The sequence below is a fragment of the Silurus meridionalis genome, chromosome 2 (genome assembly GCF_014805685.1).
Source record: "Silurus meridionalis isolate SWU-2019-XX chromosome 2, ASM1480568v1, whole genome shotgun sequence".
Classification (NCBI taxonomy): Eukaryota; Metazoa; Chordata; class Actinopteri; order Siluriformes; family Siluridae; genus Silurus; species Silurus meridionalis.
This window is the reverse complement of record NC_060885.1, coordinates 24,794,229-24,866,317: the sequence shown is the minus strand read 5'-3', so window position 1 is coordinate 24,866,317 and position 72,089 is coordinate 24,794,229. Positions and strand designations below refer to the sequence as shown.

At 39.1% G+C, this 72,089-nt stretch overlaps 2 protein-coding genes across 2 annotated transcripts; one reads left to right on the top strand and one right to left on the bottom strand.

Annotated features, from left to right (window-relative positions):
- Positions 1-28,339: 28,339 nt before the first annotated feature.
- On the bottom strand, positions 28,340-33,484 carry dld (deltaD). The gene is made up of 11 exons (XM_046863043.1): positions 33,076-33,484; positions 32,668-32,967; positions 32,215-32,275; positions 31,879-32,136; positions 31,153-31,213; positions 30,940-31,070; positions 30,654-30,823; positions 30,299-30,515; positions 29,331-30,135; positions 29,120-29,222; positions 28,340-29,006 (listed from the first exon to the last, which is right to left on the bottom strand). Exons 1-11 carry the CDS (start codon positions 33,121-33,123, stop codon positions 29,001-29,003), a joined length of 2,160 nt encoding a protein of 719 aa, XP_046718999.1. The 5' UTR covers positions 33,124-33,484; the 3' UTR covers positions 28,340-29,000.
- Positions 33,485-39,149: 5,665 nt separating this feature from the next.
- fam120b (family with sequence similarity 120B) lies at positions 39,150-54,878 on the top strand. Its single transcript, XM_046877312.1, is given in 12 exon segments — positions 39,150-39,242; positions 41,726-42,742; positions 42,825-42,993; positions 43,351-43,437; positions 46,280-46,309; positions 46,312-46,451; positions 46,683-46,775; positions 49,479-49,685; positions 51,044-51,146; positions 52,515-52,615; positions 52,718-52,784; positions 52,859-54,878. Coding segments are annotated over 11 exon segments (2,040 nt in total). The 5' UTR covers positions 39,150-39,242; positions 41,726-41,746; the 3' UTR covers positions 52,906-54,878.
- Positions 54,879-72,089: the final 17,211 nt, after the last annotated feature.

The following is a 72,089-nucleotide window of genomic DNA, read 5'->3' as shown; positions in this document are numbered from 1 at the left end:
GGAGTCTCACTGTGTTGTGAACTGAAGAGTTAGATGTTTGAAATTCTTGTGTACATTAAAACTAAATGTTTAGGTAATTTAAAAAAATGCAGCACAGTGCACAGACTGTTACCACACAGACAATGCACAATATTACAATATTATCAAAATATTTTTGTTTTTAAATAGATTATTTAGAGCCTTAAAAAGCTCATCTTTAATGTGATGTGATTAAGGGCATAACATTTTTAATGTCCTGTTTGATTGCCTGTACACATACAGTCAGACAGCAAAGAAGCACTGTGATTGAACCATTACAATTTTAATGAAGCAAAAGAATTAAGCAGGATATACCCCATCCTTTTCCCAAACTGTTTGAGAATTAGTAAAAAAAAAAAAAAAAATTTGGCAGACTTCAATGCCAACTAAAAACACTAAAATCTTGGCAAGAGTCAGTTTGTATTGTGACAGGCAGCTAACAAACAAGTTGGATCTTTAGTTTTTTACCCATGCTAGCAAATGTTTGAGCGATTGGCGAGGAATTAAGTCTGTTGGAATAAGGAATGTCCATCCTAAAATAGACTTGGGTAATGCTTTAAAAAAGGGTTTTAATATACTTTATAAAAGGGCTAATTTATTTTTAGCATATTCAAATATTTGAAGTGAATGAAGATAATGAAAGTCTTAATCAACTCAATATTTGGTGTGACCACTGTTTAGCTTTCAATTTTTACTTTTGCACAAAGGTACACATGATAGGTACACTTGCACAAAGAGATTTTGTAGGATCTAAGTCAGGTGTATGATTACCCAATTATACCAAGCAGGCAAGTATTAATTTCATATGTAGGTTGAAACACAGACATTAACTGAAACAGAAACAGCTGTGAAGGAGCTTCAAACTGGATGAGAAACAGCCAAACACTGCTACTAATGTGAAGGTGTGGAAGACGTGTCAAAGTTTATGTTTAGGTTTCAAGATGTGTTCTTTAAGCTATTTTTTAAGAAACACAAAGAACCAGGCGACGTTGGGGAGCTTAGACCCAGTGGTCAAACAAGGAGCGGATGAAAGAAACATCATGCTTACTTCTCCTTGACATCAGATGTCCAGCAGTGCCATCAGCAAAAAACTGGAGGAAACCAGTGTGCCCCAGGTACATCCATCTACTGTTTGGAGGAGTCTGGCCAGAAGTACTCTTGATGGAAAAATTTAGGCCAAAAAGCCATTCTATACCTCTAACATGGAAACAAGGCTAAAAGACTCAACTTTGTACAAAAACATAACAACTGGGGCAGAAAAATGGTAGCAAGTGCTCTGGGCTGATGATTAAAAAATATTAGGAATATTTGAAATATTAGGCTGTAGCAACAAAACAAGTTTGAAGCTGCATTTCTGCAGATGGAGTTGGAGGATTAATAGTTTCCTAATGCTGAGAAATGCAGGCAGATAATTCTCCATCATACAGTACCATCAGGGAGGCATCTGGCCCCAAACATATTCTGCAGCAGGACAATGACCCTAAACATACAGCAAATGTCATAGAGTTCACAATCTTCACCGTAGAGAAGAACAGGAAGTCCTGGGAGTGATAGTTGTGCCCCCACAAAGCCCTGATCTCAACCTTATCAATCTATCTGTGATTACATTGAGAGACAGTGTGATGTGAGGCAGATTACATCCACAGAAGTTCTGTTTTTAATTCTTCAAGATCTTGGGAACAACCTTCCTGCCATAGGAAAAACCTTGCCTGCCGTTTAGTAGGCAAAGGGTCGTCACACAAAATATTGATTGAATTTGGATTTTTCTTCTGTTCATTTACTTTTCTGTGTGTGTGTGTCTGTGTGTATTTGTGGCAGAATTTTGGTCTAGAAAATGTCCTTTATGGTACTGCAATGAATTCTTCATTATTTATGGAATAAAATACTATGTCTCATTTTTAGGAACAAAGATTGTTCTGTTGTGAAGAGATTGTAGAATGCACATTTTTTGCATAATAGTTTGCATGAGAGTAGGAACAACTGTTGGCTACAAAATCTACCAGATTAAATGTCATTAGTTAGCTGTCTTAAATAATTGTATTATTTATTATTAAAAAACATTTAATAGATTATCAAAGTTTACTTGATAGTTAGACTCAACCAGCACTAAAAACTGCCATTAAGTTTTTAACAAACTACAGAGACAACACCAGCTTCCTTAGTATACTTTATGCTATTTACACACTGATATACTATATTCAAGTTTCAAGTTTATTGCCATTTGCACAGGTACATGTACACTGGAATTCGTGTGCGTTTCTCAGTCAGCTTTAGTCACCAAATGTTTTCACAGTATTTACATGAAATAGACTTCTAATTGAAATAAAGATTAATAAAAAAAATATATATATATATATATATATATATATAATATTGCACATTGTGTTTTTCGACAGAAGTGAGATGGTAATGCCCCTAGATTAATACACTTGATGCTAAAGATGTTAAAGATGTGTATAGTGTTCTCGTACAGTGTTGGAACTCTGACTAAACACCAAGATAAACCAAGTAGCCAATGAAGACAGTGTCATAGTAAGGTTGACCGTTTACTGTGACCTCCTCATTAACATGTGGTGAAAAACTGTAATAAAACATTACATAAAATATTGAATAAAATATTAAAACATTCAGAGCCTATTGATAAACATGCCATTATAAGTAACTAACATCAACTCCCTTGTAGCAATTACAAGAGCTACTAGCATTGCTTGTACACACGTAGCAAACAACGGTTTACAACAACTGATCAAACATCACATTTCTTATCTAAAGAGAGAAAAATCAACTCACGGCATTGCGTCTATGTGGTTTAAAGCAGAAGCAATAATAATTAACGAGAGCAAAACTTTCTTCTTGTTTTACATGCTGAACCGGAAAACTAGCAGGAAGGGCTCAAACAGGGTGACCAAACAGGAAGTGACATAATCCAATGATATTTTACAAATGAAACCTGAGAATATTAAATAACATAGCAAGGTAGGTATTCATGTCTCCAGCGATTCCTTGTCTGAAAAATTTCCTGGAGGAGGTGGGACTCCGGTCTTCTGTGTGATGAGCATTCATGGTAAAAGTATGAAAGGCTGTTCTGGGTCTGCAGACACAGGCAAGAGTGGTCGTGTGTTAATGATAGCAGTAACTTCTGCCATTAGTGTACAAAGAACTTCGAGAGTTCAGCTGCAGAAACATTGAATCCAAGATTCTACTGGCAATGCCAATGATATGCTCCCATGAACCTCCCATGTGAGAACTGTGTGGTGGGTTGAATTCCCAGCTGCATCCTTGCTCACCAAGGTACCTCTGCACCATTCTGTCCATTTCAAGCTCCTTGCATGCTCCGATGAAATTGGTGCCGCAATCGGAACGAAGCTGTTCGCAGGGCCTCTGAGTGCAAAGAACCACCAGAGAGCATTTATGCAATTCAATATGTCCAGAGATTCTATTACCTCCACATGCACAGCCCTTGAACTCATACAGCAGAACATAACGGCCCACCGTTTGCTCTCCGCTTGTCCTCCTCTAGTGCGTCTGGTCGTTACAGACAAGGGTCCAAAAACATCAAGCCCCACATACGTAAAGGGGGGCAGATCTTGAGACGTTCAGGTGGCAAGTGGCGAGTCCGCCATACGTTGTTCCTCCAGTTTCCCACGCAGCTTGCGACAAGTAATGCATTTGTGAAGTACTGAATTGATCAGCACCTTGCCTCCCAATATCCACAGTCCTGCTTCCCTGATTGCTGCTTCTGTCAAGTGACGGCCTTGATGTTTCACTTGCTCATGGTAATGACGAGTGAGCAGTAGTGATATGTGACTATCTTTAGATAGAATTATTTGGTTAGTTTTTTCAGTTGCAAATTTAGAGTAGTTGAGTCGTCCTCCGACACAAATGAGACCATTCTCCATGATCGAGCTGAGTTTTAGCAATCGGCTACTTTTAAATACTACTTGGTTAGTGTGGCAGCAGCAAGTCGTGTGAAATGAGTGCGAGATGGCAGCTGGTATCTTTTGTCGAGTGTTTGTATTAGTCTTCGGAAGCCGTCTTTACTGAAGATGTGCGCAGGCATCATATATGATAGGTGACCGCGTTGGTAATTTCTTTGTGCTGTTTTGATCCTTTCTCATAAGGCATGGCGCTTGCAAATACTTGAACAATGGATACTTGTTCAATCTGTTTGGGCTGGCTTTGATGTGTGCTTTTGTTTGTTTCGATGGACTTTGTCAACATGCATTGATCATGCAGTTTTTTATGGCGCTGTTTTAAGTGTTGGAACAGATTTGTAGTATTGCTCCGTTTCGTTGGAATAATCATTTCACAAAGTCTTGCAAATTACCTTGCTCTGTGACACATCCTCTCTCCTGAATCCAAAATACTCACAAACGACTGATGTTGAATTTCTCTTTGGCTCCAAACCATCTTTATTTTGACCTTTGATCCATATTTTATGTTCTTTCCTCCCGCTCGCTAATTCGGTTCTTCCGCTCAGCTTCGTCGTGTGCTGCGTAAGCTCTGATTGGTTAACATCTTTCTCCCGCTCATCTTAGCTGTAATTTGCGCGGTGCGCTGCGTGAGCTCTGATTGGTTAACATTTTTAGAACATGCGCACAAGAACGAATTCTGAATAAAAATATAAATAAATTAATAGATAAAATCGCAGCCTTATGCGGTTTAGAAATCACATGTGCTTAAATTTTTTTGCGATTGCGATTAATTGCACAGCCCTACTGTGAAGCCGTTGCACCTGACCTGTTGTGGCATTCCTTCTTCCCACAATCATATGCTCCCCCACAGTTAGCTTGAAGAGCTGACAGTTCTTTTACAAATGCAGCCTTTTGTGTTGTTTTAAGGATAACATTTTTTGCTTGGTCCCTTTCATCCTGGGTTTGAGGTAAGTCACATTTGTGCCAACCTTTGCAACTGCTATTTTGGTTTGTGTGTTTGAAGGACTTCGCTATGTGAACCAGAAATGCTACTCCTCTTACTAGTGAGGTGAAGGTGGAAAACTGTTGGAATCCACGACCACATCTTAAACAGGGGTGCCAATAATTGTGGAGGGCACTGTAGTTCTTCCTGGATGAGATCTTCCTGGATGAGATCTGGTTCAGACAGGGGTGCTATCTTTGCCTTGCCCATAACGAAACCTACTTCAACTTGACCATCTTTCTGAAGTGTTTTTAGATATGCCACAGCACCTATGGCCTTGGTAGATGCATCTGAGAATACGCATAATTCTGAGTGTACTACTTTAATGAGTGAGGTCATTGTGAATGTACACCGAACATGAAGCTGTTTAAGGTCTTGAAGAGAATCTCTCCAGGTTTCCCATTTGCTTAGTTTGTCCTCTGGGAGGGGTGTGTCCCAGGCTGAAGGTTCAGAGGTGAGTTCTCTGAGAAGAGGTCTTCCCTGGATCGTGACAGGTGCCAGTAGACCCAGAGGATCAAAAACACTGTTAACGGTGGAGAGGACTCCATGGCGGGTGAATGGTTTGCTACTAGTTGATGCGGAGTAAGTGAATGTGTCCGCTGATATCTCCCACAAGAGACCTAAACTTCGTTGCATAGGTGAAGTTTCTCCACTCAGATCCAAGTCCTTGATTACTGGAGCACAATCTTCGGGTGGAAGAGCTTCCATGACAATCTGAGAGTTTAACGCAAACTTATGCAGGTGGAGGTTTGACTCTGCAAGCGAGGCCTGTGTACGTCGAAGCAAATCTATCGCCTCAGCTTCAGAAGGTACAGATACCAAACCATCGTCAACATAGAAATGTCTTTCCACAAACTTCACAGCATCTACTCCATGTTCCCTTGAGCCTTCTCTGATGACTCGTCGTAGCCCATAAATGGCCACCGCAGAGATGGGCCATTGCCAAAAATGTGAACCTTTATCCTATACTCGACAATTTCTTTTTTCATGTCATTGTCCTTGTGCCAAAGAAAACGCAGGAAGTTGCGATGGTCTTCAGGTCAGGGCCTGTGAGGAGCACATCGTTAAGAAAGATGCCGGAGTATCGGGCACTGGAGTCAAAGACCACCCTGATCTGATTGGGTTTTTGTGGATGGTAGACCCCAAATGTCGGAAGGTACCAGCATTCTTCTTCTTCTCTCAGTGGTGGTGCTACCTCGGCATGTCTATTGGCAAAGATCTTATTCATGAATTCCACATACTGTTTCTGCATCTCAGGTTTCCTCTTCAGGGTACATGGCAGGGATCTGAAATGATTAACAACTTGTTCTCTGAATGGTAGAGGAGCTACCCAGCTGTTGGCATCATTTCTGTAGATGTTTGCAGCCATTATTTTCAAGAAAGCTATGTCTTCTATTGATGGGGCAGGTTTGTTGTCATGCTGAGTTCTGTCGAACATTGTCTGACCCAGCAGCTTCTCAGTGGGTTTACAAGATCTATTACAGTTTTGCTGCATCTCATTGACCTGGATAAAGCTTGTACAGGGTTGAAAAATGGAATGACGACCACCTTCCAGTATGTTGGTCTTAAACGTGCTGACTGTTGGCTTATGTACGTTACCCAGGCACACTTCTCCTATTACCACCTAGCCAAGGTCCAGTCGTTGAGCAAAGAGGGCATTGTTTGGTCCACTGACCTGCTGCCTGACTTTGCGGACCCTTATGGCAACCCCTACTAATAGAAGTAGTATTTCTACTTCTGGTTCCAGTTCAAGAATGTGTTTAGCAGACCGGTTATTTAAAATCTCATGACACCCAATGAGTGGAGGAAGAGAGATGAGAACTTTTTCGTCCAGTGACTCAATTTGGAATCCTTTTGCTTTCTTGCCAGAACAACTCCTGAGCAAGTTCTGGGATGATATGAGAATTGTTCAATCTCCACGTTAAACAGCTCAAAGAACTCTGGTCTGGCTAATGAACAATTGCTTTGGTTGTCCAAAATTACATAGGCTTTGATTGCCATGTCCTTAAAACCCTTGGGGAAAAGCTTTACTAGGCAGATCTTTGAGCATGAGCGGATCCACTGTCCTGGACCGCAAACCTTTGTGCAGATTGTACTGACAGCAGTCATGTTAGAATGATCTTCTCTCTCCCCGCCATCCTCTTGTGATGATGAAGGAGCCCAAGCAGTTTGCGGTGGTGGGCCAGGGTGCATGGCCTCATCGTGACTGTTGCTGCCACATTCTGTGCACTTTATGGAAGACTTACATTCCCTTGCAAGGTGAGAAACTGAAGAACAGCATTTGAAACGAAAGTGACTGTGATTTTGTTCTTTGTACCATGACCCTGAAGTCATCCACTTTTCTTGAAGCCCGTACGGAAGCTTGTCTACAATTGGTCCAATTCCATGTGAAGTGTCAAGGTATGGAAGATCTGAGAGATAACCATCTTCCTTTGCACCTTGGATTTCCATAAGCAAATCAGTGAGTTGTGCTCTTTAGCTGAAATTCTTGGAAAACTGAAAACCGCTAAAACAGTGACTTTTCAATTATTTCTGGTGCAGCATAACACTCACATAGAATTTCCCATGCTTTGCGTAAGGCAAGATTAGGGTTGCTGGCATCTAATGAGCTGATGCGCTTCACCTGTTCGCCAGATTCTTTTCCCAGCCATTTTATCATGAGATCCAATTCTTGGGCTGCTGTGAGGTGAACTTCATGAGTTGCACTGGTGAATGAGGAATACCATGAACGATCATTCTCAGGCTTATCATCAAATTTGTACAGTCCTGATTTAACAAGGTCTCGTCGTGCTAAATACTCTGCCAGTGGCTCCGCGTGATGTGGTGTGCTAACTGGAGGAATGTATCGAGGAACATATGACTTTGCATGTGCGTTCATAATGGAGCTTCTTTTCTTATCTTCAGATTTCATAGATAGATAGATAGATAGATAGATAGATAGATAGATAGATAGATAGATAGATAGATAGATAGATAGATAGATAGACTTTAATGATCCCGAAGGAAATTTTAAGTGGCCAGCTGCCCACACATAAAAACAAAATCATTCCTAAACCAAAATAAAACACAATAAATAGATAAAAAGATAAAAGGATAAAAAGGTACAAGCAAATATAAACAATCACCCAAAATCAAAATCAAGCCAAGTTTCCCAGAATTCCAGTCTAATCAAAAGATAAAGTAAAAGCTCTCAACACAGAGTGTTGTGCAGTCTGATGGCTCGTGGGACAAAAGACTTCCTAAGTCTGTCTGTGGTGCAGCATTGGGATAAAAGTTTGCTGCTGAAGCTGCTCTTCCTCTTACTAAAGGCCTCATGCATAGGGTGTGTCACATTGTCCATGATTGCCTGAAGTCTCGACAATGTCCGTTGTTCTGCCACCTCCTCCACTGAGGCCAGCTTCAGTCCCACAACAGAGCTAGCCCTCCTGATGATCTTATTTAGTCAGGTCAGGTTTTTCTTGCTTGTGCCGCACCAGCACACCACAGCGTACAGCAGAGCACTTTCGATGACTGATTGATAAAACATACTAAGAAGCTTGGTGGAAATATTAAAAGATGCCAGCCTTCGCAGAAAGTACATCCTGGTTTGACATTTTTTGCTGAGCAGGGTGGTGTTCTCGTTCCAGTCCAGTTTCTTGTCCAACACCACTCCCAGATATTTATAAGACGTGACCGTCTCCACCAGGTCACCGTCAATGCATATTGGCTGGGAGAGGGGGGGTTGTCTTCTGAAGTCCAGAATTAGTTCTTTCGTTTTTCTAATATTTAGCAGTAGCTGGTTCTGCTTGGACCAAAGAACAAAATCCTGCACCAGCTGCCTGTACTCCACCTCCTTGTCTTCCTTAATGCAGGCCACAATGACGGTATCATCTGAGAATTTCTGTATGTGGCAAGCCTCTGTGTTGTGTTGGAAGTCGGTCGTACAGAGCAAACAACATCGGAGAAAGAACTGTACCTTGAGGTACTCCCACACTGCTGCAAAGTGTTCTGGAAAGGCTGGCCCCCATTCTGACAAACTGGGGTCTGTCCTTCAGATAGTCCATGATCCAGGATATTAAGTATGGCTCGACTGCCATACTCCTGAGTTTTTCCTGCAGAATTGGGGGTTGGATTGTGTCAAATGCGCTGGAGAAATCAAAAAACAACATTCTCACTGCACATCCCCCTTCATCAAGGTAAGACAAAGTGCGGTGGAGGAGATGCAGGACAGCATCCTCCACTCCCACCCTCTCCCTATACGCAAACTGCAGTGGATCCTGGGCATGTTGCACCTGGGGCTTCAGCAACTGCAGCACTAACCTCTCCAAAGTTTTCATTATGTGAGAGGTCAGTGCAATTGGTCTGTAATCTTTATTGTCCCTAGGCTGCTTGGCCTTGGGCAAAGGAATGATGCATGAGGTCTTCCAGAGTGTTGGTATTATACCAAGGCGCAGGCTCAGGTTAAAGAGGTGCTGGAGAGGACCTCCTAGCTCATCTGCACATGTCTTCAGGAGCCTGGGGCACAACCCATCTGGGCCTGCTGCTTTCCTGGTCTTCAGTTTCTTCAGCTCTCTCCTTACCTGATGTTCAGTAAGAGAGGTGTAATGAGGGAGAGCTGATTCCACCAGTGCAGGTTCATTTGTAGAATAAGGAGGAAATAGAGGGAATGAGATGAGGTGGGTGGGGCTTTGCGGATGAATTAAACCTATTGAAATGATCATTTAGATCATTGGCTCGCTCCACACTGTCTCCTCCCGATGCAGCCCCTTTTTTACACCCAGTAATTGTTTTCATTCCATCCCACACTTCTTTTATATTGTTTGTTTTCAATTTCCCCTCTATCTTAGCTTTGTAGTTTTCTCTAGAGCTTCTCAGACAGCACCTCAACTCAGCTTGAACAGCTTTTTCTTTTCCAGATTCTTTTCTTTGTAGGCTCTTTTTTTCCTGTTCAGGACCTCCTTCGTCTCTCTGGTGATCCAAGGTTTGTTATTTACATAACAGCACACAGCCCTTGTGGGCATCACAATATCTAAACAGAAATGGATATAGTCTGTCAGACACTGTGACGCTTGCTCGATGTCCTCACCGTGGTGGTCCAATAGCACGCCCAGTCTGTGCTGTCAAAACAGTCTCTAAGCTCCTCCTCCGCCTCTGGTGTCCACCTCCTTACTATTCTGGTTGATGGAGGCTCTCTCCTCACCAGGGTGTGTACCTGGGATGTAGAGATCAGTATGTGATCTGATTTGCCGAGAGGGGGAAGGGGCGTGGCTTTGTATGCATCCTCGATGTTGGCATAGAGTAGGTCGATTGTGTTGTTGCCGCGTGTAGTACAATCCACGTATTGACACATGGATGGCAGTGATGAGTCCAGAGTGATGTGATTAAAGTCCCCTGAAATCACCACAACTGCCTGAGGATGCCGGGATTGAAGGTCTGTTACTGCCGCGACCACAGTCTCCAGCGCTGTTTCCACGTGCGCTCCTGGTGGGATGTAAACACAGACAGCCAGGACCTGCGTAAACTCCCGAGGTAGGTAGTAAGGCCGGATGCTAACGGCTAGCAGCTCACAGTCTTTGGAGCAGATTGTTGTTTTTACTGTGAAATGTCCGGGGTTGCACCACCTATTGTTTATGTACAATATGAGGCCACCACCTTTACTCTTGCCACATGCTGCAGTGTTTCTGTCCGCACGCACCGTGGAGAAGCCGGGTAAATCCACAATGCAATCCGGTATGTTAGCTGTTAGCCAGGTCTCCGTTAGCATGATTAGGCAGCTCTCCCGGTAGATTCGTTGGCTCCTCACCAATGCGAAGAGTTCATCTGACTTGTTGGACAGTGAATTAACGTTCCCCATAATCACAGATGGAATAGGTGGCTTGTATTTCTGCCGACGTTCCCGTTTGGCTTTAGCTCTCGCCTTTAGCTTTGCTCCAGCACGGGTGCCCCTGTATCGCTTTTTTACTTCAGAAGGAATGTTGTGTTTTAATCCAGCACCATTCTTCCTTAGAGCCAAAAGTTCAGTTCTTGAATAAACCAGTCTCTGGGGGTAAATGTCCTTATTTACATACTTCCATTCATTCCATTCATTCCATACATTCCATACATTCCAAACAGCAGCTGAACGGCCGCCATGCTGCTGCACCGGCGCCCCCATGCTGTCCCATGTCTCATCCCACTTGCAGGCACATCAGGTAAGTTTGGTGCAGGTAGATGCATGATATCTGTTTTCTCACTCTTTGGCTTGTTGTTAATAGACAGGTTTTTACAGGTGAGTTCCATGTTATGAAGCTCTGCGATGTTATGTTTTGTGAGTCAGTGTGGACTGGAGGAGCGACAGTTAAGGCTGATAAGTTTGGAAATGAAGGCAAACCCTGAAGGTTGGTTTGAGAATTGACATTCACTGGTACATTCAATTCTGACATTCTTCGATTCAGAGCTAGCTTCAGCATGCATTGCTAGTTCAGCATCTTCTAGCACTTGTGCCTCCATTGAGGCTGCATCAGATTCTCTTTGTAGCGTTAACATTTCCAACTCTGTGTTAATTCTAACTGTTTCCAGCTGATTTTGAGCTTCTCATGTAGCCCTTTCCATTTTCAGCTTCTTGGTTGGCATATGTCGCTCTCACGCGGCTTCGGCTCTGGCTCGGGCAGGAGCTGCGCTTGCTGATGAAGCACATGACCTGCTACTCCTAGCGCTGCACACAGACGACTTCCTGCTCCTAGCACTGCACACAAACGACTTGCTGCTCCTAGCGCTGCACACAGACGACTTGCTGCTCGTTGCTATATTTATCACCTCAAACATCAACTTGCCTTTTCACTATAGTGTTCATTTTCTTCTTGTTTTACATGCTGAACCGGAAAACTAGCAGGAAGGGCTCAAACAGGAAGTGACCAAACAGGAAGTGACATCATCCAATTATATTTTACAAATGAAACCTGAGAATATTAAATAACATATGCAAACCGAATACTTAAAGGTTAACTCCCCTTTCAAGACAACACAATGTGGTTGATTTAGCAATAGGTTGTTAGTAAAGTCAGGTAGTGATGTAGGGTAAGGGTTAGGGTTGGGGTTAGGGTGTTCAACAGGACTGAGATCAGAACGCTATAATACACCACAAGTTACACTCCATCACATGTAAACCATTTTCTTGGAGCTTGCTTTGGGCAGAGAGGTCATCATAATTTTGGAACAGGTTTGGATCTCTTAGCTCCCAAAGGGAAAATTCATAGGCGTCCCATACAAGTATGGGCCTCCACCTTTGTGGTAACAGATTGGGGAAGAGCCACATATGTCTGGAAAAGTCATATAGAGTCCGTATAGAGTCCATGTAAAGTATTTTTTATAAATGTATACAGGGGAAACTATTTAAAAAAAATTTTAGATATTGCTTTTTTGTTCCGAATGGGACAGTTAGACCTTAATTAATAAATAAGCAATATAAACATAATTTAATAAATATAATCTATTTTCTTAAATGTCTAATACTAGATTGTATAATCTGACTTTGATCAAAATTATTTGAAAAATTGATTAAATTGGTTATTTTTCTCATCATTCTACAAACAATACCCCATAATGACAATGTGAAAGAAGTTTGTTCAAAATCTTTGCATATTTATTTAAAAAAAAAGCTTTTGCCATGAATCTCAAAATTGAGCTCAGATGCATCCTGGTTCCACTGATTATCCTTGAGATGTTTCTACAACTTGATACTCTACAAGTCATGAAGTCCAAGGAATTGTCTGTTGACCTCTGAGACAGGATTGTATCGAGGCATAGATCTGGGGAAGGGTACAGAAAAATCTCTGCAGCATTGGATGTCCAAATGAGCACAGTGGCCTCCATAATTCGTAAATGGGACGGATAGAATTTTTAAACCACCAGGACTCTTCCTAGAGCGGGCCGCCTAGCCAAACTCGGGGGAGAAGAGCCTTAGTCCGGGAGGTGACCAAGAACCCGATGGTCACTCTGAAAGAGCTCCAGCATTTATCTCTGGAGAGAGGAGAACCTTTCAGCAGAACAACCATCTCTGCAGCACTCCACCAATAAGGCCTGTATAGTAGAGTGGCCAGACGGAAGCCACTCCTCAAAAAAAAGGCACATGACAGCAAAGAAGGTTCTGCAAAGAAGAATGAGTGAAACCCAAAAGTAAATGTGCCAAGCTTGTGGCATCCTACTCAAAAAACTTGAGGCTGTAATTGGTGCCAAAGGTGCTTTAACAAAGTATTAAGCAAAGGCTGTGAATACTTATGTCCATGTGATTTTTTTTCCTCATTTTGTATTTTTTATACATTTGCAAAGATTTCAATCAAACTACTTTCACATTGTCATTATGGGGTATTGTTTATGTTATGATTATTGTATAATGAATTTGACCCATTTTGAAATATAGCAAAATGTGGAAAAGTGAAGTAATGTAAAGTACCGTAATTATATAGATCATTATGAAAATCAATTAAATTTAAACACAAGATTTACCTGTCAAATTCAATTATTAAATTCATATAGTTCTTTAAGAGCATTAAACAGCACAGAGTCATGAATACACCACATACACAAGTAATATACTGTGCAGACAATTTGGCATGTCAATCTGAAAGACAGAATTTAACCCAACCATTAGGATTGCACAAGCCAGTGCACTTAGTGCCGGTCCCAAACTCAGATAAATGGGGAGGGTTGTGTTTGGAAGGTCATTTAGCGTAAAACATGTACCAAATCGAATATGCAGATAACGAACCAGATTTTCATACCGGATCGGTCGATGCCTGGGTTACCAATGACCGCCACAGGTATCGTTAGCCAACCGGGTACCGGTGGAAATTGGGCTACTGTTGGCTGAAGGAGGAGAAGGAGAGGAGGAAGACATCTACAGAGACAGCAGGAAAAGGAGACGTGTAGGAGAGTGGAGGTTAGGAGGTTACTTTAAATGTTGGTACTATGACTGGTAAAGGGAGAGAGGTAGCTCTGTTATGATATGCTCTGTTAGATATGTTGTGTGTTAAGAAGACCAAGTGGAAATGGAGTAAGGCCAGGAACATTGAAGGTGGGTTTAAATTGTTCTTGTCATGGTGTGGATGGAAAGAGAAATTTTGTAGCGGTGATACTGAAGGAAGAGTACAATAAGAGTGTAGTGGAGGTGAAGAGAGTTTCTGATAGAGTGATAATTATAAAGCTGGAAGTTGAAGGGGTGATGATTAAGTGGGTTGTGAGATGGAGGAGAAGAAAAAATTCTGGACTAAGTTAGATGAGGTGGTAGAAGGTGTACCTAGGAAAGAAAGATTGGTGATTGGAGCAGACTTCAATGGCCATGTTGGTGGAGGAAACAGAGGTGATGAAGAGGTGATGGGTAGGTATGGCCTTAAGGAGAGGAATGTGGAAGGGCAGAAAGTAGTAGATCAGGTAACAGGTAAAGAGGGATGTGGCAAAAGCTTAAGAAAAAGGCAAATTAGGAGCTGAATGAGAAGTTGGACACTAAGGAAAGAGGAAAGAAATGGCCAGGCAGAGAGACCTAGCTGGGAAGGATGTGCTGCAAGTTAGAGCAAAAAAAGATGCTGATGGAAATGTGTTGACTAGTGAGTAGAGTGTGTTGAAAAGATGGAGGTGGTATTTTTAGCAGCTGATGAATTAGGAAAATGAAAGAGAAAGGTTTGTAAGGGGTGAAGAAGGTGAAGAAGGAAGTGGATAAGATTAGTAAGGACGAAGTGAGAGCAGCGATTATGAGCATAATGAGTGGAAAGTCGGTTGGACCAGATGACATGCGGTTGTAAGAAGAAGAGGTGGTGAAGGTGGAGGAGTTTAAGTACCTGGGGTCAACATGCAAAGTAATGGGAAATGTCTTAGAGAATTTAAGAAAAAAGATAGGGAGGAGTGGGTGAAGAGGAGTGGCAGGAATGATTTGTGATAGAAGGGTATCTGCAAGAGTGAAAAAAAAGTTTATAGGACTGTGGTGAGACCTGTGATGATGTATGGTTTAGAGACAGTGGCATTGACTAAAAGACAGGAGTTGGAGTTTGAGGTAGCAGAGCTGAAGATGTTGAGGTTTTCGCTGGGAGTGACAAGGATGGACAGGATTAGAATTTACTTTATTAGAGGGACAGCGCATGTAGGACATTTTGGAGACAAGGTGAGGGAGGCGAGATTGAGATGGTTTGGACATGTGCAGAGGAGGGACATGGGGTATATTGGTAGGAGAATGCTGAGGATGGAGCTACCAGGAAGGAGGTAAAGAGGAAGGATAAGGAGGAGGTTTATGGATGTAGTGAGGGAAGATATGCAGGTAGTTGGTTTGAAAGAGGCAGATGTAGAGGACAGGGGGGTATCTTCCGCTGTGGCGACCCTAATGAAAGCAGCCAAAAGAAGAAGAAGACGAAGAAGCATAAAAAGTTTGAAAGACCGAATTTGCTTTCAGCAAGTTAGAGAATTGAATTTAGTTTAATGTACACTTGTCAGATAGTGTCAATAATTTACCATTATGGAAAAATTATGATGTCTGATTTTGTCTTTCTTATCAAGAAATTGTATTTAATATACATTTTATCTTCAGCGCATCAATACATTTACATTTCACATTTATGGTCTTTGGCAGACGCCCTTATCCAGCCTGACAATTATACAGCTTGAGCAGTTGGTTCCCTGGTGGTCTAGTGGTTAGGATGCGGCGCTCTCACTGCTGCGGCCCAGGTTCGACCCCCGGTCAGGGAACCAACCCCAGCCACTCTCAGTGCCGGTCCCAAGCCCGGATAAATGGGGAGGGTTGCGTTAGGAAGGGCATCCAGCGTAAAACGTGCCAAATCGAATATGCGGATCACAAATAAGTATTTAATACTGGATCGGTCAAGGCCTGGGTTAACAACGACCGCCACAGGTATCGTTGGCCAACTGGCTACTGGTGGAAATTGGGCTACTGTTGGCCGAAGGAGGAAAAGGAGAGGAGGAAGACGTCTACAGAGATGGCAGGGAAAGGAGAGTGGAGGTTTGGGTTGGTACTTTAAATGTTGGTAGATATGTTGTGTGTTTAGGAGACCAAGTGGAAAGGGAGTACGGCCAGGAACATTAGAGGTGGGTTCAAACTGTTCTATCATGGTGTGGATGGAAAGAGAAATGGTGCAGGGGTAAACCTGAAGGAAGAGTACAGTAAGAGTGTAGTGGAGGTGAAGAAAGTTTCTGATAGGGTGATGAACGTGAAGCTGGAAGATGAAGGGATGATGTGCCTATGTGGGTTGTGAGATGGAAGAGAAGGAAAGATTCTGGAGTGAATTAGATGAAGTGGTAGATGGTGTACCTAGGAATGAATGATTGGTGATTGGGGCAGACTTTAATGGGCATGTAGGTGAAGGGAACAGAGGTGATGAGGAGGTGATGGGTAGGTATGGTTTTAAGGAGAGGAATGTGGAAGGGCAGATGGTGGTAGATTTTGCTAAAAGGATGGAAATGGCAGTGGTGAATACGTATTTTAAGAAGAAGGAGGATCATAGGCTATGGACGTATAAGAGTGGAGGAAGGTGCACACAGGTGGACTATGTTCTATGTAGGAGATGCAGCCTGAAGGAGATTGGAGACTGTAAGGTGTTGGCGGGGGACAGTGTAGCTAGACAGCATCGGATGGTGGTCTGTAGGATGGTTTTGGAGGTGAAGAAGAAGAGGAGGAGAGTGAGGACTGAGAGAAGAATAAGATAGTGGAAACTGAAGGAGGAAGACGGTAGTGTGAGGTTCAGGGAAGAGGTCAGACAGGGGCTCTGTGGTGGTGAAGAGGTGCTGGATGATTGGGTAACTACTGCAGGACTGATGAGGGAAGCAGCTAGAAAAGTACTTGGTATGACATCTGGAAATTGAAAAGGTAGAAAAAGAGACATGGTGGTGGAAAGAGGTTAGCAAAACAGAAGTGGGATCGACAGAGTGATGAGAAAAGTAGGCAGGAGTACAAGGAGATGCGGCATAAGGTAAAGAGGGACGTGGTGAAAGCCAAGGAAAAGGCATATGAGGAGCTGTATGAGAGGTTGGACACTAAGAAAGGAGAAAAGGATTTTTTTCACCGATTGGCCAGGCAGAGAGACCGAGCTGGGAAGGATGTGCTGCAGGTTAGAGCAATAAAGGATGGAGATGGAAATGTGTTGACTAGTGAGGAGAGTGTGTTGAGAAGTTGGAGGGAGTATTTTGAGCAGCTGATGAATGAGGAAAATGAGAGAGAGAGAAGGTTGGGTGGTGTGGAGTTGGTGAAGAAGGAAGTGGATAGGATTAGTAAGGAGGAAGTGAGAGCAGCGATTAAGATGATGAAGAGTGGAAAGTCGGTTGGACCAGATGACATACCGGTAGAAGCATGGAGATGTTTAGGAGAGATGGCAGTGGAGTTTTTAACCAGATTGTTTAACAAGATTCTGGAAGGTGAGAAAATGCCTGAGGAATGGAGAAGGAGTGTGCTGGTACCAATCTTTAGGAATAAGGGAGATGTGCAGACCTGCAGTAACTACAGGGGAATTAAGTTGATCAGTCACACCATGACGTTATGGGAAAGAGTAGTGGAAGCCAGGCTGGGAAAAGAAGTGACCATCTGTGAGCAGCAGTATGGTTTCATGCAGAGAAAGAGCACCACAGATGCCTTATTTGCTTTGAGAATTTTGATGGAGAAGTATAGAGAAAGACAGAAGGAATTGCATTGCGTTTTGTGAATTTAGAGAAAGCGTAAGTCAGGGGTGTCAGAGAAGTATGTGAGGGTAGTGCAGGACATGTATGAGGACAATGTGACAGCAGTGAAGTGTGCAGTAGGAACGACAAACTGGTTAAAGGTGATGGGCGGACTGCATCAAGGATCGGCCCTGAGCCCTTTCCTGTTTGCAGTGGTGATGGACAGGTTGACATACAAGGTCAGACAGGAGTTTTCCTTGACTATGATGTTTGCGGATGATATTGTGATTTGTGGTGAGAGTAGTGAGCAGGTTGAGAAGAGCCTGGAGGGGTGGAGGTATGCGCTGGAGAGAAGGGGAATGAAAGTCAGTAGGAGTAAGACAGAGGGCAGTGGAGTGGGGCGGTTGCAGGGAGAAGAGGTGGAGAAGGTGGAGAAGTTTAGGTACCTGGGGTCAACAGTGCAAAGTAATGGAGAGTGTGTTAGAAAAGTGACGAAAAGAGTGCAGGCAGGGTGAAGTGGGTGGAGAAGAGTGACAGGAGTGATTTGTGATAGTAGGGTATCTGCAAGAATGAAAGGGAAAGTTTATAGGACTGTGGTGAGACCTGCAATGTTGTATGGATTAGAGACAGTGGCACTGAGTAAAAGACAGGAGGCGGAGCTGAAAAAAGCAGAGCTGAAGTTGTTAAGGTTTTCATTGGGAGTGACGAGGGTGGACAAGATTAGAAATGAGTTCATTAAATGGACAGACAATGTAGGACGTTTTGGTGACAAGGTGAGGGAAGCGAGATTGAGATGGTTTGGACATGTGCAGAGGAGAGACATGAGTTATATTGGTAGAAGAATGCTGAGGATGGAGCCACCAAGAATTAGGAAAAGAGGAAGGCCAAGGAGAAAGTTCATGGATGTGGTGAGGGAAGACATGCAGGTAGTTGGTGTGAAAGAGCTAGATGTAGAGGACAGGGTGGTATGGAGACAGATGATTCGCTGTGGCAACCCCTAATGGGAGCAGCCGAAAGAAGAAGATGATAGGGGTACGAATATGAAATTACAGTATTTATTAGATAGAGGCAAAAACAAATGGAAATACAGATTTAGAGGTTTTCTCTTTACAGGGGCTGGCAAAAAGCTTAAAATCTTTATCCAAAACCAGACAATGATCAAGCAATCAGCAAAGAGGAATACTTTTTTCTGGCAAAATCCAGAAACAAGAAGGAGAACAAAGTCAAAACCAAAATAACATTTTACAAAGTAAGGCGTAGAAGGATGTATTCTAAGTTTAAGGTATATGTGATTACAAAAGTGTGTGTGATTTGAAATCAGAGGAATGGTATTGTGTGAATGTGTCTACAGTCCATGTCTGCTATACTTGTAGGCTGCAGTGTGTTTTAGGAAACCTGGTTGACACAGGGAACAATTTTCTTTCTAGTCCTTCCACTAGGACAATCATTTGGGCATTCTGAATGTCTATTCAGAATGCCCAAATGATTGTCCTAGTGGAAGGACTAGAAAGAAAATTACTACTCTCACCACAAATCACAATATCATATATAACCTCAAATTGCCATAAAACTAATTCAAGCACATTCAAAGTATAATGCGTTAAATGCAATTCGTTAAATGCCAGACGGAGGAGGGGGAATGTCAATTAGTTCTGGTAGAGGTGTATTGCATTTAATGCATTATAATTTGAATGTGCTATTAGTTTTATGGCAATTTGAGGTTATACATGACCTTGTTGATTTACTTCAGGGTCTTGTATAGCTGATTTATCCGTTTTCTTACAAAATGGTTTCTGTCTGAAGTCCATGGTAATCAATTACACTGTGTACCTGGGTTGATTGTGATGTGTTTTCATTGGAAGTACAGAATTCTGGGTGTACTCTTCCCATAGAAGAAACTGGGACAAATCTATCTGGATTCTTCAGAGGATGTTTTGAGGAGGGGGCTGATTTTCTCTTTTAACTTTCCCATTCCTTTGTGACAGAAAATAAAATATTAAGATTACAATCATTCCTTAATTTTTTTCATAAAGTTTAACCATTTTGATGTGAATTGTATGCCACTGTAACTTACAATGTTTTTCAAGATTCTGAAATTTCACAACACATGATAAAACAACAGTTCTACATTGTCAAAAGATGTGGGTAATCTTAGCAGGCATAGTGACTTAAAAGATAAGATAAGATAAGATATACCTTTATTCATCTCACAGTGGGGAAATTTCCAACTGGTCAATTATTACAATGATGTTAGTTTTGTTGCATGATTCAGGAAGATTTGTGATGAAGTATACTGCAGGTGGGGCCATGGTCGCTATGGTGTGGGTACTGGCATAAGTGTTCATGCTGGTAATGATTGAAGGACCATGAATTGGGCACATGTGGTGCATGAAGATACAAATGGGTACACATCAGTCAGCAGGTTGGTGCACTAGTTCTTGGCCCACAGATGCTAAATTCTGTGCATTCCTGGTTAACCTGTGGCTGGAGCGGTATGTGTCCAAGTAACGAGTTTGTACCATTTATAGTAGAGCCAACACCTCTCTGTTGTAGGTGTTATAATGTTCCTCAGCTGGCAGTAGAAGAATGCTATGGAGAAAGAATGTAGTCTTTGCTCTGATGCTCCGACTCCTGTCTTAAAGGCATCTGCTGCTCTCCTATACAAATAATCCATTGTCTGTTTATACTAAGCAATTGAATATTAAATATGAATAATAGTCTCTCTCTCTCTCTCTCTCTCTCTCTCTCTCTCTCTCTCTCTATATATATATATATATATATATATATATATATATATATATATATATATATATATATATATTTGGGGTGGCAGGGTACATGAACAAACACCCGAACCGTTCGGTTTGCTTGTCTCGGTTCGCACAGTTGAAGGCTGCCCGGAGTTAGCGGATGCACCGTGTCGTTCAAATCCGGTGTTTGGGAACATTTTGGATTTCTTGTTACTTACGATGACAACGGAAATAAAACAGTAGATAGTACTGCGACTGTGTGCAAGCATTGTGCAAAATGCATTCAATATGCTAATGGCAACACTTCTAATATGACAGTTCATTTGAGAAGACATCACGCCAATGTGTCGATAAGCACAAACAGGAGAGAGCTGGTTAGGAAACAACTTCTACTGTCCGCAGCATTTAAGCAACCTCTCAGTGATAAGTCGGAGAGTCCAATAGACAAGTCAAGTCAAATTCAGTTAGTGCATGATTACATTATAAAAATGTTAATACTGTATCCTAAATTGTGGATAATTAAGCTAATAAGCTATATATGAAATGCTGAAGGAAATTTCTGGAGTTTTGAAGATAAAAAATAACAACAAGAACCGTACCGAACCGAAAACCGTGACCCTAAAACCGTGATACGAACCGAACTGTGGGTTTTGTAAACCGTGCCACCCCTAATAAATAAATAAATATATATATATATATATATATATATATATATATATATATATATATATATATATAGAGAGAGAGAGAGAGAGAGAGAGAGAGAGAGAGAGAGAGAGAGATCTATATATACACAGTCAGACCCCGACCAAGAATGGCATTATGGTACTAGTCTTTCCCCAAATTACCCTTGCTTCTTTACACAAAACACAGAATATTGTTTATTTTACACAGATGTGGGATCCTTATCAATCACTTTCCATGGCTCAGCCCTTTATTCACAAACCAGTGTATAAACAGGCCCCTGCTTCCATAGAACTCATACAGCTATTAAGAATTCATTCAGCTTAAATGTATTTAAAGTAATTGTATGAGATACCTTTCCAACCATCTTAACATTCTTCAATACCCTCAATGAACAAAAAAAGCCTTGCTGTTCAATTGCATAATTAAATACTATTGCAGAACATTGTTAATTACTGTTATGTTTTCTCTTTTACATACAGTGTTTGGATTTTGAAAAAACTCTCAGGTAGCCTTTTGATTCAATTAATTTTTATTTGTATAGCGCTTTCAACAATGAACATTGTCTCAAAGCAGCTTTACACAGATACTGTGTTGATAAAAATGAATAAGATGTTCTTTTCTTATTTGTTCCTGATGAGCAAGCCTTCACACCAACGAAAAGGTCTGTTCTTTTGATTATTAAAGGCTTCTCAGTATAAGGTAAGTTTTGAGATGCAACCTGATAGGGTCATCCCTTTGGCCTTCATCTGGACAACTAACGTGTGTGTGTGTATATATATATATATATATATATATATATATATATATATATATATATATATATATATATATATATACATACACTGGCAATCAAAATTTGAGAACAATTTATAAACAATTGAACAATTCTGAAATAATGTCATCTTCACTGCTCAACAGTTGAAGGAGTTTTTGTCCTGTCTATACCATGCTACCAGAACACCTTTTCGACAAAATAACTAAGGCATTTCCAAAAAAAAAACATTATTTTGCAGAAAACACACTGATCAAAATTATAGAACAACAATGACTGTAGCATGGAAAAAGATTACAACAATATTTTCTGAATGTTACAACAGTCAGCAATTAGTAGGAACTGTACAGGCCTCTGCTCTGAATGACTTCAGCACATCTGCGGCCACAGGACAGCACTAGTCTCTCACACTGCTCTGGTGTGATTTTGGTCCACTCTTCTTCCAGTCTCCTCCACAGTTCGGTGACTGTAGTGGGTTTCTTGGCCATAACTTTGTCACCAAGGATTTTCCAGAGGTTCTCTATTGGGTTGAGATCAGGACTCTGGGCAGGCCATGTCATTATTTCAATGTTTTTAGTTTCAAGGAATTGCTTTACCCGTTTTGCTGTGTGACATGGAGCGTTGTCCTGCATGAACACTGCGGGCTGATTGGGTGATGAACGCAGGGAAGGAACCATATGTTGTTGAAGAAGGTTCTGATAAACATTTGCATTCAATCTGCCATGTAGCTGTATAAGAGGCCCAACTCCTGCCCCAAACCATGACACTTCCTCCTCCACTTTTCACTGACTTCTTTACACACTTTGGGTTCAGTCATTCTCCAGTTTGTCGCCGAACATAATGTTTCCCATCGGACCCAAATAAATTAAACTTGCTTTTATCACTGAAGTGAACTTTGGACCAGTTTTCCTCTGTCCACACAACATGCTCCTCAGCAAAGCTTAGTCTAGCCTTTTGATTCTTTCTGCTAATGAGAGGTTTGGTCACTGCAGAGTGGGCTTTCAGTCCAAATGCTCTTAAACATCGAGACACTGTATGACGAGACAGATCCTTACCCAGTTTAGCGCTGAACTGGGGAGCAATTCCAGCTGCAGTGTGGAAACGATTGCCCATTGAGATCCTCCGCAGTATCCTGTCCTCTCTTGTATTTGTCTTCCGTGGACGGCCAGCCTTCTTGGCGGACTTGAATGAGTTTGTGATGTTGTAAAGATTCAATATTCTTGAAATCACAGATTTGGAACGACCAACTTGTCTTGCTATGGCTGATAGGGTCATCCCTTTGGCCTTCATCTGGACAACCTGCTGCCGGAGGCTTTCAGTCACTTTAGAACGGCCAACCATCTTGCAGAGTCAATGAAACTGGAAGTTAGGCTGCCAGTTAAATAGGGGTTGACAGATAATCAAGGAAATTAGCACCAGGTACCAGATTACACCAAATGGGAGGTATCTGAAAGTGTTCTCTAAATTTTGATGAGTGTGTTTTTTGCAAAATAATGTTTTATTTGGAAATGCCTTAGTTATCTTGTAGAAAAGGTGTTCTGGTAGCATGGTATAGACAGGACAAAAACACCCTCAACTGTTGAGCAGTGAAGATGACATTATTTCAGAATTGTTCAGTTGTTTATAACTTGTTCTCTAATTTTGATCGCCAGTGTATGTGTGTATATATATATATATATATATATATATATATATATATATATATATATATATATATATATATATAATATGACCAACAGCCAGCATCCATTATGTATGTGATTTTTTCCTTTTTTATTTGTAGAAAAATTTTCAAAGATTTCAAACACACTTCTTTCAGTCATTATAGGGTATTGTTTGTAGAATTTTTAGAAAAATAATGATTTTAATGAATTTTGGTATAAGCATAACAAAACATAACAAAATGTGGAAAAAATGAAGTGCTGTAAATACTTTGTATAATGCACTGTATATGTATGGGAATATGTATGGAAGTCTTTTATACATTGCAAATGTATACATTGAAATCTTTCTCTGCAAATCCTTCTAGCACACATTGACATATTTTTTTTACATATTTGTTATATGTGGTAGAGTCGATAATGCATGCCCTTTCCCACATACAAAAAAATATCTAAGCTTGCCTACAATTTGCCTAAGCATTTGGCACAAAATATTTTAAACTTTTTAGGCATACTTCTAAAACATAAGTTTGAAACAATGACAAAACACCTTATCATCTGAAAAACACCATACCCATGGTGAAGCATGGTGGTAGCAGCATCAAGTTATGTAGGTGCTTCTTATTAGCTGGACCTGGGGCTCCAGTCAAGATATTTTTTGCATGACTTGAAATTCACTCAAATTTTCTTTATGTGGTGTTTTAATTGTATTATGTTGGAATTTTTTTTCTTTTACATTTCAATGAAGGTTAGAGAACAGTAGAACATTGAGACTGTGGCCAAGCTATTGCAGCTGTTTTTGTGAAGAACACAAGTGTAGGATAATAACATTAAAATAAAACTTTGCAAGTAGCTACAAAAAAAAAGTAAAACTTAAAATCAACTGCAAAACAGAGAACCTATTAATCGAGGTCGGTGCAGAATATGTATGATCCCACTTTGGCCAGTCAGCATCCTTTCTGCAACATTCTAAATTAGCTTAAGGCAAACCAGGGATGAGTGACATACACAGGTGAACTGTAAATCACAATAATATAGCCATGATGAAACGAAGGCATACACAACATTTCCACGTCTGGGAATGGTAGAAAACGATAAAGAAAATGGCTATTACCTGAAGAAAGACAATTGTTTTCAACTGATCTTATATTCTTGTTGTGCCAAAGATTGCAAAAAAGTTATCAAGATCTCACTAACAAGCCAGTAAAATGTGTTTCCAAATTATATAAAACATTTATAGCAATAAGAGACAAAAATGGCGAAAATGGACCAATTAAGGCCATTGCAAACAAGGAGGAAAGATCTTGAAAGAGAAGGATCTCAAAAAGGTAATGGGTAACACATGGAATGAGTAGTTTAATAGTTTGAAAGCAGCATTGAGGTCTAATATACGAAAATATCCTGTGCATGTTTTAAACATAAATTGAGAATAATAGCTAAGAATAATAAAAGGTTTATTTATGTAAAAATGTATTTACTTCAAGAAAAACATTAGTGAATGGACAAGCTTTCAAGAATATAATCTAGCATTCAAATAATCTAGAGATCAAAATGACTGTAGAACAATGAAGCCAACTAGAGCACCATATCTAATTAAATCACACTATATCTACTTTAATCATATTGTGGTTATTTTAACAGCAATTAAAATTTAGGGCTATGTAATAGGAAATAATTTATTGATACAACAAATTTCTTTTGTCAGTTTGGAGTTGGAGTATTTAACTGTTCTAGCAAAGATTTTATTTGAATTTCTGTCAAAGCTACGAGTTTTATTAACTTAAGTTATTAACATTATAGGGTTAAAGCTGCCAAAGTAGAAGCTGCCTCAATTCACAAAACTAAATGTTTGCAATGCCTACAGTGTTATTTGTGTAAGTATGTGTTTCAGATGGGCAAAAGACCACACCAGTCGTTTTTAGTGGTCAGTGGTCATATTGGGTTCAAATTGCCCTTTTTGTTTTTCAGGTTTTCATCAGTAATCTTATTATCAATCATATTTTAGTAAGCATGCATAATATTTAAGTTCTGTAGCATATTTTTTATCTAAGCATTATGACCTTATTATATCATGCATATTTTCCTCCTCAAACAATCAAAAGTATTGCATTGCATTCAATCTAACAAATGGATATGTCTGGATATAGTTTGAGATACTTTTATTCTATATTAAAAGCTATGTTCTTCTGTAGTTCATTGTATGTTTATTTGTAATGCTTTGTAATGTTTCCTGCCATGTTTATTGGACATCATTCCATAAACAGAGAATGAGCCTATAGTCAAGAAGACTATCCCAATTCCAAGTAGGAATTTCAAGGAATTTATTTTCCTTGCCTTTTTTCATTGGAGGTGAAGAATTACAGTTTGCAACCTTGAGTCAAATGCAGTAGTAGCCTAGGTCATTAGTTCAGTGTGGAAGTGGACCACCCTTTACCCTCTCTTTTGCTTTACTCCCTAAGGGAAGACCTCACAAAACTTCCCTGGTCTCAATCTGCCATTCAGGCATTTAAGACTTTGAAGGAATGCTTCACATCTGTTCATCTTTAGCTCCTGTGAGTCACACTTCTGAAGTCACAAGTCACTGTTTCATCTGCAGTCTCCCCCACAAATGTTAAAGCATTAAAGCAAGATGCTTCACAATCCTCTTTTCTTTCTAATTTAGTGTCATAGGCAGTTGAAATGAGCAGTTCATAGAATAAATAACAACATAACATCAAACTAAGTTAGAATTTACACTCGTTATAGCCTACTATCTTGTGATTTTAGAGCAACTCTTACTGGGTAGTTGAAAGGCAACAAGATTTGTATAAACTTGAACAAACTATGTGCACAATTATTCAATGAGAGAACAGAAAGTTGTTTAAAGCCAGCACAAATGAAAAGCCACACACAAATGAACATCACTGATATAACAGTGCTATCTCACTATAAGTTGCCTCATTTGTCAAAATGTTATATAAATATGTGTTCTTTTCCAGATCATGGCTTTATTCAAATGTAACAAATGTAGAATTTTCTAGGCAACTGGTGTAATTAGTATGGTTTCTTTTTGCAGATGTTTGCAGTTGAAAGACATAAAAGTAGGTAGTTATACTATATAGCTAGCTAGATAACAGTGTAAACTTGTGTAAACAGTGTAAACTAATTACATAAATTCTGGTCTGGAATAGAATCAAGACTAGGATTAGAAAGAATATATTTAAAAGGTTGTTGTCCTCAAATTGATTGAAAAAATTAAATCCAGTTGTATTCAGTTCAGTTTCTGTCACTATTGTGACAGTGTGCAAACTGCAAACATGAGCACAGAATGCATATCATTAACTGTGCTGCCTCCTGCCACATGTAAACAAAACATTTCTATTGTGAGGACAGAGCAGACAATACCACAATTGGACTCTGTTAGTGATTGTTTTTTATCAGATTCTCATTTTTGCTCACTAGGTGCAATAAGATTGATACAAAACTAAGTTGGAAAAAGAATATCCTGCCCCACAAATGTGTAACATCTTGACCAAAACCAATAGAGAACTGGTTTATATTCATCTAAATACCAGTCACTCAAAATTATAAAACCAATTTAGAATGTACATTGTTGTAAATAAAGAAGATTTAACATTTAGCCACTACAAGCAAGCCACCACTTTCAAATAAGTATGTTTTTATAAGTTCTCTTTTGCACAATATACTGTATAACATAGTAGGTTTACTGGCAGCGGAATATTGTGTTTTTGTGTATCTTACTTAGACTGTCTTGTATTGTCTTTTTGCACTGTTTTTTGTCTTGTGCTGTTTGCACTGGGTTGCACATGATGCACTTTATGTGGCTAGGACAACATACTTTAGTCCTTAGCTCTGTGTTCTGTATGTAGCTCTATGTTGTGTGATGTAGCTCTACATTGTTTTTATGCAGTGTGTGTGTGTGTGTGTGTGTGTGTGTGTGTGTGTGTGTGTGTGTGTGTGAAAAGAAAAATTATGTAATGCCTTTTCATTTCAACAATGTAATATACACTATCTGTACTTTATGCATGATCTGCTATAAAATAACATTACCTTCTGGTTTTTTGGAACATCTGTCTGCTAAGTTATCAGTTCATGTTCTCATAATATTTAATTATATCCTTATAAAAGAGTGCATATTAACTTTTCAGTTGTTTGATGAGTTAAACTGAAGACCTTGGTAAACTGTATTTAGCTATTACTTAATTACTATTTTAACTGACTTTTCTGTCAGTCATTTTATTTCTGTGTAAATCCTGTTAAGAATAATATAATGTTCTGTCCTATAATTGTCTATTAGTAAATTAAACAGCTTCAAGAGAATTGTGTACGAAATCAAGAGTACTCAGAAAATCAGGCAGAAAATCCACATCTAGGTTATCATAACACTTTAATTATTATTTGTATGAATCAACACTGGACTGTTTTCAAATTTTTGTGTTCTGACATCACACCTGTATTTGACTGTTTAACATCCCATTTCAGATTTAGTCCCCCTTTAGTGTTATGATAACTTTATTCTGAAACATGACTGTGGGATTTGCTCGTTTAGCCAGAAGAATCTTAGTGAGGTCATGAGCTGATGTCGAGTAAGGAAAACTAGGGCGAAGTTTGCATACAAAATCACCCTAAAGACGTTCTTTAGATTGAGGTCAGGGCTTTGTGTAGGTCAGGATTTGCCAAATAGTGTTTGTTTTGTGCAAATGGGCTTTGGAACCAAGTTTCAATTATAGATTTAAAAATTAATTGACAAGAATCAGTGAGATCAGTTGGAATATCAATCGTGCTGTAAAGTGATATTATATATAAAAATTCTTATAATTATCTCAATTTTTAACCATTATTTACTAAAGAAATAATTATTCACACCAGACTGTCATTTGGAAATATTTCATACAGGATTTATTTGGAAAAATATTAAGGTGATTTTCTTCATTAACAACACTTATAAAACAATTCCCGTAAGTTTTAACAAACACAATTAAATACATTACTGTTGGAAAACAGTCACTATGACCCAAAGTGCCTTATATACAATATACAAATTTGCAAAATGAGAAAAAAAGATTAAATTATATTTGGGTAAACTTTACAAAAAAAACCCAAAAGAAGAAATAATCACAAATAGCATTTAAATAATAAAACAAAAAAAGTTACAGCTTAAAAAATCATGGTAACTGAGCAGTTTTGATGGCGGTGTTTTTCCTCTCCTGACCTGTGTAACGGGTCTGAGATAGACACTGCAGTCAGTGCATACTTATATGCAGTAATTATGAATGTTAAATACATTTTTAAGAAACCCTCCATAGTGCAATGAGGTAAAAAGAAATCCCTACAGGAAATGCAACAAGTCCAACTGACACATTCCTGGGAAAATAAACTTTGAGAGTGCGAGCCAGTATGGCTCAACATCCTTTTTCTGCAGTCACTGTGCTTATTTCAGTTGAGAACCAGCTCATTCTGAACTTCACCATTAACATAAGACCCACAGCAGCAGTCACATGAAGGAAACCTTCCCTCTGGTTTGAGCAGCATATACTGGAGTAAAACCTCCTGTAGAGCAAAACGAGCTACAGCTCTATTGTGGAATTATACCTGCAAAACAGTTAAAAATAAAGAAATTAGTTTTCTTTTAGTTGCAAGATGCAATACAAGACCCGACTTACATATTTGTAGGTGGTATGTGGGTTTCTTAGAAATAAACTCACCTCAGTTGCAATAATACATTCATCCTTTTCATCTGATATTACAAAGACAGACTGGTACTTTGTGTCTTTGCAGGCAGCTTCAGAACTTTTCTCTGATGTCTCACTAAAATTCAAAAATAAAAATAAAATGTTACGGATATTACAAAAAAACCCAAAAACAGAGAGAATACAGTTAATCACAATTATATATATATATTTCAGGATTATTCACCTTTTTAAATGTTTTCTGTGTTTTTCTTCAGAGTCTGATTCAAGAGCATCGCATTTCACATCGTTTTTCTCCAAGTCTTCTTTTCCAAAGTCCTCCTGGTTGTGCTCATGAACAAGATTGTAATCCACTAATGAATAGCGAGACTTGTACCCCTTCTTTTCAACACCTGTGGCGTCACTCTGAAAGTCCACCTTCTTGTTGGTATTCTTTACCTGCGTTGTGCCAATAATGCTTACGGTCAGGTCCTTCTCTCGACTGCGGTTGTTGGTCAAGTTGTTCATGGTTTCACTTTCATTGTGAGTATCAGCTTGCTGGCTTCTCTGCTGCAGTTTTATGCGGATGTACACAATCAAAATTGCGCACCCAAGCAGGAGCAAAAGCACCAAAATAATCCCAGCACAGACTGCTGTCCATGGAAATAAGTTGTCCTCCTCGTCTTCAGAGTACCTTTTATCGGCTCCCTCTACAACCGGCTGTCCTTGAGTGTTTTCAGGCAGCAAGAATTGGCAATTACGTCCTCCATACCCAGGAACGCAGGCACACACATAGCGATTATCCCTTTCATGACAAGTAGCTCCATTGTGGCAAGGGTTATGTGCACACTTATTGACCGGCAGACTGCAGTTCTTGCCAATGTATCCAGGTGGGCAAGTACAGGTGTAATCGTTGACTCCATCATGGCATGTTCCTCCATTCTGACACGGGTAGCCAGCACATTCATCAGTACTGTCATCACAGTTGGTGCCTGTGTAACCCTCTGGACATTGGCAGAGATAGGAGTCCACAAGATCGAGACATTGGGCACCTTAAAAAATATGAAATAGCAGATATTAGATAATCGGATTAAATGTTCCAAAAAACAAATATATATATATATATATATATATATATATATATATATATATATATATATATATATATATATATTTTTTTTTTATAATTTAAAATCACATTTAGTATTAGTTTACCATTTGAGCATGGATTTGAGCTGCAATGATCAATCTTCTTTTCACAATTAAAGCCGGCGTAGCCCATGGGACACTGACAGAAGTATCCTCCATCAGGATTGTCAGCACACCGTCCACCGTTGAAACAGGGTCCATCAGCACATGTCATAGCACTTAGTTCACAGTTTCTTCCATAGAAACCAGGAGGACAGGTGCAGCTATATGTGTTCTCAAGATCCTGTGAAATTGGGAGAATTAAGGGAATTATGAGAAAAGAAATTAAGAAAAATGGGGTTCAAGGTTTGAAAATCTCAGTGGATAGGTGTTAAATTGACTTTTTGGTTAAAAGTTAACCTATCAACACAAAATTACTTACAGTGCAGCTTCCTCCATTTCTGCAGGGGCTTCCAGAGCACTCATTAACCTCAATCTCACAGCTTGCCCCTGTAAAACCAGGCTTACAGGTGCATGTGTAGCTGCCTTGACCGGTATTAGTGCAAGTGGCTCCATTCTGGCATGGTTTGTGGTGTGTGCAGTAATTAAGATCTGAAACACAACAAAAAAAGTTTTACTCCTCCAGTTCAACTCTGCAAAAGGCCCCAGGTGTGTCACATTGGTGATGCATAAATGCAGTGATGGAAAGACTTTTAAACAAGATTAACCTTGGTTGCAGAAGAGGCCACCCCATCCTTCTTGACAGTTGCACTGCCATGGTTGTTGGCAGGTCCCATGTAAGCAACCCGGATAGCGGATACAGTCGTCACAGTATTTTCCACTGAAGCCGACCCGGCATCTAAAGCAACACAGATTAGAATCCATCCTCTTGTATAACTAAACAGTTCTCTATTTTTAATGCTAAAAACTAGTATGCTTACTTGCATTCCCCAGGTTTGTCACAAAATCCATGCTCCTCGTCGCATCCCGGTAGACAGATTGCTACATAGAGAAGGAAATGTATACATTAATTTTGGCAAATTATAAAATCTTTGAAGCTTGAACTCTTCATTTAGGCGCATTTGCCAACAATTTCCCAAACAAAATCAGTCATTCATTCTGCTCTGGGCTAGTTGCCCCATGAGTAGGTGTCTAGAAGAAAAAACATGCTCCTGTCATCACCCTGGGAAAAAGAGCCTGCTTAACACACTCACACTCCTACAAAAGATTTACAAACAAAAGCCTTCTTTTCTTCTACCGGTGGGTCAGAAGTTCCCTTTTTTCACTTTGTTCATACAGCCCCCTCCACATAATGTCGCAGAGATAAGGGTGGACAGCTGGTGGACACGCTGCTAGTGCAGGACAGCTGCTGTATTGTCTTCTCTCACTCAGCAGCTGCCCGCTTCTAACAATACAGGACCCCATTCAGCCAATCAGCGGCGAGCCCACTGCTAAGCATCCAATCAGGGGACGACGTTAGTCCATGGCACGCGTGCCATTATTTAGCTAACGGCTCTGTTTTGAATGACTGTGCGTGCTGCTCGGAGCACTTCCGCACAGAGGCACATCACTGTACACGATCTATTATTAATCACTACAGCATGCATTGCCCTCAGAGACAATGAATAAATCAATCTTCTAAAATGATAGCTCGTAAAACGACTTACACTCAGTGCAGTAGTGGCCTTTCCACCCGGAGTTGCAGATGATTTCTCCGCGCTCTCCGCACGTGAAGTGGCCGAAGGCGTCGTCCCGCGGACGACAGAAGACCGAGCAGCCCTCTCCGTAGTAATGCTCATCACACACAAATCTGTACGAGTACTTCAGCTCTGTCCTTCCAGCCACTTGTAGATCTTGGGACCATTCTTCACCGACCGTCAAGTGCCTCTGGGTGGTCACACGACTGATCAGACGTTCTGGGTTTTCTTTAACAGAAAATGATCTATCAGATCGTTTTTTTCCAAACAAATTATAAGAACAGTATTTTTTTTTTTTTATCTTACCTGTTGCTAGATCTTCAGTAGACTCTGTATGAAATGCCTCAATAATCAGTGAAAACGTGCCCTGTAAGGTGAGAAAAAAAATCACGTTAGATGTAAAGAATGGCTCGTATACGCTGCTGGAACAGGACACACACTCGCAGTCGGAATCTTGGTGTGTTTAACGGAAGCGGAGGATAAACGGAGGTGTGATAATTCTCGAGTTCACTCTCTGTTACCCCCAAGTTCACACTTCCTTCAGCGCAGGCAAATGAAAGCTTTCGGAATTTCACGCTGAGTTGACAATAATTTAGCATCCCTATAGGACCTGACATTTTCATGCCTTCAGCAGTGTAAGTGTTGTAAATGAACCAATGAATTTCCTTCACACGAACACACCAATGATGCTTTAGTCACATTAGCGCTATTAAACATGCACAAAAACATCAGCAGTAAAAAAAATCTGCATCTACTCACCGGCCACGTGAATCCAAACTGGAAGCGGACTGGGTTGGTGAAGGTGTTGTCTGAAACACTCTCAGGAACTTGGAACGAGTTTGATCCGAGAACGGGAGTAGTAATTCCGCCGTATGTGCACGGAGGCTCCGGGGACACATTCGCTTGGTAATGCTTGAGGCAAATCCTAAAAAAGGTTTTGCATTCGCACTGATGAATTGCTGACCCGGGTTCTTCTTTACAGCAGTTCGTGTTGGCCGTTATTCCTTTCTTATTGAGAAACTCTTGCAACTTCAACTCAAAAACCCCCGAGCATAAAACCTGAGAAGAAAAAAATATATACACATGCAATTAATCAGCAAAAATACAAGTTTAGAAAAATCAGTTCGGCTCAGCTTGACCAAAGGCCAGAGACCCATTCTTCATTACCTGGCTTAGAATGGCACAAAGGATGGCAGTTATCATAAGTCGCCCCATGGTGGTAAAGATCTTCAACGAGATGTTACACGTCCACGGGTCTGCTCGTTCAACGAGTCATGTAAACTCAAACTAACACAAGTTGAAGATGTGAATTATTTATGTAATGCGTTGATGCACTAAGACAAAAAATCGTTTTATCTTCTTTTACAGGTCATGTCTTGCAAAAACAGACAAGTAAATCCAAAATGTCACAGGAGGGGAAAAAAGAGTGATAACTCCAGGTTGTCTGTGCGTCCTCTTCACTTGTCCTTTCCTCGTGAAGGTGCAGCAGAGACAGGCACCAGGTCTGGTCTGTTTACTTTGCTCTGATTTGTACAGGTCCAAACGCTTTTACTCCGACGCTCTTGATTCCATTGGACAGAGAGTGAGTGTGTGTGAGTGTGTGTGTGTGTGTGTGTCTCTGATCTCCCAGTCCGCCCGCTGCCTGTTATATACAGAGTGCGCCTTCTAGGGTAATGAGATGCAAATCAGAGCTACTCCCCAATCTGGCTCGAGTTGTCACAAAGGGACACTTTTCCACCCATCCACCCCACACACACACACACACACACACACACACACACACACACACACAGAGATCGCCAAATGGTCACTGAGCTGTAAAATGTGCAACCTCTCCCCTTTGTAAGAAGGAGTGTGTGTGTGTGTGTGTGTGTGTGTGTGTGTGTGTGTGTGTGTGTGTGTGTGTGTGTGTGTGTGTGTGTGTGTGGGGGTGTCTCATTTACATATAGGAAAAAAATTCAACCTCAAGAATCCTACACATCCGGCACAAACCTTTAAATTACATCACATATCCATGTGGCCACTGCTGGTTCCATGAAAACCGTGCAAAGAGCAAGGACTGAACATTCAAAGGCATCCCTGGTCTCCAAATGTGGAATCTCACCATTGTTCATTGAAAATGTCATTCAAGCGTTTTATTAACAGAACATTAAGTAGGATTGGATTTGGTCAGTAGATGCTGAAGGCGCGATTTGTCTTGATTATTCCATCGTTGATCATTTGAAGAGGATAAATAATAGTCTATTTTGAAGGGTCACACTTAGATTTTGAATCGTTTTACACCTGTTGCCAAAACCAGTGGAGGTTTTAGCAACAAACTGCAGTTTTCAGTTAATTTAAAGAAAAATGTGGGTTATATTTATTTACTTGAATAAGTAAAATATAAGATGAAATTTTCTGATCAAACATATTAAATCTAGAATCTATGTAAAATCAGAGGACTTTTTTTGCTAGTTAGATGTTAGATGTGCAGAGTTCACCCTAAAGTTTATATTTTAACTTGTTGTGGGCAGTAAAGTCTTGTGGGTGTGTGTCGCTCGCGTGGCTGTCATTAAAGCACTTTGTTATTGTGTGAGGGAAGAATAAGTTTGTTCTTTGTGCTCTCAGCTGTATGGTAATGCGGCCAGCACCTGCTCCCTTCACAATGTAGTGGAGAGAGAGAGAGAGAGAGAGAGAGAGAGAGAGAGAGAGAGAGAGAACCACTATGAGCAAAAACATCGCCTGAATAATCACCCCCTGTAATGTCAATGTATTCTCTCAACAACAACAAAAACAACAACAACAACAAAGTTAAACATTCGTTTCACTGTGATTATTAAATAAATTACAGCGGTCCTCTTCGCCTGCTGTTGTGCGCATGCGCACGCTCAATCCTCTGCGTGTCTGCGTGTGTGCGTGACAGAGAGAGAGAGAGAGAGAGAGAGATAGATAGAGAGAGAGTGCTCTTTATTAAAGCGTTAATTGAAACGAATATCCTGCAGGAATGCAACCCCATTTGAATATATTTTCTTTAATCGGCCGATCAGTGACGTAGCAACACTTTCAGTTCCTGTGTTTTGAAAAGCAAACAGTTAGGTGTGTACATATATTCAGTATATCTCCTTGTATGAAAGAAGTATTCGCTAATCATCATGTAATACAAATACTTTTTGGTGAGGGTAACAGTATACATTTGGGATTTTTAATTGATGATTCTTATCAACTGGTGCTTGTCCTTCACAAAAACTCTTCTAAAGCTGTAGCCGAGGTGATGCCAAATCAAGCATGCCTTCAGAAATGACGATGCATGCTTTATTTCGAATAAATCGATCTATATATCCTGGAGCTGAGCAGTGAACACATTCCCAAACATCTCCGATCTCATCTCCGATCTCATCTCATCTCATCACATCACATATGACAATTCTTTATCCGGACGTAGCACACATTTCGCGATTAGTACAGCAAAGCGTAACTGAAAGGTGAAGTGAAACCTCTTGGATTTATGCCCACTTCGTTTTATTCTTTTCAAGAATAATTTATGCCACGTGATTCTGTCTTGGTTAAATCAAGCAGAAAGCCTCGCTCCTTTCTCCTCCTCTCCCTCCTTTTTGGAGCTGGACTATGGAGAGACTGTTTAACTTAAGTGTTTCTATAGGGGGCTGTTGTACTTTAACTCCTGCCCACCAGTAGCTGTGCCAAACAAAGCCCGGGACTCGAGGTTCGACTATTCATCTTTTCTCTGCGCTTTAATTTTCATTGATTTTGAATACAAGGGGAGCCCTTTGGGGATTCTCTCTGAAGGCCACGACACGCCTTTAGACGCGCTCAGCACCATACCCCCCCCCCCACACACACACACACACACCCACCCCCCTCCAAAGCCAACCATCTGCTCCCAACCAAATGGCGTGTTTCTCTCCCCCCCACCACTGCTTCTTCTTCATCCCCACATTTCAACTGCATGTCTCCACTGTTCCTGCGCACAGCACTGAGTCTTCCTCGAAATGGTTCTGGAAGCATGGCAAAGAAGCCGTGAATGGCAGGCAACTGGCCATATGGATAGTGAAACAGAAAGCGAGCGTGGGAAATCGAATGCATTCTAACAAATAGGGACGTGACTTTAATGTCAGACCTGCTGCCTATCGATCAGTCTGAAACCATGCACTTCTTATCAAGCACGAGGGAAGTTACCCTGATGTGTGAGCAGTGAGCTGTATTTATGTGATGCATTGACACACAAACGCACACTTGATTCCTCGAGGATGCCAGAGCATGAACGTCTGCTCTGGCGTCGGATTGATGTTTTATTTGAGAGAGGACACAAGCTGCAGCGACGTGACGCAGCAGAAGTCGCACGCCCATTACAATAACAAAGGGCCAGTCGCGTGGCCCGGGCCCGCGCATATGATTGATAAGAAGTAACTCGAACGGATGAAACCATCCAGCACCCAGGTCTAAACTAATAGCAAACGACCATCTGTGGTCTCTGCGTGTTTCTCATTGTGCGCTAACAGTCCAGCGGCAAGATTAACAGATTAGTACTGATTCCAGGCACGTCTTTGTATCTTAAGACCGATTCTTTTTTTTTGCCAGCTGCTGCAAACTAGCAGGTAGTCCTTGCATTGCCCTGCCTCTTACAACGAGGTTTAGAGTGCGTGCGTGCGCGCGTGTGCCTGTACGCGCGCGCGTGCGGGTTGAATTCTTCGGCTGAGGAGAGTCGCGTGCCGATGCTCCTAAGAGAACATCTGCCCCTTTTCCCCAGGGTGGGTTTTGTTCATTTGAGAGACATCAAATAAGAAAGGAAAAAAAATCGATAAGCCCACAGAGGAACAGTGAAATAAATCAATAGACTTTGCTTCTAGACATGTAGTCCATGTAGCATGAAAACTATAGGCTATTTCTAAACTTCAGGAAGCTGATTAAAAAAACCCACACGATTTTTCAAATGTTCATATTCATTGATGCAACTGATGGTGAAATAATAAGACGAAGATTAAAACAATTACAGAAGCATTGGATAATAACTAGTAATGCCGATGATTAAAGTGTTTCTTTTAGGATGCTTCTTCACTGGTTTGGGGATCTATTCCCATCAACCTCTAAGTGACAGGTTTTAAATCAATTAAAGAAGGGAATTTATTGATTAACTGTCTGCTCGTTTCCCAGTATGCATTACATTATTTATGTTACCCACACACTCTAAACAACGGGTAAACACAATGCAAAAGTCGTCTGTCTGCATAAACCTCAATATGAATATATCATATTTAATTTCTCCTAACTTTTATGTTTGTTAGTAGTATTTGTATTCTCATTATCAGTTATTCAAGCTCTCTCATGTATATACAATCATTATGTTTAATATATATTGTATATTATAATTTTGCAACGTTTTTAGCTACTCCTTAGGGTGCAGTTATCAGATGTAATCATTGGCTTATAATTTTTTCTTTTAAAATGATATTTTACCCTTTTTCTAATTTTTATTATTTAACTAAACCAAGCGATTCTTTTCTTCTAAATGTATGTTGCTTGTACTTGCTGCTTTATAATTACCCTTTGGGATTGATAAAGTACTCTATCTATCTATCTATCTATCTATCTATCTATCTATCTATCTATCTATCTATCTATCTTGATATAGTGTATGAATATACAGGTGCATCTTAATAAATTAGAATATCGTGTAAAAGTTAATTTATTTCAGTAGTTCAACTCAAATTGTGAAACTCGTGTATTAAATCAATTCAGTGCACACAAAATGAAATAGTTTAAGTCTATGGTTCTTTTAATTGTGATGATTTTGGCTTGTATTTAACAAAAACCCACCAATTCTCAAAAAATTTGAATATGGTGAAATGCCAATCATCCAATCAACTCAAAACACCAGAAAGGTTTCCTGAGCCTTCAAAATGGTCTCTCAGTTTGGTTAATTAGAAGACACAATCATGGAAATAACTGCAGATCTGACAGTTGTCCAGAAGACAATCATTGACACCCTTCACAAGGAGGGTAATACACAAACATTCATTGCCAAAGAAGCTGCTTACAGAGTGCTGTATCCAAGCATGTTAACAGAAAGTTGATTGGAAGGAAAAAGTGTGGAAGAAAAAGATACATAACCAACCGAGAGAACCGCAGCCTTCAGAGGCTGGTCAAGCAAAACCAATTTAAGAATTTGGGTGAACATCACAAGGTATGGACTGAGGCTGAGTTCAAGGCATCAATAGCCACCACACACAGGCATGTCAAGGAATTTGACTACAGTTGTCATATTCCTCTTGTTAAGGCACTCCTGAACCACAGACAACTTCAGAGGCATCTTACCTGGGCTAAAGAGAAGAAGAAGGTCCTAGAATCTTCAGTCTGGAGATCACCTTTTCTCCAGTCTGGAGAAAGGGTGGAGAAGCTCATAGTTGTTTAAAATCCAGTGTTAAGTTTCCACAGTCTGTGATGATTTGGTGTGCGATGTCATCTGTGGTGTTGGTCACTGCACTTGTTTACCAAGAAATTTTAGAGCACCTCATTCTTCCTTCTGCTGACCAGCTTTTTAAAGATGCTGATTTCATTTTCCAGCAGAAATTGCCACCTGCCCACACTGCCAAAAGCACCAACAGTTAGTTAAACGACCATGGTGTTGGTGTGCTTGACTGGCCATCAAACTCACCAGACCTGAACCCCAGAATCTATGTGGTATTGTCAAGAAGAAAATGAGAAACAAGAGACCTAAAAATGCAAATGAGCCGAAGGCCACTGTCATAGAAACCTGGGCTTCCATACCACCTCAGCAGTGCCCCAGACTGATCACCTTCATGCCCAACCAAATTGTAATTAAAGCAAAAGGAGCCCCTACCAAGTATTGAGTACATATACAGTAAATTAACATACTTTCCAGAAGGCCAACAATTCACAGACATTTTTGTTTATTGGTCTTATGAAGTATTAAAATTTTTTTAGATGAATTGGTGGGTTTTTGTTAAATGTGATCCAAAATCATCTAAATTAAAAGAACCATAGACTGAAACTACTTTTGTGTGCACTGAATTTATTTAATACACGATTTTCACACTTTGAGTTAAATTAATAAATGAACTTTTTCACCATATTCTAATTTATTGAGATGAACCTGTATGTGAGGAAGAGATACTGAGAGAGAGAGAGAGAGAGAGAGAGAGCGCTATGTGACTTGCAGTATTGATGTACTGCGCCTTTAAGGCAGAAGGTCTGTGTTCTGTTTTCCGGAAGCGGAAGTTTATGCAGTTTTGTAAACATTGTGCTGATCACCGCATTGATGGCAGTGTGACAGTTTATTTGTCATTAAGTTTATTTCAAGTCGCTTTATTGTGTTCAAGGTTATTATCTGTATGTATCAATGCTTATTTTTTTAGGCAGAAATTGGACTCATACAGTATATATACAGTAATGTAGTGTGTGCTTTACGCTGCTGCGAATCGTGGTGTGGATTCTCTGATTGGAAATGGTTGCATGTGATTTATTACGAAAACCTACTTTATATAACAGCTAACTAGATTTTGCAAAACTAAATTTTAAAAACTGATCTAGTGGCACATATTCCCCGTATTATATTGCCTCGCCCATGTATTTCTAGTAGAATGTGTATATCAAATAACAAATAATATTAACACTAGGGCTGTCAAAATTAACGCGTTAACTAACATTTATTTTAATGGGTTTTCTCAGTTGCTTTGGAGCATTTCTCGAATCATCCTTAATATTTGCAAAACAGTAAGTGCATTCTCAAAACAATTTGGACAAACAGCACAAAACATTTAATTTCTTGCAAAGCCTGTACTTATCTCAAAATACCTACTTAATATCTGAAAATTAAGTATTTGTGTCAATTAACATGTATTTTCCATCACAATGAAAAGTCCCTTTGTCATTGTTCACAAACAAAATCATCAAAATGTTTATTAATGTTGTCAGTATGATGGTGCACAGTTTCAGGGTTTCTTGATATAAACTATAGTTTGGATCACAGTGACTAAAAATGCACAAATTGGACTTCCTTTTGTTTGGCATCTATAAATTTCACCAGCACAAATTCATTTATTTGATTGCATATTTGATTTATATTGATTGCAGGAGAATGGGCAACATTGACACTTTTACTGTACTGTATATATACTGTTATAATTCTTTGTTTACTGTATACACTCTCCAATTGATGGTTCACAACCTTTGACCTGTTTTAGAGAACTAGTTGATCATTGGTTGATCTGATGCCGTTCTCCTTCATTAGTTACATTCAAGATTCATCTGCACAATTCATCAATTCAAGTCCCATTTACAAAAACAGTTTATTAGAAATATTAGCTGACAGATGATGACAAACTGGTTTAACCATTTTGCATTCAATGACTTATGCAATTAACTGATGCTGAGATGTTTTGTGGTTAAGACTATTTAGGTAAAACCAGTATAATATATTTTGATCAACATGACAAAAGCAACTGATATTGTCGGAAACAGTAGACAATTGTACACTATCCATTAAATGAATGTACAAAAGCATTCAAAATAGATTAAAGCAACAAGAAATGTTCTTATGGTGAGCACAAAAACGACTAAATGATGTAGAGGTTGAACAAGTCTTCTTCTTCTTCTTCTTCTTCTTCTTCTTCCTCTTCTTTTTCTTTTAGCTGCTCCCATTAGGGGTCGCCACAGCAGATCATCTGTCTCCATACCCCCCAAGTAGTTTTGAGAATTTCATTTCTGATCTGAAAAACGCTCCAAAGCAACTGAGAAAAACTGTAACACACGATTAATGTAGCGCACATTTCTGTTTGACCATTTTTTATTAAAACTATAAATAAATATAATATATAAGGAACAAAATTAAAACCTTCAACCCATCACACATTTATTCATGACGCTCTTACTTTATTCAGATATAAAACGTTTATAATCACTTAACATTTGTTTTACTTGCCTCAAATCATTCGCCATGATGCACACACCTGGTAATTAAAACCGTCTTTGGCGAAACATAGCATAAGTTCCCTTTGTTGTCCTAATGATTTACGTAATTTAAAACCCCATAATTGCTTTAAAACATAACAAATTTAAAAGTATTACTTTAAGGTACACTTAGAACAGGTAGAAATGTGCAATTAAGTTGTGATTAATCACAAGTTAACTCTAATGATGACCGTGCGATTAATCGCGATTAAATATTTTCATTGTTTGACATCCCTAAATTAATACAGCAATGTTAAACGGTCTACATGTGGCAAAGTTATTATGCAGTTTATGGATTGCTTTAACTACAGTATACTCTGCATCCTTTACAATATTTCTACAAAACATTTTGCAAACCCGTGCATTCACCTAAAGCAGCCTGGGACCCCTTTAAAACGAATTATAATAAAATAGATACATACATAAATTTTAGTGCGGTATTTTTTTTACATAGATATACAAATAATAGGCTTGTTTTTAAATGTGTTCAGTAATATTCTGTCTACGTATTCAACTTGTTTGCTCCAGAACCAATATCCAAAGTTGCAAAACCTAAAGTCAAAATGACTAGGCCTGACTAAGGTTTGCATGTTTCATTCAAGTGACCAGTCAAATAGAATTATTCAGTCATAATGCAGCTTTATTTTAGTTTGGGTTTTTCACACATTGTGAATTAAAACTAATTTAAAACTGTTGTGAATTGAAATGTACATCTGACTAAATAAAATAAATACAGGATGTAAATTATTGATTGGTAGTCATAGATGAAAAATGTGTTCATATTGTTCATCTGAGTCTTTTGGTGATTTATTGCTTTGAAATTAATATCCACAAATTATCTTTCTACTGTTAGGTTCTAAATCTGTGTGCAGACATGGGGGTGAAAGGCTTACAGTACTTTATGGAGGCTTGTTACCCTGATACATGCATACATGTGGACTTGAGACAGTTGGCTGTAGCTCATGCTGCAGACCATCCTGACCTCATGCCTATCGTAGTGGTGGATGGACTGGCCTGTTTGAGATACTGGTATCAGTGTCAAGCCTGGGTTCATGGTGGCCAGTGGAAAGAATACATGCATTCGCTACAAACATTCGTGGAGGCATTCAAAGCGATAGGCTTAAGATTGGTCTTCTTTTTTGATGGGACAATAGAGGAAAAGAAGAGAGCAGAATGGGTGAAAAGACGCCTGAGAGTCAACCAAGACATAGCCAAAGTATTTAACTACATTAAGAATCGCCACCAGCAACCAGGAAGGGAAATGTTCTGCATTCCCTCAGGACTGGCCACCTTCTCCAGGTTTGCACTTAAATCTCTTGGTCATGAAACATACTGCTCAGTTCGTGAGGGGGACTATGAGATCGCTGAATACGCCCTTCGTAACAACAGCATCGGTATCCTTGGTCAGGATACAGACTTTGTCATTTATGACACAGTTCCATATCTGTCCATTGCTAAACTCAGTTTAGAAAACATGACAACGGTGCAGTACTCCAGAGAGAAGCTCTGTCACATCCTGAAGCTTTCAAAGTCTGATCTTCCTTTACTAGCATGCATTCTGGGTAACGATGTTGTGCCGGAGCATCACCTACAGAATCTTCGTAATAATGCTTTGACCTTGTATGGGAAAAAACAACAGGGTGGCAAGGTCCATGCAGTAGCTCAGTTCATAAAAAGCCATCATCCAAACTGTGATGAAACATGTAGCATTTCCTCACTACCTTTATCCAAAGTCGATAAGAAGATTGTTGAAAAGGGAATCCAGTCATATCTTCTGCCAGGACAAACATCACCTTGGTTAGATCAAAGCCTTCCTTACCCAGAGCTGGTGTGTGTGATGGAGAAGTACCTCAAAAAAGACATATTGCAGGTATTATACATATATCTGCACACCTCGTTAATTAAAAATCAGTGTATAAATACATTTAAAGTAATTGTTTTTCATCCTGCAGGCAGCAAAAGAGAAGCACATACGAGCAGAGTGTTTCCTTAGCTATAACGTCCTACATGATGGGGTGGTTGAATGCAGCAATACACTGGAAGATGAAGAACTTGGACTGCCACCACAGGCCATTTTATATCAACCACTCCGAGAACATATCTACAGTATTCTCCAGCCTAGTCAGTTTCTTCTCTTTATGTTAAACATATTAAATTTCCTTTCAAGATTAATCATCAGTTACTTTACTTTATATGTAACAAGTAGCAACAATTCACTTTACACACAAACACACATACACAGTCATTCAGTTTTGCATAGACATTTTTTTATTTATTTATTTTTTTGTCAAATGGAAGAAAACCCAAGTGTAACTCAAACAGTAAGCTGAGATCAGGGTTAAATCAGGTACCCTGGAATAGAAAGGCAGGATGCTCCACACTGCACCACCAATCAGTTTAAACACTTTTGATTTTTCTTTATTTTAAATTTTTCTACTGAATACTTTTAATCTTTTTCCTTATTCATCTCTCGTGCAGGTTCTTCTGTGAAGGAATGGTTTGTTTTTCCCAGAAATCCACTTAAAGAACCAAAACAAGTGTATCCAAAGCCTCTAGCCCTTCCAGGTGCTGTATATATTTTTCATCCTAAAATCTGTGAGCATTACTGACTGACATTTGTTCTGCCAAGCCCCCTTCACCCCCAGTTTGATCAATACAAAAATCAACCCAGGACAGTGTTAGCCCAGAGATTAAGGCATTGATCAAAAGACCCTTAACAATCACTTTGCAGTTGTATCCTCTCTGATAGTTACTATAAGTCACTTTATACTGCTTTCAAATGAGTTACTGCTATACATATCTTATAAAAATCTCAGGAGTAAAGCTCTGCTCCCTTCATGCTCTCCGACTTTGTTTTTAAGACAATCCGATGTTGCTTTATGTTTTTGGGTATTGACATATCAACACTGAAAGGTTAATTGTGTTCCCAATGACAGTTTTTCTTCTAGTATAGTATACATGAAGAAGTTTGTATACCCTATTCAGTAAAGTGAAGAAGTCCTGATTTCTTATTATTTTGTATGTTTGTCACACTTTAATGTTTCAGATAATCAAGCTAATTTAAATATTAGTAAAAGATAACACAAGTGATCACAGCATGCAGTTTTTAAATCAAAGGTTTTTATTATTGACGAAAAACAAAATCCAAAACTGCATGGCCTTGTGTGAAAAAGTGTTTGTCCCCTGTTAAAACAGTGGTTTGTCACACCTGAGTTCAATTTCTCTAGCCACACCCAGGCCTGATTACTGCCACACCTGTTCACAATCAAGAAATCTCTTAAATAGGACCTGCCTGATAAAGTTAAGTAAACCAAAAGAAACCTGCTGCTGAGCAAAAAGAACATAAAGGTTTGTCTCAGTTTTGCCAGAAAACATCTTGATGATGCCCAAGACTTTTGGGAAAATACTCTGTGGCCTGACGAGACAAAAGTTGAACTTTTTGGAAGGTGTGTGTCCCATTACGCCTGGTGTAAAAGTAACACCACAATTCAGAAAAAGAACATCATACCAACAGTTTAATATGGTGGTGGTATTGTGATAGTCTGGGGCTGTTTTGCTGCTTCAGGACCTGGAAGACTTGCTGTGATAAATGGAACCATGAATTCTGCTGTTTACCAAAAAAAATCCTGAGGGACAATGTCCAGCCATCTGTTCGTGACCTCAAGCTGAAGCAAACTTGGGTTCTGCAGCAGGACAATGATCCAAAACACACCAGCAAGTCCACCTCTAAATGTCTGAAGTCAAATCCTGACCTAAATCATATTGAGATGCTGTGGCATGACATTAAAAAGGCGGTTCATGCTCGAAAACCTTCCAATGTGGCTAAATTACTACAATTCTGCATAGATGAGTGGACCAAAATTCCTCCACAGCGCTGTAACAGACTCATTGCAAATTATCGCAAACGCCTGATTGCAGTTGTTGCTACTAAGGGTGGCCCAACCAGTTATTAGGTTTATTGAAAAACACTTTTTCACACAAGGCCATGTAGTTTTGGATTTTGTTTTAATAATAATAATAATAAAAACCTTTATTTAAAAACTGCATGTTGTGATCACTTGTGTTATCTTTTACTTATATTTAAATTAGTTTATAATATGAAACATTAAAGTGTGACAAACATGCAAAAAAATAAGAAATCAGGAAGGGGCAAACAATTTTTCACGCCACTGTACATTGACAGCAACAGAACAGCTACATAAAACATCCAAAATAAACACTAGCTGATATAAACCTAGAACATACAGATCTATGCACAGGACTACCTACAGTGTGCATACAGTACAGTGAGACAGAGCTAAATGTGTAATAATGTGCAAGAAAGAATTTAATGTAATGAGTCCACATAATAAATACTGCGTGCTTGTTATTTAGTTTAAAATAGAATATAGAGCACTAAACGATTTAGTGGTGCCTGAATATTTTTGCAGTTGAGCATGTAATTCATGGCTCAGAAATTATTTTGTGGGTCTGTTAAATGGGTTGTAAAATTGTAAAATACGATTCGCATCGGTGCATCATAAAAGTTAACGATTTGATGCATTAATTTAAAAAAGAGTGCACCAGATACAAGTTGTCATTTGTATTGCGATGCATCGTTTTAAACATATTTGCATCAGTAAAAAAAAAAAAAATGTAATTATTAGTATTAGTATTATTTAGAAAGTGGGCAATAATTTTTGACCAATATTTGATATGTAGATTGATTTTCCCCTAAACTGTTTCTCAAGCGCATACTCTCAGCATCACTGCTGCCACATGAATATGGCGTATCACAACACTTAGGAGACCGAGACGTGTCCTGAGAGTCACTTAGAATACAGATTAACATGGCAGAGGTAGAGCTGTTAATCTTTCTAGAGACAGAACAGGGAAAAAAAACATCTGGTTTATCTTTCTAAACTGAAGAAATAAAAGTGTACCATATTGAATTGAATAAAATCATGTTTTTTAAATTGCATCGCATTGTGTTGAATCGAATCGAAATCGGAATGAGCTGCATCGTAATGGGGAGGGAGTATCACATCACATCTGTAGCTGCTTCATATATATCTTTAATGTATCGTGTCACTGCTATGCATCAGGATGTGAATCGCATCAGCCTCAGTTATGCAGATGCACATCTAAGGGAGTTTTTCCTTGCCACAGTCGCCACAGCTTGCTCATCAGGGATAAATGCACACCATTCACCTTGACTGTTGATTTATGTAAAGCTGCTTTGAGACAATGTCTGTTGTGAAAAGCGCTTTAGAAATAAACTTGACTTGACTTGACTTGAAGAAGGCTAAAATTGGTTAAAATATGAATGATAGCACCTAATGTGGATAACATTGTTTATTTGTTTTCTAGCACAGGGTCCTTCCTGAAGTCTTTCCATTATTCACTATCTGTTTTGTTCAAATAACAGAGGGAACTCCTGACCTCACAACTCTGTGGTTTGGAATGACTCTGAGGTGAAAAGTGTCAGAGTGTCCACTTTTTTAGCTGTTTTTGACCTACAAGACTTTGCTGAAGATCTGAAATCTTTTGACACTCCTTTGGTAGCTGTGATCTGTCTTGTAACATACATAGCAGTTCAGGTGTGTTATATCTGGCTGTTGTATATTTTAAATTTGATTGTCCTTAGTAATGTTTGCTACGTGAAAAGACATAAACTGATTATTCAGTCTGGCTTGCTGGTTTACATAACATGTTTCTGTGTTATGAAAAAGCCTTTTCTTTATGTTATATCTTCCAAGCGTTTGTTTTGTACACTAGATAATAACTTTCACCGCTTGAAAACTAAAGAGGAATATTTGTTCTTATTTTAGGCTAAACACTTTTCCGTAGAAGACATAGATGCATATCTAAGCCAAGCAGTCTGTATCAGATACAAGTCTTACACAGACCTCCAGCATACAAGGGTAAGCCGTTTATGTATTTTCTCTCCTTTGGAACTTACAGGCAGCTTAATGAAGGGTAGGAGGCCTGTTCTCCAGTTGGTCTGTGCCATGAAAGTGTTAAAATTAGTCTACAGTTGGGTCTTTCCTTCATCATTAGTGTCAATATGCAGTCTTTTCCAAAGGTGCCCTCCAGCCATGTGCACTTTGTGTGTGTGTGTGTGTGTGTGTGTGTGTGTGTGTGTGTGTGTGTGTGTGTGTGTGTCAACTCAAAGTCTCCACATAAACAAAAACAGTGCAGTGTTTTGGGTGTTGGTAAATGATTAAAGCACATTTGTATCATGTATTCTCAAGGAGACTGGAGACTGATTTCCTTAGTGCTACTCAGGGTAATAATTCTCTGTCCTGCCAAACCAACACTTCACGAGCTTTTTTTTTCTTTCCCCAAAACAGCAGAGTCATCTTGAATGATGTATTGGATTCTCTCATTATTTGGGAGTAAAAAGAAAAAAAGAGACTTGGGGGGGTTAGGTTTAGGGGGAGGGATCGTTTTTGGTCGCTTTGCGACATTCCACTCAAAAAGTGCTCTAATTGTGGTCTGAACCTGAGAGCAACGCTCTGGTGACAGGCTCCGAGACGTCCCTGCTGTTGACCACAGGCCTATTTCTGCTCCTTCCCTCATTTAAACCTACTACACACACTATTTAAGACGTTGCCTTCACGGGCGCCCATGGTTTTGGGGCAGCCATATTGAAGAACGTTCTCTCTCCAGTGAAGATGTGGGGCTAATAAACATCTCAGAAGAGATATTCAGGAAGCCACTGGCTGATTTGCTGCATTGCGAATGTACCAGTTTCCCTTACTTCCAAATGCACACACAGTCACTATTGGCATTGCAAGAACTGATCATGCTTTTAAGCCAGAGACCAAAAGAAACCAAATCCAAATCTAATTTGGGGTTTTTCTATCTTCTCACTCAGCTGTACAAGTTGTTTATAGAGTTATATTAGTTTTTCCCTCATATACTTTTTAGGGATACATGAGGAAGATTCTGTAAGCATTTGTTAGCAGTTAGCAGGTCTCTCTATGTTGTGCTTTGATGGTTGTTTGCTGCACTCATGTCAGCATTGTTTCTGTGTCTTTATGTTTCAGTACAAAGACATAGAGCAGTGTATATTTCCAGCTATATGTCGGGGTGATGAATGAATATGTTTAGGTCTATGTGTTTTGAGGGCACAAGTAGCAGGTGTTGAGTTGCTGAGCGACTCAGGCAAGCTGTGTGTGTGTGTGTGTGTGTGTGTGTGTGTGTGTGTGTGCGCGCACGCATGTGTGTTTAAGTCACTGTGGCGACAGCTTGCCGCTGGCCAGATGAAAGTGTGTGAAGCTCTCCTGCCTCCCATGTGCCGGAGGGAGGCAGGAGCACCTGTTGCACATGCTATTGTTGTGTCCCATCGGGAGCAACACTGTCACATCTGCCTGAAATGTGAAAGGGGGATCACAGGGGAGGAGGTGGAGGAAGGGGGAGAGACGAAGCAAGCTTTAAGAGCCAGACAGATGGCAGGAGAGTCTCCTGGGGCTGCTTGATACCCCCCTCAATCTCTCTCTAACTCTCTCCCTGTGCTGCTTTGTGACAGTGAGGGAATGTGAATATATACACACACACACACACATACGGATGCCTCTGTGTGCCGAAAACAACACAAGTACACACACTAGGCAGGAATCAAGGGCGTTAAGACCAGTTTATGTTTTGGAGAACTTTTAGGAAAGTGTTTTATTTTTCATCCCAGCAGCAAAGAACATCAGTTGCCTTATATGGAAAATGAACACATTTAGTTTTCCCCACATATTCTGGACTCTATTGTTCATTATTCTTCACTATACATGAATGTTTTAGGACATGAAATGGCACAGATGCATCATCGCACAGGTGAACGATCTGCTCACAAGGTTAAGAGTTGCCATTAATGTTAATCTCTGCCCCAGGCCTTGCCTTAGTTTCCCAGACATCTGGCTCAGGCAGCCTTCATTGTTTCTGTGGTCAAATGCTGGTAGAACAGCTGCTGCTTTTGCTTTAAAAGTAAAGCTCTGCACTTTGTCTCTGTGCCTAACAGCAAGCTACCATTGGTAATCATTGCCTAGATATTTGTTGGCAGGCTTCCAAACATATTCATTATTTGTTTTTACGCTGTTTTATATCAAAACAAACCAAACAATATCTGGCTTTCAGTACGTACAATAATGACAATAATGAAAGGGGTCATAAATTATAATAAGACAGTATGCAAATAAAAATGCTTTGAATTGCACTCTTGGAGGAAAGAAAACCCTGCCCAGTCAGTGTAATATTAACTGGTAGCATATACGCTTGGGCCGTCAAGCACTGCTGAAGCTTTTGACTTCATGTACTGACCACCTTTTGTTTATTTTAGTTTAAGCTGTGTTTGAGTGGAGAGCAGGTGGTAGGCAAGTCTTTCATTTTAGTGACACAAGCGCTAATCAGTCATTCCTTCTCTTATCTCCCATTACTGAGGGGGGAGGTAGCCAGGTGAGTGTCAGGCAGGCAATCTGCCCCCACTCCCCCAAGCACAACCCGTTATCTCGCCTAGCCTCTGTACAGACTAATATATAATGAATGGTTTTTGGTGTGATTTAAGGTTTTACTATATGATTTGTGTTCTATTTCTTTATTAACAATATTGCAAGTAAAAATATATAATTTTGCAGGTTCCTCAGGTGGACCCAAGGGCTGTTCATCTCGGTTCCCTCTTTGTCCGCGGCCTTACCTATGTGATTGCTGCCAATAGTGTCTGTGGTTTTCCTTTTGCAATGAACGAGATCATGCCTTGGAAAATCTTTGATGGCTTGCTGTTTCATTCGAAGTACCTACAAGCACACTCTAATTGTGCAAGGGAGGAGCTTCTAGAGGGCAATGTGAGTAAAAAGAAAGTGTTCTTATGAATATCAGTTGTGAAATATGTGTTATAAGAGGGTGAGAGATAGATAGAACATTTAAAAAAAAATATTTCAAACTAAACAATAAATATTACAAATTCTGCATTGTAATCTAGATTGTTATATTAATGTAATCAATTCTGTAATGTTGGCCAACTTGTGGAATCCATAAAGTTTGGTCATTAAAGCAGAAAGAGGAAATACAAAATACTAAGCTCTGAGATTCATGTGAACACTTCAAGGATTTGACTTTGCACTCAATGTGTTGTCAGTTACATTATTTTTCAAGAAATCTGTTATAGAAAATTAGAAAAGAATGCAAAATCAAAAGATGTCCACTAGTGCTCCCAGACTTTTGGACCACACTGGATGTATTCAACAATAACTGGCAAAAGGCTGTGAATGAGTAACATTGTTTATCCAGTGCCTTAAGTATGCCCTTTGATGGGTCGGGTCAGTCCCAGTCAGCAGTCCATATATCTTACACACTGCTCGAACCACACTAGTAGCTGTTTCTCTGCCAAGCCTCTGGTGGATACTAGATACAGCACATGCACACACAGGTTTCTGTGGTGATCTTAGAAAAAAAAACCTAAAAGCATGGCTTGCAAACAAACAGAATAAGTCAGCAAGAAATTTATCATTTTAACACTGTTATTCATTTGTTTTTATGAAAACAATTTTATGAAAACAAATTCTATTGTACACTTTTCTTGCAAGCATGCTTTTCTTATGGGCTGTAACTGAATATATATATATATATATATATATATATATATATATATATATATATATATATATCATGAAAAAAAGTGTTTTAAATGTTAATTCTTCAGCTATTCTTGGCTTGACTATGGTCTTCTGTTCAGATGTAACAAAATTTTAAACAGTAGTACTAATACAGCATTTTGTAACAGGAAAAGGTAGCAAAAGCAACTGAAAAACTGGGAAGACCCTACTGTGGCAACCCTCCACCTGCCATTATGCATATAATATAAATAACTGATGAAGCCCATGCATAATGAGCTTTCTGGTGCACTGTGATTGAGAGCCAGGCGAGTTTTCTCTTTCACAAGATCCCACATGTTTCCTTTAAGTGACATATTCCAGGTTTTTCATTTAAAATTGTTAACTTCTTGCTTTTTTTTTATTTTTTATTCTATTTATTTCTGCCTGAATTTCCTAGAGATTTAGCATTTTAATTAACTACATTTTTAAACCGATTTTTCTCAAAAGAAAAATTTAGCTTTATGTTCTGCTGATTTCATTCCAAATGACACTGAGGACCATCACAAGCAGTCGAACATTAGACATTTTTCTTGTTGTTTTCCTTCCAGCCTGCATGGATGTTACTCTTTGTCACACTTCGAGACCTGGTTCTCGGAGCATGCGGAAGACGTGGCTACACTATCCTTAGTTTTCCAGGCAGACAAATTCCTGGTGAGAGATCAGTAAATTTTTTTATTTTATCCACATGTAAATCTGAATTTCCAACTACGCAAAAAAAAAAAAAAAAATTATAGTTGAATTATTTGTGTGGTATCTAAAGTTACTTAAGATCTTGCTTGAGAGCCCAAAAGTAGCTCAGTAGCAGGCAGCATTCACCAGCACAGAACCTTAACCTCTGAGCTACCACAGCATCATGGAAACAAAAAATCACCCGAACATTTGGAGGCTGTGTATTATTACATTATCCAATAATTCACAACTGAGAATAAAAGAGAATGTAAAGCAAAAAAAAAAAAAAGATGGTAGAATTTATGTTTTTTTCTTTTTTGCAGGTTTAGAATTAGTTCATTTCTAGACTGTCTTCACATAATAATAATACGTGAATGTATGGCAAAGTGTGTACCATACTGTAATTCAATTCTGGTGCCTCTTGCAGGCAAAAAGCTTTTTTCATGTATAACACACTCCAGCTTCACTCCAGAGTTAATGATACACAGCAGCCAGCTTTAGATATGGCCGCTGCTTTGTCAAAACAAGAATAGATTTTTTTTATGGGATGTGAGCTATTTTAAGTAACATAACAAGAAAACAAAATTATAACATGGGGACTGTTAAAAAAACTCCTGGAGATCTGCTTCTTTTCACTGGCATCCAGCATACTGAGGCTTTTTAGCGTGATTAAAAGAGACCTTGTGGTGAAATCGTCTCCATCTGGTTTTTCTATTGATGTTGAACAGCGCATGAAACACATCTCGTGTCTCTGCGACGAGACTTTGTTTTCGTTTATGCTAACACCGTATCATGTTTGCTGCATTCCGTTTGTTTATTTGTAGCGTCGTCCACGGTTGACCGCTAGCTGTAATGTTTATCCAGCTGCATTTCTTTACATGTTTTATTGGATTAAAAATGTCACTGTAGTAATATTCCTTTCCTGGGTGAAACTACAAGAAGCTGATGTTAATAATAATAATAATAATAATAATAATAATAATAATAATAATAATAATAATAATACAACTGCCTGCAAGACAAAAGAGCATATTCAGTGGTGTTTCTGGTTTGGTTCAAGTTGTTTTTCTTAGAAAGGGATTATTTTGCCCTTCAGATTGTGTATTCTGTCAGTCGAAATATGATATTCAAGTATATGTATGAAAAAAAAAAGTCTGTCTCTAATTTAATGTCTGCATTTGAGCTGGTAATCACTGCCTCAGGCTTGTGGGGAGGTGGTGGTAGAGTTTGGGCTTTGGAGAATTATATGGTTTATGTTTCCAGTGATTCGCAATTTCTCTATTCCTTAGTAAATTAAGGACTGAGGCCCATAATTAAAATCACGTTTCAAAGATACTGTCATTTCCTCAGGGAGGCCCATGGATGAAGAGTCTCAACGAGAATGGGAACCCCAATTCTTTGGAACCCTGACTATAGACAGCATCCCAGGGGTCCAGCCTTTCACATGCAAGGTACATGCAAGGCGCTCTTAGAAACAGTAGTGTTGGTGTGTTTATCAGTAGGTACAGTCAAATCTAATGGAATCTAATTCCAATGTTGTTTTTAACCTCTAGGACATGGTTCTAGACCAAGTTCAAGAACAAGACGTCCTAACAAAAGAAGATGTTACCTTGCCCCAAGGTAAATTCACACACTGAAATTGCACATTCTGAGAGGTTTTAAAGTTGTATATTTATTTTTGCTCTCTATTGCAGATGGCCTCAGTAGCGAAGCTAAATTCCAGCTTTCCCTTGACTCCTAAAGATCATTAATTCTGGTGAAATTGAAGCCTTCTTGATCACCATACATGCTTGGTTCCTTTTGTCTGCTTGAGCATACTTTAATGCAGCTGACTGTTCATAGAGTTTTGTCTACTATGGGTTTGACTGTCTGGCTTTGATGAGTGAATAGGTGTGGTACACACACTGCTTACTATCAGTAAGGGGAAGCTCACAGAAAGAAATTCTTTAAGCACCTGCCTTTGCTATTCGCACGTGTTATTTGTTTGCACAGTGGCAACAAACGGGGGTGGGGGTTCAGGGGGGGTAGTTTAATGAAAAGATCCACAATATATTTAGAGTGTGTTCTTGATAATACAGAATGGTCCCAATTTTATTCTTATTTACATTTTCTGTTCTGAGCATTGATTAAAACTAAAATATTCTCTTTTGTGTAAAGATGTTTCTTCATCCTGGTCCAGTATCACCCAGCAAAATTCAGCTGCAATTTTAGCTTCCTGTTGTTTGGTTGGAAATTCATTATTATAAATGTTTAATCACTTCTGTAAAAGTCATGCTTGATGAAGAAAAAAGAAGACAAATTACTTCTGTCCACTTACTATATTAGTTCTCCATTAATTATATCATCAACTGACACAAACCTAGTGGTGGACAGTAATGAAGTAAATGTAACTCGTTACTGCACTTGAGACACTTTTTCTGTCTGTACTTTACTGAAGTATTTCCATTTGGGAAGACTTTTACTTTCACTTCACTACATTTCAAAGTCAAATGTATATATTGTATTTCAACTACATTTTGTGAAATCAGTCGTTTCTTTTTATTCATGAGTGGATAAAAGCTTAACTGATCAGGCCCGCAGCAATCCACCAATCGAAGTAGTGCATGCACTCTGTTTTGAACTTGTTTTGATTGGCGCTTGGTGATATCTACTTAACACAAACATACAGTTTATCATCAGTTCAACAGCAAGCAGAACATTTAGAGAGGAACAAATGAGGGAAGAATCTCCTGATTCGAACTTACCACAACACCCGTCGCCTGATTTGCCAGATTTTCTTTTTTTAAGTAGTTGAAAAAAGGTTTTGGGCTCATGATAATTGTAATAGATATCAGTCAATGTTTTACTCATTAAAATCATTCTATTAATAGATTTGTTTGTTCAGAGTAACATTAAAATCTTTTCACATAAACTAGTACTAGTAGTCATATAGTACATCGGCTATTTAAGAACATTTAAAGGCAAATATTTTTGTACTTTTACTCAAGTGCAAGTACTTTTACTGGAGTAGTATTTTACTGATAATTTACTTTTACATGGTTTGTGTACCAACACTGCACAAACCACATGTACTGATATCTCATTTAACTAAAGAAGGAATGAGGGCATCGTAATCTTTGTGGAGACTAGTTTGTGATCATAATTCCAGAACACCGTCTAACATGGTCTACCAAATTATCATTACTAGACAGCAGCTTATTACTCAAGCCTAAACTGCGCTTCCCTCTGCTCATGAGGCCATGAAACAGTGGCACTGCTGGAATTTCTTAAACAGTGCTGAGAGGAAATAGGATATGGAGAAAGTTGCACAGTTCTTCCTCCCATCTACAGAAAAACGAAGCCCATGTTGGAATGAAAAACAGAGCTACACAAACACACTCCTTGACCTTGGCATGTGTGAAGCATGTTGGAATAGCAGGAAGTTCAGTCGATGGATTTATCCATGACAAAAGAGGTTTTGGATCGCCTTGGACAAGCTTTGGAAAATTGTTGGGCCTCAGTAAAATTATAGGACAGAACAAAAAGCTATGCAGTTTGGTTAAAAAAATTAGGATTGAAAGTAATTGAAGTCTTTGCTAATAAAGATGATAATGCATGATATGATCCTCCCATTAGGTTTGTGTATCTAAGAGATCATTCTTGGTGCTGCAAGTTTTTTATTTTACCACAACAACCAGTTGACTTCTGTGTTTCCTAAATAAATACTAAACAATTCCTGTTTTGTTTTCTTGAATCATTTCCTGGTGGCCTTGCATGGAGCTTGTGTCTTTTTCAGAAAGGACAAGGCAAATTTAGCAATACAACAATAGAACGTCAGCTTAATTGTAGTTTGTACAGATTCAAATATAGCAACCCAGAACCGTAATCTTTTTTTATCGTTTCAGATTTAGTTTGTGTGTGTGTGTGTGTGTGTGTGTGTGTGTTTTGTGTGTGTGTGTGCTCCTATGGCAAATATAGACTCTGTGCCCATGGCGCTGTGGTCACAGCCTAGTGGGTTGTGGCTGGAGTTGGCGTGAGTTGGGGATCTGGTGCTGGGGGATCAGTGGTGAGAGGTAGTCATCGCTCGAGCTGTAGTGGGGATCTGAGCGTTTGTTGTGCAGCATACTCTGTGCAGTTGGGGTGGGGTGGGGTCTGCCACAGGAACCCAGACTTTGGCACATACTCATCTCTGTTTCCTTTATAGAGGGAAAGAAGCCACAAATGCATTTACTGGCTTTATACTTTGGGGCTTTATTTTTAAAATCATGCCCCCTACAATGAACAGTTAACGGGTGAATCTCACAAATGCAACAGAAAGTGTACGAATAGGATGTTCACAAATAACCTAAGGATATAGAAGCGTTTACTTGATGTAATGAATGTAATTATGGACATTCAAATCTGTTTCTATAATAATAATAATGTCTTTTCAAAGTCTTGGGCAAAACACAAAGTCATTCTATCGTTTAAAATCGTTTTTTAGTGTCTTGAAAGAGCCGTAAATACTCATTTATATTTAGTATTGGATAGAAATGCGGTAGTTTTGCATATTATCTTGAATTTTTCTGTCACTTTACAAAACCTCTAAAAATACAGGACTGTTGTGAACACATCGAGCCCCTGATATTTATGGTTGTAGCTATAAATAGAAGACTGTTAAACCCCGGAAGTAGTCCCATTTCTGCCTCTGCCATAATTGTATGTGGATTCTCAAAATTGCACAAAACACAACCGGGGAAAAGAGACAAGTGAGGGCAAAAAATAACTTCATTGTTGACTGTTTCGGTAGTGCCTGTTACTCTGGCTGTCAAAAAGCTTTATGTGAGAATCACTTATTTTAAGTGTAGCTCGCATCATAAGCAGGCCTGGGCTTCAGCAGAGGCCATCGATCTGCTACTCTGTATTTTATCGAGAGGTTTTCATCAGTAGTGTACAAACCCGATTCCAAAAAAGTTGGGACACTGTACAAATTGTGAATAAAAAAGGAATGCAATAATTAAAAAATCTCATAAACTTATATTTTATTTACAATAGAACATAGATAACATCAAATGTTGAAAGTGAGACATTTTGAAATGTCATGCCAAATATTGGCTCATTTTGTACATGTAAGGAACAGCTGGAGGACCAATTTGCAACCTATTAGGTCAAAAGAAGAAAAGAGCCTCTCAGAGTGGCTCTCAGAGTGGCAGTGTCTCTCAGAAGTCAAGATGGGCAGAGGATCACCAATTCTCCCAATGCTGCGGTGAAAAATAGTGGAGCAATATCAGAAAGGAGTTTTTATCAGAGAAAAATTGCAGAGAGTTTGAAATTATCATCATCTACAGTGCATAATATCATTCAAAGATTCAGAGAATCTGGAACAACCTCTGTGCGTAAGGGTCAAGGCCAGAAAAACTATACTGGATGCCCGTGATCTTCGGGCCCTTAGATGGCACTGCATCACAAACAGGAATGCTACTGTAATGGAAATCACAACATGGGCTCAGGAATACTTCCAGAAAACATTGCTGGCTAAAACTCTATAGGTCAAAAAAGAAGCCATATCTAAACATGATCTAGAAGTGCAGGCATTTTCTCTGTGCCAAGGCTAATTTAAAATAAACTGTGGCAAAGTGGAAAACTAATCTCTGGTCAGACGAATCAAAATTTGAAGTTCTTTTTGAAAAACTGGGACGCCATGTCATCCGGACTAAAGAGGATAAGGACAATCCAAGTTGTTATCAGCGTTCAGTTCAGAAGCCTGCATCTCTGATGGTATGGGGTTGCATGAGTGCATGTGGCATGGGCAGCTTACACATCTGGAAAGGCACCATCAATGCTGAAAGGTATATCCAAGTTCTAGAACAACATATGCTCCCATCCAGACGTCGTCTCTTTCAGGGAAGACCTTGCATTTTCCAACATGACAATGCCAGACCACATACTGCATCAATTACAACATCATGGCTGCATACAAGAAGGATCCAGATACTGAAATGGCCAGCCTGCAGTCCAGATCTTTCATCCATAGAAAACATTTGGTGCATTATGAAGAGGACGATGCGACAAAGAAGACCTAAGACAGTTGAGCAACTAGAAGCCTGTATTAGACAAGAATGGGACAACATTCCTATTCATAAACTTGAACAACTTGTCTCATCAGTCCCCAGACGTTTGCAGACTGTTATAAAAAGAAGAGGGGATGCCACACAGTGGTAAACATGGCCTTGTCCCAACTTTTTTAAGATGTGTTGATTTATAATCAACTTATTTTTCCCTTAAAATTATACATTTTCTCAGTTTAAACATTTGATATGTCATCTATGTTTATTCTGAATAAAATATTGAAATTTGAAACTTCCACATCATTGCATTCTGTTTTTATTCACAATTTGTTCAGTGTCCCAAGTTTGTAATTGGTTAATGTTTTATATAATATATAATATATAAGGACATACAGTGTATTACAGTGGTTAAAATGGGATTGGGAGAAGAGGACAACCTGCTGTATTAGCAAGTGCAAACATCTAGCAGCATATAGACCTAACCGATATTCTATTTGGTATGATACAGTGATACAATGATATGTATGTTTATTTTGTTAGCCTTTTTTATGTGCATTACTGAGTCAGTACAAAATCATTATATTTTTAACCATACAGTATTTATGCTTTTCAGACAAATAAAATTGTAATTAAGACTGCCAAAGTCAATTTTTTTTTCATTTAATTTATTTCCAGTATGTCTTTCATTTTTGACTGTTGCAATACACATTGTGAATTGTATAAAGACAATGCAAAATACTAAACAGTGGATCCTTAAAAACAGCTAATTGGAGATGTTGCTATAATGATTAAAAGTTTAACCACTGGCCGGTTGAGTATTTCAGAAATTGCTGATTTCCCGGGAGTTTTGCACAAAACTTAGAACATAAAAACTATCTAGTGAGCATGCTCTGTATAGGCAGAAATGCCTTATTGATAACACCAAAGCCCATAGAAAGTCCTACAGTAACTCAAATAACCATCTACACCCAAAAACATGGTAAGCAGTAAATAATCTTAAAATCCACAACATGGAACAGGAGTGGTGACTGGTTACACATCGATTTAAAGTCCTGTTAAAAAGTCAATTTCAGGAATATAAGGTTAACAGTTATTGTAACATCTGGCAATTTCTCAATCATAAACTGTTCAGTTTTAGTAATTCTGCACAAACTGACTAGACTCAGATTCCTGACAGGAACGGAAACTGAAAAGTGTGGTATTTTTCTGTTGTGACCTCACTGTTCAGGGTGCTGTGCGTAATGAGATGCTTTGCTGCTCATCATGGTTGTAACAAATGTTTATTTGAGACTCTATGGTGTTCCTGTTAGTTTTAAATGGTCTAACTATTCTCCTCTCATTGCTCCTATCAACAGGGCCTTTCTGCTTATAGAAACTCTGCTCAATGGAGGTTTTTATATACATATACATATATGGCATTTGATAGATCCAGAGCTAACACTGTAACAAGTTCAAGCATCTTTCTTCTTATTTTTTCCTTAATGTCTTTAGATATACATTTTATAATAAAATGTTTCATTATGTAATTAGCTACCTTATAGCAGTATAATGTTGTTCGCATCATTTCTTCATCTTTCTTTTTATTGCTCTAAATATTATTATAATATTATTTATACTCTAAATCCTAGACCCCCTTTTTTAGCACAGTAACTATTGGGACAGGATGCAATCGCAGCATGTAGCTGACTATTTAGGATGAAGGACCTTATTCATTCAGTCCAGCAGTGACTTTAACCTACACTTTGTCAGTAGCTACTTTACTTTACTTTTAGCTACATATTGACAATAATATAATAACAAATCTAAACATTCCAAATCTAAACAAAGCTTACTTAAAACCCCAAGTCTTCACTGACTTGTTGCTGTGTGTGAAGCTATGCAACATTCAAAAAGTGAGTCCCACCTCCTCAAAGATTTCATGGAACTATTCCTCAGGGAACAGGACATATATCAGTCAGAGCAAGCAATCCACCTCATTCTTAACCCAGGAGGTAAAATACAGCTTCTCCACACAGCCTGGTTAAGTGAAGCTAGTAAAAATGTGCCATAGGTTCTTATTAATTTACCTTTTTAGAGAGGTTTTTTTTTTTTGCACGGCCATTTACTGGTGCAGGATAATCTCTCTTTGTGATTCATAACAATATAACTCTAAATGAGGAGGAAATGTCAGGTTATGTTTCAGAGGCGACCTCCTCCACACCCTCCATCTGTAGGAATGGCCTGTGCTCATTGCAACATATGCTGCCTGTTGCACAGCCGCCATCTGTTCCCTCCTAACTGATGAAGTGATCCTGTTGCCATGGAGACTGGGCCATTCAGTGAACGGGTCTTGTAAACGTTTCCCGCAGGAGCTTCCCACTTTTTTCTCTTCTTTTTTTCTCCTTCTTTTCTCTCTTTGTGTTGTTCAGAAACGCTTCATACAATTCTGACCAGCAGAGGAAGCTAAAGGAGGGCCACATCAATTTGCTGTTGACTTGTGTTATTGTGTCGATCTTGCTTCTTCAATTTTAAGTGATTCCATAAGTTTGCCTGCAACTTTATTATGTCAGAAACTTTTTTTTTCATTTACAGTGTACATTAGCATGAGAATGAAATGCAAACTTCCAAAATGTAGAGTACATGAATAAGGTTGAGTTAAAGAGAAATTGAATTAAAGAGTAATCTAAAAAGAAAAAAAATAGTTTTATCTGAAATAAAAGATCTTTTGTATTTGTTTAATTATTACTTTCCTATCTGCTTCTAATAGTCTGATATTAACAGCTTGTTTTTTCCAGAGTTTATTCAGGAGTTCATGACATCATTGTTTACATCTGAATGATTCCCAGGAGCGCAGACCAACGGCAGACGTCCCAGAGGACAGAGGCCCCGGCAGCCGGCTCTTTGTATGGCTACTGTACATGGCTCTAAGGGTGATGATGTGGTGTCTGATTTCTTTGCTCATAACTGCCACTTTTCTGTTAAATCCAGGCCACAAATAAGGGGAAACAGCAATGCTAGACAAAAGAGCCCAAAGAAAAGAAGCCAACGACTGTGGAAATCCAATCCCAAAGTCTAGGCTTGCAACCTGTCTGCTTCTTTTCAACTCAACTCTATCTACCCAACTCTCGTTCAACAGACACAAGATAATGATTGAAGGAGCCGAGCTTCTTTATTGGACCTGTTAGCCATATGTCAGTCTTCAAAGTGACATTGAAAGCTGCTGCGAGACAATAGAATACACAGCTAATAGACGTTTGACACTAGGCGTTGAGTCGGTTGATTATATCTAGGTGCATACCCTAACATCTATACTGATCAACATGGTGGGGTTTAAGACTAATAAATAGAGTCATGTTCAAATTAAAATTGATGTGTTTACCATTAGGTGCCAGCAGCACTCACATTTGACATTTGTTTTATGATTTACTAACTTTATGGGCAAATCATCCTCATCAGAAAGGCTCCCACCGGCCAAAGCAGGGGATTTAGGGAGTGTGTGGAAGTGGAAGTCAGATGTGAAAGGATGTAGTGGGAAGGGAGTGCACTTCCTGTCTGCTCCACTCAGGCAGATAGAATGCTTGTTGACCATTCCTGGTTGATGTTTGCTTCATTGGTTTTTTTGCTTCTCTTCTCAGCCCTGCCTCATGACAACATGTGTTATCAGTTTCAGTGTTCCATGTTGTAATGTAACCTAATAAGCAAAGTACCAGTAATATTTCATATCACAAACTCAGAGCATAATACTATATTTAAGTCCATAACCATACACAGAAATGGTTTTAGCTCCTGACTTTTACATTTGGTGGTATTTTCCCTAAAAACCTTGATGGTTCATGTTCTATAGAAAATGTTTTATGTTTAAGGAGTTACTGTAAATTGTAATGATTTCTACACATTTACTTGTACATGCTTTTATTTCAGATCTCTCACACAATTTTACCAGAGACTAGTGTAATGTGATATTCCTTTGGTTTATTCAGTTTGTGCATGTTGTGTACATTGTGGCTATAGCTGTCATAGTTTATGCCTATATATGCATGTGGGTTAAGTGGACCAGGAATTGGAACTTGTTAATGGAAAAGATTGTTTGGTGGAATCTGATGTTTGCACAGCACTAAGGAATTGACACCACTCTACTTCGTTGTGGACCATAATGAGTGTTATTGTGAAATTGACAGAAAGCTGAACTCAGATGCTCACTGCTCCATGCTGTCTCCCAATTCAGATTGTAAATTGTCTTGAACTTTGGTTGACTAAAAGAATAGCCCTGATTGACATACACTGCCACAAGTGTGTGTGGTTGGCAACAATTTCCTCTTAAATGGAAAATATGTACATATGAGACAAGTGAGCTCAAAGCATTATGTTATGGATCTCTAATAAAAGAATGATGATACTCCAGGGTCTTCTTATTTAATATACAGCTAATTACACAAAAAAAAATATTTAGTTTATTAGTAAATGCAACACAAGTAAGTGTAGTTAATTTAGCATTGAAATGTTTTGGACATTTTCTTCCTTACTTCAGAATCATCGTTTTATATATATATATATATATATATATATATATATATATATATATATATATATATATATATATATATATAAAACAAAAACATCCTTATGTTTCCACTGACACACACAAACACACATCTGTATTTATTTAACCAAGATCATTCATCCAGACATGCTCAGTAGCTTCACTCTAATACTTTAATAATTCAGGGTTGTCTCGTGGGTGTCTTTTGCTGGTAGGAAAAATCCCACTCCCCTCTTCAAGTAATGATTTAAACACTGCCAAAATAGCAAACATGAATACCCACACAAGCTTAGAATTAAATTTAGCTGAGTTGTGTTTTTCTGGAGCCTGTAAGTCCAGTCACAGCTGAAAAAGTGGTGTCTCAGAAAACAAAAGGGAGAGAGAGAGAGAGAGAGAGAGAGAGAGAGAGAGAGAAAACCTCACATATCGCATGCAGTGGCCAAACCACCCACCCCCACCCCTTCTCCCCCTTCAGCCCACCACCACCGTCTACCACGCCCTACTACAGCAGCAAATCAAAAACAGTTTTATTTTTTCCCCACATTTGAGAGAGGCTGCTGCTGATTATCCAAATATATTTTACTGTGAGCCTCTAAAGGCAACCAACAGGACAATAAAAGACAATAAAAAAAAGGAACAAGAAGGGAAAAATGGTGTCAAAACCTCGACAGCCTCTTATTATCGTCTCTTTTTGCCACCGCCCCTCTCGCATCAGTGCAATGACATTTGGGTTGCGTTATTCCTGACAACTCGTGCACAGACTCAATTCCTGTTGGTTAAAAATAAAGCATTGCTATTTAAATATTGACTTAAGATTCTACTTCCTAAGATTGTAGAGAATTGTAGGGCAAGAATCCATGGCCCAGATTGTCTTCTAGTAAAGCCGCTACTATTTCTTCACCGTCATTTCAACTAAATATATGCATTTTTGTTGGTTTTGTTGGATCATCTCATATCAGATCTCTATTATTTTTAACATACAAATATTTTTGTTTGATTTTGGTTTTCTAAGGTTGAACTGAATAAATAATTCTGAATGAACCTTTAGGATTTTTTTTCTGGGAAAGACTTGTGGTAGTTGTAGTTGCTGGACAATTAGCTCTTTTTCAGTTTGATTTGGGAAATTACTGGTTACTAGTGTATGGATTTCAGGGGACATCTGGAACCTGCTGCAACTGTGGAGGGTCCAGCAGGTCCTGTGGTCATTTAGCACATCTTAAGCAGTCATGTAGGAGAGCTGTGAGACAGCATATGGTTTTGTACTTAGCTCAGGAGTCATCACCTCCTGGACCAAGCAACAACCATCTCAGCAGTCTCCAATAACAGCAAATTAAATGTACATTTTAAAAACCAATCTAGTGCTTAGGTCTTCTTCAGTGCCCTGTATAGCTTAGCTAGCCCCTGCAGGTGTCCCTCAATTCTCAGTTGGAAAGTTCAAGTCCCTCCATGCTTGATTCGGCAGAAGTTTGCACTGATGTCCCACAGATGGTACCTGGAAAAACCATGCACTTCCTCTGATCTGATGTCAGTCACATGCATGTTAAGGCTGAGGAGTGGGAGTGTTAAAGTGTCCGTTCTGCGTCTCTCTGTGAATTGCCCGGGCCTCACAGGTAACCCTCTCCTGGGTCTTTTTTGCGATAAATCTTGAGAAAGCATTTTCCCCCCAAAGAGCCCCTCTTTGATCCTGTGCTCAGAAGCAGTAAATAGCTTTGATGCCACATTAGTGCTGTCCATGTTTCACAAAGCCAAGCTCTATGGGTCTGGACTGAATAGAGGTGTTACCTTGATCTTAAGCAACACTGGAGAGAATGGTGAGAGGTGAGAATAGGACGTGTGAGTGCGGGGATCAGCAAAAGCTGCTTAACCATTTTCTCTACTGTCATGCAAATGTCCCCAACAATTTTTTTTTTGGACCAAGAACAACGTGTTTGCAAAAAGACAAAGGCAAACACCTCTTGTACTACAGCTGCAGAAATTGGCAGACGTCTGTGTCGGCATCACTTCAAAAGACGTAGCACTTCTACGCTTGCTCTACACCTTACAACAGTGTTGTATAGCATGAATTCTTTTAAATATTTTTAATTCCTTTCTGGTGTCATTTTAATTTTTATGGAAATTATTTTAAAAACATAAAATGAGTGGTCACTTCATTCAGAAAGCAGCAGCAGTATCCTGCTGATGAGCAAACTAACTGAGCAGGCAGGTATGTGTCACAGCACGGTTCTCTTTGATAAGTACAAGGGCTTTCCTTTTTACAGAAGAGTGTCAAACAGCGGCCTTTCACTCTCCCGAAGAGGAGCCGCCAGCTTGCATGTTGTTTTGCAAGTTGCTCTAATAGAGGCTCTAATTGAGCAGAAAGGTGATAATACACCCGCTTTGGCCAGGGTAGTGTGAGTGTAGCCGGTTTAAGTGGATAGGTGGTGTGCGGGCATCCGGTTTAAGTGGATAATAATTATAATTATAATTATTAGAAGTCTTATTGCTGCTCATATTGTCTACATAAATTACGAATATCAATAGTGTTACTATGGTTATGGGCTCTTGTTATAGAAGGCGCCAACCCAAGTGTAAAGATATGTCCCCTAAGCCCCTTTTACCAGCAAAGTGTGAATAACCTGTGCTTAGTTCCTACACGCGAATGGCCCAAATAGGCACCCTTTCACACTGGCTTGGGGAAGAGTTAGATGTAAGTAACAGAGACAATGGGTTTTATTTCATGTGCAATTACTGGTGTACATCTCTAATACTTTTTAAATCTTTTCATTTTGAAATTTATAAAAATTTCAATTGCAAGAGAAGGATCCCATCATCCTTGGGAGAAACTTATATTAAGAGACTATTTTGGTATTCCAATACACAAAGGCCATAGACAAGACTGTTAATGGAAGTCTGGCAGACAAGAGCAGCCTGCGACCGTGTCAAAGAGGAAGCATTTGTAGGCACTGGTATCTCCAATCAGCTGATTAAAAGCTGCTTTTAGAAAACTCCCCATCCTGCTTGTAGTCCCCCACCTCTTACAATGCTGATAACTTCTTTTCTCTGCACACTGTAGGATGCAGCGCCTGAGATGTTAAGCTAATAATGAGCAGTGGATGAAGCTGATAAGGGATTTGGGAGCTGCTGATGCTGAAAGGAGTAACAAAGTCTTTCCCTGATGATGGCCTTCTGTATTTCACAGCTCCCTGTCACACCCTATCTTGTCTTACTTATCTCTGTCTGTAACTGATTTACACACACAATGAAATTCACATACGAGAATACCAGCGATATTCTCAGAAGTCAGCTGAACTATTTAAGAATTTTCTAAAGCGTAGCTATGGTATAGTTAGTTTTACTGTGTTTTATTAATTAGTACTTGTGTTAATTGGCATGTGGGGCAAATTGGTTACATAACTATTACAGCCTAATGAGTACATAACTACTAATACTGCTTTCGAATACAGGCGAGAATATTTTAAAAGTTACATTGAAGCTATGAATCTTTTCTTTTTTGTTTTCATCCAATTTTCCAGCCATTGGGTTACCTCTTATCACCCCATCTGCATTGTGCTCTTTCTTTTCCAAACATATCAGCTACTTTGAATTCCACACAGCATCCCATGAGTGAACAAAACCAGCCTTGTCTATTTTGTAACGTGATTGAATTATATCTCTTTCCCACAAGCTGGTGTCTGCTTTCTCCAAATGACACCCCTCCTCACGCCACTCTGTGGGAAAAGAAAGACATCCCTGATTGCAGTGTATAGCATGCTTTGTAACAGGTAATTTAATTTTACACCGTGGATGTATGTTGTACAATAGGGAGTGCAGGGGCATGTAAAGACATAGAAAGGGGGTCCACTAAGCAGGCTTTCATGGCTCATGTGCCTTTTGGCATGTGTTTAAAAAAAAAGTCTCGCAAGTTGAGTGCATGAATAGGGTCGACTTGATGGAAATGGGGTTTTGGTGGTGTTAAACACAAGTGCAGCAGACAACAATACGCCACCTGATAATGAAAAAGATCATGGCCTGGTCCAGATAGCAGTTCACATCCGAGGGCAAACAGCTTTGTCATTCAAAATTAGCTAAAAGACATTCGTGTCAGCAAGTGCATTCTTTTTCTTTTTTTTTTTTTTTTTTTTTTTTTTACAGTCAACCAATCTGCCTAATATGCAGAATTCTGAAAAGAAAAACAACAAAAAGTGGAAAAGTGATGCAAAGTAATCTATTGTTGTATTCTCCTTTGTGTGGTATATTTGGACTTGCACAGTATGAACACAGTGTGAAGGGCATTCAGCTAACATGCAGCATGAACAAGTTCACTGATTGAATTCATTATAACAGAGAACAGTTGTTATGGGAAATGTTTCAGCGCTTGTAAAGGTCTTCCCCACTCCTGTGTTCAGTGTGAGAAACTAGTGCGAGTGTCACACTCAAGAACTATAGCAATCAATCAATCTTTTGGATTAGGGTTTTCTGCATTTGCATTGATCTCTGCAGCTTGGAGCCCCACATGCCAATGGATGTCACCATGTGTGAATTACAAGGAACTGAGATGTGGGAGATGGAGAGCAGGGCATCGCCAGCAGCACTGCTGAGATACAGTAAGACTACATAGACCGGAACAGAAATGCAAGCTCGCACATCGATGGCCAATGCCTTTCCACATGTCTCTTACCATGTATGTGTCTGTACCCCCTAGTTTGCTACATCCTGTGTCTAATGGGGTTTAGTGTGAAAGCTAAGATAAAAATGAAGATGTGACTCTGAAGCAGAGGAAATGAGGTGTGTGTTTCATGCGCAGTTATTGCAGATCAAAGAGCACTCTTCAGGGGTTTGATTAGAATTAGCACCTACCTGCTAGTCTAGCTGAGGAGACGCTAAGGCCACTTGTTGGCTGAATAGTTCAAACAGTAGCAATCCCTTGATATACTGAAACGTTAATTACAAATCACTAACATCAGCAGCTTACCATGATTGTTATCTTGTTTTTCCTTTCCTATCAAAACCTCACATGCTTTGTCCTGAGGAATGGACTGACGTATTTCTAATGAGCCTATTCGCAGGAAACATGTTTAACATTCTACTGGGTGCTAAATAATCAGTTTAAGTCACCCACACAAATGCATTGAACACGTGTTCATCATTTAGTCATTCATTGTAGTTGGACACTTTTACCCAAAGGTCCAAATACACTTGTGCAGCATGACATCTTCAAGGACCACTTAGACCTTGAACATAATGAGCTTTTATGAGTGCAAGTTAATGAAAGAAAAATTGTCCACTCCAGTGAAGATGACAAAATTAAACAGAATTATATTTGTTTGTTTACCCAATGTTACAAAAATCAATCACGTTGTCCCTTTGACATTATATCGGAGCATAAATCGCCGAGCCTGCTAAATCTTACCATCGTAAATATTTGCCCTTCACTTATGCAAAGAGTGAAACCTAGCCAATTGCCGTCGGTGGTGGAACAGGGTGCATTTGATCTCATGACTATAAATCTTACATGTTTTTTTGGGAAACTAGTGTTAGAAACAATTAAAAATGTTTTATGTTTTCGAAATGAATAGATTAGAGATTTCATGTTTTCACAATGACTCAATTAGAGATTAGAGTTTTCCTTGCCACTGTTACCTCTGGTTTGCATCATCTGGCATGTTAATCTATATCTGATTTTCGGTAAAACTACTTTGTTAAAATAACTAAAGATTAACAGTGCAGTATGATTAAAATGCAATTGAATTGCATTGCAAAGTTTATTTATTTAAAGGCATTGCATATAGTTTACACAGGAATGAGTAAACCCAAAATAATGCAGTGTTTGGTATGAAAGTACAAAATGTAAAAACCTTCAGTGTATCTAACTTCATAAAAATTTAATCAAACTATCTTTTTTTAAAGAAACGGAAAAACTTGGACAGTTTGTAAATTTGGCTGTTAACTTGGTTGAGGAATGCATGAGAAAAGACAAAAAAAAACACCAGAGGTGAAAATAAAAATAAATAGTTCCTTTAGACACTCATAAATTCTCCATGTGTGTTTTTAAATCCTTCCCCCTTATCACTTTTCATGCTACAGATGCTACACAGGTCTTATCATAATCATATAAGATTTCAAATGGTGATATTTTTATGTTGATTTGGTACATATGAATATTGTAAAATGACGTAATGATGTCACCAAAGTCTTTGAAATAAGCTAAAGCCACATGGATTTTTGTGGCAAATGGAGGGTCGCTGCTTGGACTGGAGGAAAAACGCCTGACCCGCCACTTTTCACAACCAGCAACAACACTTCAAGGTGAAAAAGCAAACTAATTCTTCAGAATCTGTCTCACAGTCCGGTGATGGAATCTTGGTCCACATAAACTTTCTCCTTGTCCCAAATGGTCTCACACCTCTTGGTAAAGTTTTCACAAACACTCATTTGTTATGTTATTTAAACGGCTACACCAGGCGAGAACAGAGCTGTGGACTAAGGAATAAAAGACACAATACTGCCAAGCAAACATTATTATTTGGAGCTCAGCTTTATATGTTATCATTTGTGTCATGATGCCACCTTAGTGCATAAAAAATGGTCTTCACAGGCAAGCTTTTTGCTGGTTTCTATGGGTATTATATAGAAGATTATTGTTAGTTTGTTTTATTATTATTTTTAATGAATTAATTTATTTGTTTGTTTGTTTGTTATGGTTATTATCAGTGGTGGACAGTAACGAGGAAAATAAAATTTGTTATTGTACTTACCATTTGGGGAGACTTTTACTTTCACTTCACTACAAGTCAAATATGGTTTTTTTTACTCAACTACATTTTGTTAAATTAGGCGTTCCTTTTTGTTTATAAGTGGATAAAAACTTAACTGGTCAAGCAAACAGGAAGCCACTGCGCACCATTTTAAATTGTTTTGGCACTTGGTGGTATCAACTTATCACCAACATACAGTTCAGCAACAGTTCTACAGCAAGCAGAACATTTAGAGAGGAATAAAGATGGAAGAAACTCCTGACTATAACTTGTCACAACACCTGTGTTCTGATTGGCACTTTTTCTTTTAAGTCATTGAAAATAACGTTGTTGGCGCATGATAATTGTAATAGATATCAATCAGTGTTTGACTTATTAATTTCATTCTATTAATATATTGGTGTAAAGTGTAACATTAAAGTCTTAATAGCATTATAGCCATAATCAGTCATAGTACTTTGGCTCCTTAAATACATTTGAAGGCAAATTCTTTTGTACTTTTACTCAAGTGAAAGTTTAAAGGGATCACATTTACATTTATTGGAGTAATATTTTACCTACTGTATCTCTACTTTAACTCAACTACATGGTTTGTGTACTTTATTCACCACTAATTATTATTATTATTATTATTATTATTATTATTATTATGTACTCTGTATTTCTGTCCCTAACATTTAGATAATGTTAAAATCTCTTTAAACTTTCTATTTGAAGACATTATGTTCACACAAAGCTGAGGTATTCCTAAACAGCTGAATGCTGAATTACTTGAATTATTTGAATTAGTTGAATGTGACTACCCATATTTGTTTAAAATATAAAACTGTAAATGTTTTCTAAATGAGTAGATCTCCGGTTTTATATAGTCAGCAACATGGATGTGTGGAATTTGAGGATTCTAGACCAAATTGTTATGTAATGGCACCTGCATTGGTCCATGTGTATCTAGATTTGTACTTTATATACACTTTATATATATTTAAATATAACATTTGTGATTTTTGTACTAGTCTCTCCATAATTCACACTTTGTATGTGTGCAGTGAGATATCATCATCAAGACATTTCTTTTTTAATTAAACTTTCAAACCTTCCTTAACTGGCTGAGATTTGATATGGATATGAATGTGCCACTCTCCTGACAGCCTAATTACTGCCATGGTTACCACGGATCATCCCCATCCAGAGCAGTTTTAGCATTCTACCATTCTAACCCATATCCGCACCACCAGCCCCCAAGAATCCCAGTGCAGCCCCTCCGCCCATAGCTACACTGCCATATTGTGAAGTGGAAAGATCCATCATCGGCTTGGAAATGGGGATGCCTTAACATACGCCTCATTCTTCTGCATGGCCTGCTCCTTCACAGACAGTATTGCTTTTAAGGTGGCGCTGCCGGGGTCATACTGTCCTGGGAAAGTTAAGTTCTCCATTTAAATCGACAAACGATGCAGCCTTCTGCCGAGGATATGAATGTGCCCAGTGGCAGATGGCAGTGTCCCATACCCATAGACTCACGCACGCCTTAATCCCCGGGGGATCTTGCATTCCCGGGTCATCAGTTGTTCACATCAAGTACAAAAAAAGGGGAGAGAGTAGGACACAGAGAAGAGGCTGCATCCCTTCACCCATAATCCCCCTCCCTAAATTAAGCAAATATGTTTCATTTCAGCTTTGGAGAAAGAAGGCACACATTTGCCTGGAAAAGGCCTAATTAAATGTTTATCCCATCAGTGTAGGGGCTTCTAGGAATTGCCAATAATATCAGCTCTACTATTACTACTTTACCACTAAAGTTCTACTATATAGGGTCTCTATTATGCAATTCCTGGTTAATGCAAAATATATTCCTGCACATCCTGAATCCCAAATTCTTCATCCCAAGAGATGAGGTTGAGAGAGGGGTTTTCTTCAGGTGACTTTATTGCTCACGAGTAGCTAGTGGATAGTCATGCTATTATCTTTAATTTCATACATGACCGCTCATTTTGCTCATTGTTTGTTTAGGTGGGCGAGTGCCACAGTGATCCCACGCTCTAGCGGTGTGTGTGTTTGTACATATCAGCTGCTCCAGTCCAAACAAAGGGGACTCATGTGACTCAGCAGCTTCCCCCAATGCCCCCTTAGGCTCTATTGCTGAGAGAGACTTTCTCACACCTCTCCATCTGGACAGGCTCCTTTCGAAACGTCAATCACAGCAGGGACTCCCATTTTTCTGCCCGCACTGGGGGATGACCCTCTCTGGGCGATCTGTTGGAAAGTCAGTGATGGTTGATTTCTGCTCACGGTTTTTAAGATGATCACACTGCCGTCTGTTCTGCCATGCTTTCTGAAAAGCTCAAAAGCAGGACAGCGCATTCTGGACTACTTCTTACATGCCACTACATTGCTTGGGTTCATCTGTATTTACATAACATTACAAGAGATTTGAGTAGAATGGTAGAATTAGAAGAACAGTAGAATTATTCATGTAAAATTGCAATTACAAGCATTAACATGCAGGTAAGAATATGGATATTCATTCAAAACTATTCAAAACACACTATTCCAGTAACATGAGTGCACATTTTGAAATACATGAAATATTTTTTTTTTTTTTAAGTCTGAATAAATAACATTAAACAAGACAAAACACAGGGTTCATGAAACAAAGATGAGTTTTTATTACAGTTTGGTGCAGCTTGACCAGTTTTAAAGCAGTAAAAACATAAAGCATAAGCCCCCTAGCTGTTGTTCAATAAAAAAATGCATGTCTACATTTTTGCAACTAATATTCGAGCGCCCACTAGCGCTCTGTAATTTAATTTCCACATAATTCGTTCCCATCCACTTTCATAATCAAGCATAGAGTGAGTTAGAGTTTAGTGCCTGCTGCTGGATATATGGGGTAATCACAGCACTAATGCAAAATGTATGGTGGCCGACAGCGTCAAATTTAGAAAATTCTTTTAAGTGCTGCAAAACCATAAACGCATTCACTAATGTGAGAACACACAGGCTGCAGGCTGAAAACGAGTGCGAATAGAGAAAACACAAAAGAAATGGTTTATAACCATTATACAGTACACAGTGAAATTACATTTCTTAAGGACCTAGAATCTACATAAGACAAAATAAATTAACTTATTTTTCTTCTTTTTCGGCTGCTCCCATTAATGGTCACCACAGCAGCTCTTCCGTCTCCATACCCCCTTCTGTCCTCAAGTTCTGCATCTTTCACACCAACTACCTGCATGTCTTTCCTCACCACATCCATAAACCTCCTCCTTGGTCTTCCTCTTTTGCTCCCTCCTGGTGGCTCCATCCTCAGCATTCTCCTACCGATGTCCCTCCTCTGCACATGTCCAAACCATCTCAATCGAGCCTCCTTCACCTGGTCTCCAAAACGTCCTACATGCGCTGTCCCTCTAATAAACTCATTTCCAACCCTGTCCATCCTCATCACTCTTAACGCAAACCTCAACATATTCAGTTCTGCTACCTCCAGTTCCACCTCCTGTCTTTTATTCAATGCCACGGTCTCTAAACCATACAACATCTCAGGTCTCACCACGGACCTATAGACTTTCCCTTTCACTCTTGCAGATACCCTTCTATCACAAATCACTCCTGCCACTCTTCTCCACCCTGGCTGTATTCTTTT

Excerpts from the sequence above, each read along its gene's own strand:
- dld (XM_046863043.1), bottom strand. The coding sequence starts at position 33,123 with ATGGGGCGACTTATGATAACTGCCATCCTTTGTGCCATTCTAAGCCAG. Across the intron at positions 32,276-32,667 it reads AGTTTGGATTCACGTGGCCG|GGCACGTTTTCACTGATTAT; the intron begins GTGAGTAGATGC and ends CTCACCTTACAG. Across the intron at positions 30,824-30,939 it reads TGGCCTCTTCTGCAACCAAG|ATCTTAATTACTGCACACAC; the intron begins GTTAATCTTGTT and ends GTTGTGTTTCAG.